This window comes from Oncorhynchus kisutch, linkage group LG1 (assembly GCF_002021735.2).
Source record: "Oncorhynchus kisutch isolate 150728-3 linkage group LG1, Okis_V2, whole genome shotgun sequence".
Taxonomy (NCBI): domain Eukaryota; kingdom Metazoa; phylum Chordata; class Actinopteri; order Salmoniformes; family Salmonidae; genus Oncorhynchus; species Oncorhynchus kisutch.
Genome location: NC_034174.2, coordinates 12,912,398 through 12,984,486, shown reverse-complemented (window position 1 = coordinate 12,984,486; position 72,089 = coordinate 12,912,398). Strand labels below are relative to the sequence as shown.

Here is a 72,089-nt window from a genome sequence, read left to right as displayed (position 1 = left end):
TCTCATTTGCAACTGCGACCTGGCCTGCGCCACTAGGGGTGATACAACTCTAACCACAGAAACTTATATAAGCTCTCCCTCATCCTTCCTTCGGCAAATCTGACCATGACTCTATTGTTCTGCTTCCTGTTTACAAACAAAAGCTGAAGCAGGAAGTACCAGTGATGCGCTCAATACGGAAGTGGTCGGACGAAGCAGACGCAAGGTTACAAACCTGTTTTGCAAGTACAGACTGTGATATATTCTGGGATTCATCCGATAACATTAAGGCGTTTAACACAACAGTCCCCACAGTGACTATAAGAACATACCCCGATCAAAAACCACAGATTACAGGTAACAATCCATGCTGGGCTAAAGGCTAGACCTACCGCTTACAATGAACGGGACAAGGACTAATACAAGAAATCCCTCTACGACCTCCGATGAGACATCAAACATGCAAAAGGACAATATAGGAGTAAGGTGGAATCCTATTACACCGGCTACAATGCTTGGCGTATGTGGCAGGGCTTGCAGACGATAACGGATTACAAAGGGAAACCCAGCGAGCTGCCCAGCGATGCAGAACAAATGAGCTAAATAACTTTCATGCTCGCTTCGAGGAATAGAACATTGTGCCTTGTGGGAAAGCCCTTTCCGAATAACTGTGTGATCTCGCTCTCCGTGGTTGATGTGAGCAAAACGTTTTTAAGGTTAACAATCACAAGGCCGCCAGACGGAATACCAGGGCGCGTTCTCAAAGCATGCGCAGACCAGTTGGCAGGTGTCTTCACAGACATTTTCAATCTCTCCTTGTCCACAATCTGTAATCCCAAAATATTTCAAGATAACCACCATTGTCCCTGTTCCCAAGAGCTCCAAGGTAACATGTCTAAATGACTATCGCCCTGTAGCACTCACAACTGTAAATATGAAATGCTTTGAAGGGCTGGTCATGACACACATCACCACCATCATCCCAGACACCCTAGACCCACTCCAATCCGCATACCGCTCCGACAGATCCACAGATGATGCAATCTCAAATGCACTTCACACTGCCCTCTTTCACCTGGAGAAGACGGGAAATAACTATGTGAAAATGCTCTTCATTGACTACAGCACTCAACACCATTGTCCCCTCCAAGCTCATCACCAAGCTAGGGACCCTGGGACTGAACCCCTCCCTCTACAACTGGATCATAGACTTCCTGACGGATCGGCCCCAGGTAGTGAGGGTAGGCAACATCACCTCCGCCATGCTGATCCTCAACATGGAAGCCCCTCAGGGGTGTGTGCTTAGTCCTGTACTCCCAGTTCACCCACGATTGCAAGGCCGCGTACGACTCTAACACCATCATCAAGTTTGCTGACGACACAACAGTGGTAGGCCTGATCACCGACAGCGATGAGTCAGCCTACAGGGAGGAGGTCAGAGATGTAGCAGTGTGGTGCCAGGACAACAACCTCTCCCTCGCCATCAGTAAGACCAAGGAGCTAATCATGGACTACAGGAGAAAGAGGGTAAAGCACCCCCCCATCTACATCAACGGGGCTGTTGTGGAGCGGGTCGAGAGCTTTAAGTACCTTGGTGTCCACATCACTAAGGACTTAACATGGTCCACACACAGCTGGATGCCTAGTCACTTTACCCTTCCTTCATGTACATATCTACCTCAAGTAACTCGTACCTCTGCACATCGATATGGTACTGGTACTCCCTGTATATAGCTTAATTTTAATGTATTTAGTTTTATTCCTCACGTTAATTACTACTTTGTATTATTATTTTTTAAACTCTGCGTCATTGGGAAAGGTTCATAGGCAAATATTCCACTAAAGTCTACACCAGTTGTGTTCGGCACATGTGATAAATACAATTTACATTTATTTGGTAGTAGGTGCCAGGCGCACCGATTAGAGTGTGTTAAGAACTGCACGACTGCTGTTTTTTTCATGCTCAACAGTTTCCCGTGTGTAACCAAATCTGTAACTAGATAGTTCAGTCCTCCAAATAGTTATTGAGGGTGAATATGAGCCTTTCCAATCTATACATGTTTTGCAACAATTAGACCTTGATTGCACAACTTTCTCTAATATTGATCACCTATATTTACATTTCCCAACAGACATAACGCGGATGGATTGATATAAATTCCTAGACAAAATTAAATGATAGCACATGCAGTATACCAAAAGGGTGTTAGTTATCACAGGCCCACAGCATATGTAATAGGGTTCCTTTGTGCTTTTTGCATCTCCAACAGAGATATGACATTTCTGGGAGCAATACATGCATTCTGGCAGGAGTGTAGTAAGTCCTATGATTATCTTAAATTGCGGTAGTTCATGTCTTAGGTTGTAGGAGCAGGTATGAGCATTTTCACATATCTGTGACCAATGGTTCTCCTCATTTTCTTCCTAAAGATCTGTTTCACATTTTTTCCTTTTAGGTTCAGAACCATTAGGTAGATTTTCAATCAACCCTTGATATAAGTTGGCAATCAACTTCTCTGGCTAAGCAGATTCTTTCAGTATTTTTTTCTATGCTAGATTCCTTAGGTTCATCCAGATTCTGTTGAAGAGATTCAATATAATTTTGGATTGTCTGTTTCTTCTTCAACGCCTTGGAACCGAAGTAGTGAATATATTGTAAATCATAAGGTATTATATTTATGGCTTTGATACTCCTTCCTGCACAAGTATAGCCATCTGTCCATTGTTTAAGGGAAGGCAGTTGTGCAGTCCAGTAATACATATTCATATGAGGTAGTCCAAGACCGCCAGCTTTATAGGGTAATTGTAAAACAGTCAATTTGACTCTTGAGATCTTTCCATTCCAAATAAAGTTGGAGAGCCGGCAGTTTATTTTATTTAAAAAGTTGGTTGGAATTGAAATGTGCAGGGTCTGGAATAAATACATCAACCTTGGTAATATATTCATTTAGATTATGTTGACCCTACTTAACATAAACATAGGGACATATCTCAATCTCTGAACATTAATAGATAGGTTTGAATTCAAAGGAGAGTAATTGATTTCATAGGCTTCCTCCAGATTGCATGGAATCAGTACACCAAGGTATTTCATGTATCTTTGTCCATTTCCACTTAAATTTACTTTCTAAGCTTGAGAAATTATGATTCATAATTCACTTTGAATCCTGATACAGCATTATGTATCCATCAATAGAATGTTCTGGTTCAGTTAAATAAAGTAAAATGTAATCTGCATACAATGAGATCGCATGTTGATCTCCACCAATCTCTATGCCCCGGATTGAGCCATGAGTTGTAATTATGATTCTAGGGTTTATGTGGCTAAAGAAAATAGACACCAGGCATCCCTGTCTTGTCCCTCTTGATAACTGAATGATTGAGAGATCTGTTCTAAACTATATGGATTTTTAACAATACTTACACAATATGCCAGCCTGGATGTCCTCTGTCTCCAACGCATTACTGACTCCCTCCTCATTCTTCGCTCTGATGTGGTAGCAGTATCTTTTCCCAGGCTTTACGTTAGTATCCCTGTATTTAAGGGGGTCATTTGGGAGCTCCCCTACATTTGTCCATGTCTTGCTTCCCCCCACCTGCTGGCGCTCCAAAATGTAGTGTTTGACTGGACAGCCACCGTCATCCTTTGGGGGTTTCCATTTGAATTCAATGGCGGTTAGAGAAGTTTCCACAATTTCCACAGGTCTTTGTGGCGGTGTGGGTTTGTCTGTTGGGAGAAAACTATGAAAATGAAAATGTAGCCTAACAACAGAATGAGATGTTAGTGATATTCCACAAAAGTCTTCAAGCGAAAAGTATGTGATCATTGAGGCATTTTGTTAAATTTTTCTGCATCGGATTTGCCAGGAATCTAATTTCATATCCTGCTTCCTAACTCACCAAGAACAATCAGTCTGGATGTGGCTTCCAATGTACCATAGTCATTTTTTATATTGATTTTGATCTCTCCACAGTTCCTCCTTTGACAATCGGTAATACACAAGCCGGCTTTTATGTCCGTCTGTTCTATCTTGACATTGAGGCCTTCCAGGAGTTCCTCATCCTCCTTGATCCACTTGATCTTCATTGGGTCACCACCCGAAAAGGCCAATTTCCACTCAGCCGTTTCACATGCTCTCACAATGACCGGCTTAGAGAATTCTCTCAGAGAATCCATGTTGAATGTTGGCGGGTCTTAAATATGAAAGAAAAGAAAGTTCTCTAATCAAGGGAACAACAGCCTTACTGAAGCTTTTCATAACCCTGGATGTAACCCACATACTGTAACTGTCCATTCTTACTCTGCACAGTGAGTGATCCCTCAGATATACGACCATCCACCTCAAAGCGATAGACTCCTGAATCGTCGTTTTTACAGTTATCAATGACCAACTTGTGACAGGCTCCTTCTTTGATGATTTTCACCCTGTCATCAGGAGGTACCTGATTACAGAAAGATAATTTATTTAAACATAATAGGTGAAAACAGACTCTTGTTTCTCAATCAGCTATAACAGAATCTTTGCTAATGGGTACTTTTTCACTTTGATGAGGGTTTTGTCAGGGTGAATAAAGGTTTTATATATACCATTATGAGGTGGAGGATTTCCTAGTCCAACATCAATACACCTGATCCAATTAATTAACTAATCATCCAGCTATTGTTCTGAATCAAATATTATCGGGCTGGAGCAAAAGGTTGCTGAATACTTTATTTGTGTTATTGAAGAATTCTGCACTCACCTGAAATCCGTCTTTATACCAGATCCCCTTACAGTTTGGACTGCTCAGTTTGCAGGACAGCTCTGCTGGTGTGCAGATTTTAACTTGGACATCAGCCACTCCCAAAATGAATTGAACAGCTGGTTCTATAAATAAGTAAAGAGAAACAAAATGGTCATGCACAAAGACTGTGTGTATATAAAGTCACTATTGTCATTGTACAACATTATCATAATGACTATGGATGAACAAGTTATAGAATATATATTTACTGTGTCTTATGAATGACAGAACAACAACATTTTACTTAAAATGTTACATACCAAGTTAGGTGATGAATTGTTATCCATGTCCATAACAGCAATCGTCACAGGGTTGGTGTGTGTGTGGTGGGTGGGTGGGTGGGTGGGGGGGGGGGGGGGGGGGGGGGGGGTGTAAAGTAGAATGAACACAGATGTATAACAGGTGAATAAACATTTGTCTATGATAGTTTTACAATTTTATCAGACAAAAACATAACACCGTCATAAAACAGACATAACATCAGAGGTCATGACATCTTGTGTCACTGAATGTCAGATGACAAGGCAGTGTCATTTCCCACCTAATGGAAACAGTTTGGTGTAATGACATGTTGATATACTGTAACAGTCTGTCACTTACGCTGAACAGTGAGTGTGGCCTCTGATATACGACCATCGACCTCAAAGCGATAGACTGCTCCATCATCTTTTCGACAGCAATCAATGACAAGCTTGTGACAGGCTCCATCTGTGATGATTTTCACCCTGTCATCAGGAGTTACCTGGTCACAGAAGTAGGGATTGAAATAGCAGACTGAAAGAGATTCTTGTTTGTCGTTCATCTGTCATACAATCTTTCCTAATGGTTACTTTCATTTCCATGACTGAAATACACTGAACAACAATAAACGCTTTTCAGCTTCCAGGAATTGTGTACAGATCCTTGCGACATGGGTTTGTGCATTATCATGCTGAAACACGAGATGATGGTGGCAGATGAATGGCACGACAATGGGTCTCAAGATCTTGTCACGGTATATCTGTGCATTTAAATTGCCACTGATAAAATGCAATTGTATTCGTTTTCCGTAGCTTATGCCTGCCGATACAATAACCCCACTGACACTATGGGGCACTCTGTTCACAATGTTGACATCAGCAAAGCGCTACCCACACAACGCCATACACGCTGTCTGCCATCTGCCCGGTACAGTTGAACCGGGATTCATCCTTGAAGAGCACACTTCTCCAGCATGACAGTTGCCATCGAAGGTAAGCATTTGCGCACTGAAGTCAGGTACGACGCCGAACTGCAGTCAAGACCCTGCTTAGGATGACAAGCATGCAGATGAGCTTCCCTGAAACATTTTCTGACAGTTCTTCAATCGTGCAAACCTGCTGTCCGGGTGACTGGTTTCAGATGATCCCGCAGGTGAAGAAGCCGGAGGTGGAGGTCCTGGGCTGGCGTGGTTACACGTGGTCTGCGATTGTGAGGCCGGTTGGACGTACTGCCAGATTATCTAAAATGACCTTGGAGGCGGCTTATGATAGAGAAATTAACATTCAATTCTCTGGCAACGGTTCTGGTGGACATTCCTGCAGTCAGGATGCCAATTGCACGCTCCATCAAAACTTGAGACATCTGTGGCATTGTGTTGTGTGACAAAACAACACATTTTAGAGTGGACTTGTATTGTCCCCAGCACAAGGTGCATAATGATCATGATGTTTAATCAGCTTCTTGATATTTTAGACCTGTCAGGTGTATTGATTATCTTGGCAAAAGAGAAATGACATGATGACTCCTTGCTGTCCCCAGTCCACCTGGCCATGCTGCTGCTCCAGTTTCAACTTCCACCTGACTGTGCTGCTGCTCCAGTTTCAACTGTTCTGCCTTATTATTATTCGACCATGCTGGTCATTTATGAACATTTGAACATCTTGGCCATGTTCTGTTATAATCTCCACCCGGCACAGCCAGAAGAGGACTGGCCACCCCACATAGCCTGGTTCCTCTCTAGGTTTCTTCCTAGGTTTTGGCCTTTCTAGAGAGTTTTTCCTAGCCACCGTGCTTCTACACCTGCATTGCTTGCTGTTTGGGGTTTTAGGCTGGGTTTCTGTACAGCACTTTGAGATATCAGCTGATGTACGAAGGGTTAAATAAATTTGATTTGATTTGATTTGAAATGCTCACTAACAGGGGTGTAAACCAATTTGTACACAACATTTGAGAGGAATACGTTTTTGTGTGTATGGAACATTTCTGGGATCTTTTATTTTAGCTCATGAAACATGGGACCAACACTTTACAGCTTGCGTTTTATATTCTTGTTCTGTGTAGTTGTGTTGATCCTGTCATGATTTCACTTAAACTCATTGAATGTTGATCGCCCCACCATCTGACAATAACTATTGTCTATATACAGTACGCTTAAAGAGGACGTATAAAGAGGATGTCACGGAAAAAAAGAAATCCCAGTTGAAAACGGCCTATCGCCTATGTGGCATCGGTATTAGTCAAATACGTAAAATATAGTCCCGAAATTCACTAATAGCTTTAAAAATGATAATTTAAAAAGAAAAGTCAGTATTTTCAAAATGATAAAGTCTGAGAATAGGAGTACCTGTGAAGTCTCTGCTTTCCTTGTTATGTTTGAAGGTTGGGTGTTGATTTCATGTAATGCCCACTAAAATGGTGTTTGTTCACAAATTCTCTCTCGGAGCGCACACAAGTCGCTCCAGCTGAAGGGTAGCGATAGATCTCAAAATATCAGTCAAGCATCAAAGCTAATTGGCTAAAGTTAGCTAGCTTGCTAGCTACTTCCACACACAACTGAGAGAACATTTTTTTTGCCAATGTTTACTGAAACCTGTCATAACAACCGGGTGTAGGCTGGTTTTAAAATCATCAATTATTCTTCTCTCTTGGACTCTCAAACCAGAGTGTTAATATTGGAGTAGATTGTCAGAGACAATTTAAAAACTTGGGTGGCAGCATAGCTTAGTGGTTAGAGCGTTGGACTAGTAACCAAAAAGGTTGCAAGATCGGATCCCTGAGCTGACAAGATACAAATCTGTCATTCTGCCTCTGAACAAGGCCGTTAACCCACTGTTCCTAGGCTGTCATTGAAAATAAGAATTTGTTCTTAACTGACTTGCCTAGTAAAAGAAAGATATAAACATGCAAGAAACACCAATATCAAACTATGTCTCCAAGACACAAATCTAGACTTAGAAGCATTTGTTAATGAGGAGGAGGAAAACTGAGGCAAAATCAGCCACCTACAGTCCCTCTTTTGTGAGTTCTTCAATCCTGGTGTGGAGCAAACGCCTGCACACCTTGTGGTTCTCCTGGACCAAGGATGAGTGGCACAGTGGTCTAAGGTAATGCATCTCAATGCTAGAGGCCTCACTACAGACCCTGGTGATTGGGCAGTGTACAATTGGCCCAGCGTTGGCTGGGGTAGGCCATCATTATAAATAAGAATTTGTTCTTAACTGACTTGCCTTAACTGACTTGCCTAAAAAGTTAAATAAAACAATTATGAAGAAATCTATTTGTTTGATTGAAGATTCATGTACTGACCTGTTTTCCATGTTTATACCAGACCCCCTCAATGTTTAGACTGCTCACTTCACAGAGTAGCTCTGCTGTTGCGTCAAGCTTAACGTCGACATCAGACAGTCCAATGCTGAATTGGGCACCTAGATCTAAAAATAAGTAAAGACAACAGAAACCATCATAGTTTAGTATAATCTCAAAGTGGGTAATGCGTCACCACTTTCCTTATAATCTTAGCCGTAAATTGTCATACAGATGTAGGATCTTAATTTGAACCATCTTGCTATGGCAGAAAAATATTCCTGCAGCAAGATTCTTGTTAAAAGACTATAGTTTTGGCAAGCCGGTTAGGACATGACACAAGTAATATTTCCAACGATTGTTTACAGACAGATAATTTTACATATTTGCCAGCAGCATACCACCCTGCATATCACTGCTGGCTTGCTTCTGAAGCTAAGCAGGATTGGTCCTGGTCTCTTCCTGGATGGGAGACCAGATGCAGCTGGAAGTGTTGTTGGAGGGCCAGTAAGAGGCACTCTTTCCTCTGGTCTAAAAAAAAACATATCCCAGGGCAGTGATTGGAGACACTGCCCTGTGTAGGATGTTAAACAGGTGTCCTGACCTCTCTGAGGTCATTAAAGATCCCATGACACTTATCATAGGGGTGTTAACCCTGGTGTCCTGGCTAAATTCCCAATCTGGCCCTCAAACCATCATGGTCACCTAATAATCCCCAGTTTACAATTGGCTCATTCACCCCCCTCCTCTCCCCTGAAACTATTCCCCAGGTTGTTGCTGCAAATGAGAACGTGTTCTCAGTCAACTTCTTTGGTAAAATAACGGATACAAAATAAAAAACATATAATTCACTGTATCACAAATTTCAGTGGGTCAGAGGTTTACATACACTAAGTTGACTGTGCCTTTAAACAGCTTGGAAAATTCCAGAAAGTTATATCATGGCTTTAGAAGCTTCTGATAGGCTAATTGACACCATTTGAGTCAATTGGAGGTGTACCTGTGGATGTATTTCAAGGCCTACCTCCAAACTCAGTGCCTATTTTTTTGACATCATGGGAAAATCAAAAGATATCAGCCAAGACCTCAGATAAAAATTGGAGACCTCCACAAGTCTGGTTCATCCTTGGGAGCAATTTCCAAATGCCTAAAGGTACCAAGTTCATCTGTACAAACGCCATGGGACCACGCAGCCGTCATACCGCTCTGGAAGGAGACACGTTCTGTCTCCTAGAGATGAAAGTACTTTGGTGCGAAAAGTGCAAATAAATCCAAGAACAACAGCAAAGGACCTTGTGAAGAAGCTGGAGGAAACAGGTACAAAAGTACATCTATATCCACAGTAAAAACGAGTCCTATATCGACATAAGCTGAAAGGCCTCTCAGTAAGGAAGTATCCACTGCCCCAAAACCGCCATAAAAAGTAAGATTACGGTTTTGCAACCGCACTTGGGCACAAAGATTGTACTTTTTGGAGAAATGTCCTCTGGTCTGAAAAAATATATATAACTGTTTTGTCATAATGACCATCGTTAAGTTTGGAGGAAAAAAGGGGAGGCTTGCAAGCCAAAGTACACCATCCCAACAGGGAAGCACGGGGGTGGCAGCTTCATATTTTGGGGGTGCTTTGCTGAAGGAGGGAATGGTGCACTTCACAAAATAGATAGCATCATGAAGAGGGGAAATTATGTGGATATATTGAAGCAACATCTCAAGACATGAGTCAGGAAGTTAAAGCTGGGTCAAAAATCGGACTTCCAAATGGACAATGACCCTAAGTATACTTCCAAAGTTGTGGCAAAATGGCTTAAACCTCTTAGCGCACGGCAAATGACATAATTGTAATGTTAAACATTCATGAACATACAAGTGTCTTACATCATTTAAAAGCTTAACTTCTTGTTAATCCAACCTCGTTGTCAGCTTTCAAAAAGGCTTTACGGCAAAAGCATACCATGCGATTAACTGAGGACAGCGCCCCGTGTAAACCAGCATTAAAAACATTTTCCAAACCAGCAGAGAAATAGCGATAAAATAAATCACTTACATTTGAAGATCTTCCTCTGTTTCCAATTCCAAGGGTCCCAGCTACACAACAAATGGGCATTTTGTTCGATAAAGTCCTTCTTTATATCCCAAAAAGGCAGTTTAGTTGGTGCGTTTGATTCAGTAATCCACCCGTTCCACTCGTTCAACATGCAGACAAAGGAATCCCAAATTCACGAGCGCCACAAGAATAGAGTACTAATGAGGGACACCTTAAAAGACTACAAATACTTGCTAATACAAAAACAAGCCTGAAACCCTTTATAAAGACTGTTGACATCTAGTGGAAGCCATAGGAACTGCAATCTGGGAGCTATTTAGTTGTGTATTCCATGGACTAATATTGAAATGGCCTGTGACCAAAAAAAAAAAGATTTCCAGATGGATTTTCCTCAGGTTTTGCCTGCCATATCAGTTCTGTTATACTCACAGACATTATTTATATCCAATGCTTCCAATTATATGCATATCCTAGCTTCTGGGCCAGAGTAACAGGCCGTTTACTTTGTACACGTAATTTATCCAAACTTCCGAATACTGCCCCCCTAGCCCTAAGAGGGGACAACAAAGTCAAGGTATTGGAGTGGCCATCACAAAGCCCTGACCTCAATCCTATAGAAAATGTTTGGGCAGAACTGAAAAAGCATGTGCGAACAAGGAGTCCTACAAACCTAACTCAGTTACAACAGCTCTGTCAGGAGGAATGGGCCAAAATTCACACAATTTATTGTAGGAAGCTTGTGGAAGGCTACCCGAAGTTCTTAACCCAAGTTAACCAATTTAAAGACAATACTAACAAATACTAATTGGGAGTATGTAAACTTCTGACCCACTGGGAATGTGATGAAAGAAATAAAAGCTGAAATAAATCATTCTCTCTACTATTATTCTGACATTTCACATTCTTAAAATAAAGTTGTTTTCCTAATGACCTAAGACAGGGATTTTTTACTAGGATTGAATGTCAGGAATTGTTAAAAATGAGTTTAAATGTATTTGGCGAATGTGCATGTAAACTTCCGGCTTCAACTGTATGTGGATTATAATTAATGGACATTTTGTGTTCGAAACATTTTTCGCTTGGGCAAATCAAGTCTGACATTTTTAAGTGGAAATTACAAACTTCATAAGCCTTTTTTAAACCTCAGAATACAACTATTAGCAAACAAATTAAGATCCTACAACTGTATGCTCAAGACATATGCAATAGCAATGAACCGAAAATGAACAAGGTTACATATGACTATTGACAAGATAATGATGGGGACTATAGATTGTTTAGGAAGTTCACAAAATGGTGGTTTAAAATGTTATACCACATTGTCATTTGTCATAATGAATATAGACCAGCAAGTTATATAATTACTGTGTCTTAGAAATGACAGAGAACAGCAGCAATGTAATGTTACATACCAAGTGAGGTGATGAATTGTTATCCATGTTCATAACAGCAATTGTCAGAGTTGGCAGGGGAGAAAGTATATTGGAATGAACGGAGATGTACAGTATATCAGGTTAATCAACATACTTCAACAATGATGTATCATTCAATTTCATCTACAGTATCTTAAAGTGCTCTAATCAAGGGAACATCAGCCTTAGAGATGCATTTCCGGATCCTGGATGTAACCCGTATGCTGTAACTGTCCATTCTTACCCTGCACAGTGAGCGTTGCCTTGGATTTACGACCATCCACCTCAAAGTGGTAGATTCCTGCATCGTCTTTTTTACAGTTATCAATGACCAGCTTGTGACTAGCTCCTTCTTTGATGATTTTCACCCTGTCACCACGAGGTACCTGATTACAGAAATAGAGAACACATGAAATCCAACAGGAGAAAATATCATCTAGTTTGTCATGTAGCTGTCATATAATCTTTCCAAATAGTTACTTTTCACTTGAATTACTTCAATAGTTGCGTTTTTCCCATCATGATTTATCTTCATCAAGCTATTGTTTAGTTGAATCACATATGTTAGTATTGGGCTGCAGCAAAAGCCTGCACACCTTGTGGGCTCCTGGACCAAGGTTGAAATAAACACTGACTGTATTTTGGGGATTGAAGAACACTGCACTCACCTCTTTCCCGTCTTTAAACCAGAACCCCTCAACATTCGGACTGCTTAGTGTCAAGGACAGCTCTGCTGTTTCATCAAATTTAACTTCGATATCAGAGAGTCCGCATCCAACAAATTGAGCACCTGGATCTATTAATAAATAAAGACAGCAGAAATCGTAATAATATAGTCTCTAAGTGTGTAATGCACCAGAACCTTCCTTATCTTAGCCGTAAATTGTCATACAGATGTAGGATCTTATATGAACCATTTTGATTTACAGCAGGAAAATATTCCTGCAGCAGCAGGATAGTTTAGTATAATGTCAAAGTTTGTAATGCACCACAAATCTCTGCTGTAAATCGCAAACATTTTGTATATGCTCTTACTCAATGGAACTAGATACACAAAGTAAAAGGGATAGTTCACTCAAATTAAAAATTACATATTGGTTGACTTACTCTGTAAGCAGTCTATGGACAAGGTAAGACAGCAACCATGCTTTGGTTTTGTTTACATGGCCACTGTCTCCAAACTTTAAAACAATTTTGTCCAAAATCCAATGCAAGTCAATACAGTATATCCAATGTTTTGTATTCCATTTCCAGATCATCTCAAAGTAACTTTATTGAGCTAGACAATCCATTTTAAGGTGATTTGGAAATGACATGCAAAACATTCTAACATCCGAGATATTGACATGCTTTTGTTTTGGGATATGCAGTTCCTTCGGAAAGTATTCAGACCCATTGACCTTTTCCTCATTCTGTTTTACGTTACGACCTTATTCTAAAATGGATGAAATATATACAAAAATCCTCAGCAATCTACACACAATACCTGACAATGATCAAGCAAAAACAGGTTTTTAGAATTGTTTTCAAATTTATAAAATTAAAACAGAAATACCTCATTTACATAAGTATTTAGATCCTTTGCTATGAGACTCCAAATTGAGCTCAGTTGCATCCTATTTCCATTGATCATCCTTGAGATGTCTCTACAACTTGATTGGAGTCCATCTGTGGTAAATTAAATTGACTGGACGTGATTTATAAAAGGCACACACCTGTCTATATAAGGTCCCATTGTTGACAGTGCATGTCAGAGCAAAAACCAAGCCTTGAGGTCGAAGGAATTGTCCTTAGAGCTCAGAGACAGGATTGTGTCGAGGCACAGATCAAGGAACGGGTACCAAAAAAGTATGCAGCATTGAAGGTCTCCAAGAATACAGTGGCCTCCATCATTCTTAAATGGAAGAAGTTTGGAACCAACAAGACTCTTCCCAGAGCTGGCCGCCCGGCCAAACTGAGCAATTGGGGGAGAAGGGCCTCGGCAATGGAGGTGACCAAGAACCCGATGGTCACTTTGACAGACCTCCAGAGTTCCTCTGTGGAGATGGGAGAACTTTCCAGAACGACATTCATCTCTGCAGCACTCCACCAATGCCTTTATGGTAGAGCGGCAAGACAGAAGCCACTCCTCAGTAAAATGTACATTACAGCCCACTTGGAGTTTGCCAAAAGGCACCTTAATTAAGGACTCGCACCATTAGAAACTTGATTCTCTGGTCTGATGGCCTGAATGCCAAGCGTCAAGTCTGGAGGTAACCTGGCATCCCTGCGGTGAAGCATGGTGGTCGCAGCACCATGTGGTGGGGATTTTTTTCAGGGACTGGGAGACTTTTCAGGATTGTGGGAAAGATGAACAGAGCAACGAACAGAGAGATTCTTGATGAAAACCTGCTCCAGAGCGCTTAGGACATCAGACTGGGGGAAGGTTCACCTTAAAACAGGACAACACCCCTAAGCACACAGTCAAGACAATGCAAGGACAAGTCTCTGAATGTCCTTGAGAAACCCAGCCAGAGCCCAGATTGAACGTGATAGAACATCTCTGGAGAGACCTGAAAGTAGCTGTGCAACAACGGTCCCCATCCAACCTGACACAGCTTGAGAGAATGTGTAGAGAAGAATGGGTGAATCTCCCCAAATATAGGTGTGCCAAGCTCAGAGCCAAGAAGACTCGAGGCTGTAATCGCTGCCAAAGGTGTTTCAACAAAGTACTGAGTAATGGGTCTGAATAGTTAAGTAAACGTGATACTTCAGTGTTTTATTTTTTATAAATTTGCTAAAAAATTATTAAAACCTGATTTTACTTTTTCATTGTGGGGTATTGTGTGTGTATATTGATGAGGAGAAGAAAACAACATTTTAATCAATTTATAATAAGACTGTAATGTAGCAAAATGTGAGGTCTGAATACTTTCCAAACATGCACTGTATTTACTGTGATTTATAAATTACCTTACATAGGCCTACCGTTAGATTACATTTTTATGTTACATAGGCCTACCGTTAGAATACATTTTTATGTTACATAGGCCTACCGTTAGATTACATTTTTATGTTACATAGGCATACCGTTAGATTACATTTTTATGTTACATAGGCCTACCGTTAGAATACATTTTTATTGGTTGCTAAAAAAAGTATTAACACATGTATAACAGGTGAATAAATACATGTATATAATGATGTATCATTGTTTTATGTGGGACACATTCCATCTATCTTAAAGTGCTCTAATCAAGGGAACAATAGCCTTACAGAAGCATTTCCTGATCTTGGATGCAATCCACAGTAACCGTCCATCCTTACCTGAAACAGTGAACTTTGCCTCAGATTTATGACCATCCACCTCAAATGAATAGACTCCTGCATCGTCTTTTTTACAGTTTTCAATTACCAGCTTGTGACTGGCTCCATCTTGGATGATTTTCAGCCCATCCTCATTGGTTAGCTGATGACAGAAATAGAGAATGGATTCAATCCAGGAGGGGACTGAAAATAGCTTCTTGTTGTTCATTCAACTGTCATAGCTTATTTGCAAATGGGTATTATTTAACTTTGACAATAAATACACATCTTCAAGCTGTTTAGTTTAATCAAATGTGTTAGTATTGGTCTGGAGCAAAAGCCTGCACAACATGTGTGTCTCCTGAAACAGGGTCGAAGAACATTCTATTTGTGTGATTTAAGAATACTGCACTCACTAGTTGCCCGTCTTTAAGCCAGACTCCCTCACAGTTCTCATGGCTCAGTTTGCAGGACAGTTCTGCTGTTTCCCCGAGGCTGCCAGTAATATCAGCCAGTCCATTAAGGAATTGAACACCTGGATAAAATCAAATCAATGTCACATGCGCCAAATACAACAGGTAGACCTTCCAGGGAAATACTTACTTATGAGCCCCTAACCGACAGTGCAGTTTAAAAAAATACAGATAAGAGTAAGAGATCATTGAAGAGCAGCAGTGAAATAACAATATATACAGGGGGGGTGCCGGTACAGAGTCAATGTGCGGGGGCACCAGTTAGTTGAAGTAGTATGTACATGTAGGTAGAGTTAATTAATGTGACCATGCATAGATGACAACAGAGAGGAACAGTGATCTGTAAACTTCTCTGACAGCTGGTGTTTAAAGCTAGTGAGGGAGACGTGATTCTCCAGCTTCAGAGATTTTTGCAATTCATTCCAGTCATGGGCAGCAGAGAACTGGAAGGAAAGATGACCAAAGTAGGAATTGGCTTTGGGGGTGACCAGTGAGATATACCTGCTGGAGCGCGTGCTACGAGTGGGTGCTGCTATGGTGACCAGTGAGCTGAGATAAGGCGGGGCTTTACCTAGCAGAGATACCACTGGTGCAATGCGAGTAGTCTGGGTAGCCATTTGATTACATGTTCAGCAGTCTTATGGCTTGGGGGTAGAAGCTGTTTAGAAGCCTCCTGGACCTAGACTTGGCACTCTGGTACCGCTTGCCGTGTGGGAGCAGAGAGAACAGTCTATGACTAGGGTGGCTGGAGTCTTTGACAACTTTGGGCCTTCCTCTGAAACCGCCTGGTGTAGAGGTCCTGGATGGCAGGAAACTTGGCCCCAGTGATGTACTGGGCCGTTCGAGGTACCCTCTGTAGTGCTTGCGGTCGGAGGCCGAGCACTTGCCATACCAGGCAGTGATGAAACCAGTCAGGATGCTCTCAATAGTGCAGCTGTGGAACCTTTTGAAGATCTGAGGACCCATGTCTAATTTTTTCCTCCTGATGGGGAATAGGTTTTGTCGTGCCCGCTTCACGACTGTCATGGTGTGCTTGGACAATGTTAGTTTGTTGGTGATGTGGATACCAAGAAACTTGAAGCTCTCAACCTACTCCACTGCAGCCCCGTCGATGAGAATAGGGGCGTGCTCGGTCCTCTTTTTCTTGTTGTCCACAATCATCTCCATTGTCTTGATCACGTTGAGGGAGAGGTTGTTGTCCTGGCACCACACGACCAGGTCTCTGACCTCCTCCCTTTAGGCTGTCTCGTTGTTGTCGGTGATCAGGCCTACCACTGTTGCGTCATCGGCAAATGTAATGATGCTGTTGGAGTCGTACCTGGCCATGCAATCATGAGCGAACAGGGAGTAGAGGAGGGGGCTGAGCACCCACCCCTGAGTAGCCCCTGTGTTTTTTTATTTAATTTTTTTATTTCACCTTTATTTAACCAGGTAGGCTAGTTGAGAACAAGTTCTCTTTTGCAACTGGCACCTGGCCAAGATAAAGCATAGCAATTCGACACATACAACAACACAGAGTTACACATGGAATAAACAAAACATACAGTCAATAATGCAGTAGAACAAAAGTGTCATGTTCTGACCTTTATTTCCTTTGTTTTGTATTTATTTAGTATGGTCAGGGCGTGAGTTGGGGTGGGCAGTCTATGTTTGTTTTTCTATGATTTGGGGATTTGTATGTTTCGGCCTAGTATGGTTCTCAATCAGAGGCAGGTGTCATTAGTTGTCTCTGATTGAGAATCATACTTACGTAGCCTGGGATTCACTGTTTGTTTGTGGGTGATTGTCTATGTTGATTGCTTGTGTCAGCACAGTTCTCTTTAGCTTCACGGTCGTTATTTCGTTTTATTGTTTTTGTATAGTGTGTTTCAGTGTTCAGTTGTTTCTTTATTAAAATTAATGATGAACACATATCACACCGCATTTTGGTCCTCCGATCCTTCTCGCCTCTCCTCTTCAGATGAAGAGGAGGAAGACCGTGACAAAAAGAAAACATAAAGTCTATATACAGTGAGTGCAAATGAGGTAAGTTAAGGAAATAAATAGGCCATGGTGGCGAAGTAATTACAATATAGCAATTAAACACTGGAATGGTAGATTGGCAGAAGATGAATGTGCAGGTAGAGATACTGGGGTGCAAAGGAGCGAAATAAATAAATAAAATAAATACCAGTATGGGGATAAGGTAGGTAGATAGATTGGCTGTTTATAGATAGGCTATGTACAGGTGCAGTGATCTGTAAACTTCTCTGACAGCTGGTGTTTAAAGCTAGTGAGGGAGACGTGATTCTCCAGCTTCAGAGATTTTTGCAAAGAGGCGGTTTACTTTGGGAAAGTCAGTCAGTCATTTACACATGTTAAGTTTGCTGAAAATAAACGCAGTTGACAGTGAGTGTACGATTCTTTTTTTTGCTGAGTTTACATCCTACCGTAGTCAGGATAATCTAGACAGGTAATGCATCACATATTTCCTCATGATCTCATCTGTATATTGGCATTTTTATAAATACACTATAAATACACACAAAATGATGTGGACACCCGTTCAAATGAGTGGATTCGGCTATTTCAGCCACACCTTTGCTGACAGGTGTATAAAATAGAGCACACAGCCATGCAATCTCTGTAGACAAACTTTGGCAGTAGAATGGCCTTACTGAAGAGCTCAGTGACTTTCACCATGGCACCGTCATAGGATGCCACATTTCCAACAAGTCAGTTCATCAAATTTCTGCCCTGCTAGAGCAGCCCTGGTCAACTGTAAGTGCTATTATTGTGAAGTGGAAACGTCTAGGAGCAACAACAGCTCAGCCACGAAGTGGCAAGCCACACAAGCTCACAGAGCGGGACCGCTGACTGCTGAAGTGCGTACTGCATAAAAATCGTCTGTCATTGGTTGCAACACTTACTCCCGAGTTCCAAACTGCCTCTGGAAGCAACATCAGCACAATAACTGTTTGTCAGGAGCTTCATGAAATGGGTTTCTATGGCCGAGCAGCCACACACAAGCCTACAATCACCATGTGCTATTTCAAGTGTCAGCTGGAAAGGTGACTCTTTGGAGTGATGAATCACGTGTCACCATCTGGGTGAATCTGGGTTTGACAGATGTCAGGAGAATGCTACCTGCCCCAATGCATAGTGCCAACTGTAATGTTTGGTAGACAATTTTGTGCTTCCAACTTGGGGAAGGCCCTTTCCTGTTTCAGCATTACAATGCCCGCGTGCCTAAAGCGAGGTCCATACATAAATGGTTTGTTGAGATCTGTGTGAAAGAACTTGACTGGCCTGCAAAGAACCCTGCAATAAAATGCAAATTCATTACTTAAAAATCATACAAATGTGATTTTCTGGATTTTTGTTTTAGATTCCGTCTCTCACAGTTGAAGTGTACCTATGATAAAAAATTACAGACCTCTACATGCTTTGTAAGTAGGAAAACCTGCAAAATCGGCAGTGTATCAAATACTTGTTCTCCCCACTGTAAATGATTATAAACTAGGTGGTTCAAGCCCGGAATGCTGATTGGCTAAAAGCCATGTTATCAGACGGTATACCATCGGTATAACAAAACATTTATTTTTACTGCTCTAATTAGGTTGGTAACCAGTTTATAGTAGCAATAAGGCACCTCAGGATTTTCTGATATTTGGCCAATATACCACAGCTAAGAGCTGTATCCAGGCACTTCGCGTTGCGTCATGCATAAGAACAGCCCTTAGCCGTGGTATACTGTATTAGCCATATACCACACCTCCTCGGGCCTTATTGCTTAAATATACTATTTGAAGTGAAACAAACATAAGTACATTTTTTGCTTTTAGTAAAAAAAAAAAGGTTATTGACAATATACATTTATGGACTTAGTAGTCAATGCACCTCTGGGGCACATTCAGCAGGATGCAACGTATTGGAACGTTCAGATAGTCTATTTCTATGTAGAACATACATGCCTCTCCGACATGTATAAATATGGAATCACATAGAAAATCCATGAATAGAGCCTATCTGTGTCACGATCGTCGTACGATTGTCGTACGATCGTCGTTGTGAGGAGACCAAAGCACAGCGTGATGTGAATACATGTTCTATATTTAAAGAAGAAAGAACACTAAAACAAACATACAAAACAACAAACGAACGTGACGCTATATATAAACAGTGCAGACGCAGGCAACTAGACAGACAATAACCCACGAAATACCCAAAGAAGAAGGCTGCCTAAAAATGGTTCCCAATCAGAGACAACGATGAACAGCTGTCTCTAATTGAGAACCAATCTAGGCAACCACAGCCATACATAAACACCTAGATGGTAAACAACCCCATAAACCTACAAAATCCATAGACAGTACAAAAACACATACATCACCCATGTCACACCCTGACCTAACCAAAATATATAAAGAAAACAAAGAATATTTAGGTCAGGGCGTGACAGTACCCCCCCACAAACGTGCGGACTCCGGCCGCAAAACCTAATCAGAAGGGGAGGGTCCGAGAGGGCCTTTTTCATGGCGGCGGTTCGGGTGCGGGACGTGGACCCCACGCTACCTCAGTCTTGGCCCACTTAGGTGACGCTTCTGGAGCGGGGACCCTCGCAGCGGGCCCCGGACTGAAGATCATCATAGAGAGCGCCACTGGATGGAAAGGCGCCTCTGGACTGAGGAGCGGCTCTGGCAGCACCGAACAGGAGGGAGATTCTAGTATCGCCGGCATGACAGGCGGCTCTGGCGGCTCCTGGCTGGCTGATGGCTCTGGCGGCTCCTGGCTGGCTAGCGGGAGACTCTGGCGGCTCCGGATCCGGAGTGGAGGGAGACTCTGGCGGATCCGGACTGGAGGGGGACTCGGACTGGAGGGAGACTATGGTGGATCCGGAGTGGAGGGAGACTCTGGCGGATCCGGACTGGAGGGAGACTCTGGCGGATCCGGACTGGAGGGAGACTCTGGCGGATCCGGACTGGGTACTGTTGCCGGACACTCTGGACCGGGTACTGTAGCCAGACACTCTGGACTGGGTACTGTAGCCAGACACTCGGGACTGGCAAGGCGCACTGGAGGCCTGGTGCGTGGTACCGGTACTGGTGGTGCCGGGGTGAGAACACGCACCTCAGGATTAGTGCGAGAAGCAGGAACAGGACACACCGGGTTGTGAAGGTGTACTGGAGACCTGGTGTGTATAGCTTACGGAACTTTAACACAAGTTTCAGGCTGAGTACGAGGAACTGACACAGGTGGCATCGGACAGCTAACATGCTCCTCAGGGCGAATGCCATGCATCCTACGCCAAATCAACAGGTCTCTCTCTTCTTGCTCTGCCTTGGGGTGGCGATATTCCCCTGGTTATGCCCAGGGTCCTCCGCCGTCCAGAATTTCCTCCAAAGTCCATGAGTCCTGCGATCGCTGCTGCTGCCTTTAATCACGCTGCTTGGTTCTTTTATGGTGGGTTATTCTGTTACGATCGTTGCAGTGAGGAGACCAAAGCGCAGCGTGATGTGAATACATGTTCTATATTTAATGAATAAAGAACACTAAAACAATCTTACAAAACAACAAACGAGACTCTATATATAAACAGTGCAGACATAGAAAATAACCCACAAAATACCCAAAGAGGATGGCTGCCTAAATATGGTTCCCAATCAGAGACAATGATGAACAGCTGCCTCTAATTGAGAACCAATCTAGGCAACCACAGACATACATACACACCTAGATGGTAAACAACCCCATAAACCTACAAAAAACCCTAGACAGTACAAAAACACATACATCACCCATGTCACACCCTGACCTAACCAAAATATATAAAGAAAACAAAGAATATTTAGGTCAGGGCAATCTGCAAGGTTTAACAAAGTTTGGCAACTGAACGTGGCCCTTGATATGATGAGTGTGACAACCCACCAGTACTTATCAGCTAACTGGTATATGTCACTCTGTAGTGCTATCTAGGAAGTACTGGAAGTCCTGGTCTGTTGCTGACAAAGCCTACTATTGAAGTTTACACAGCAAAAAAAAGGCTTTGCTTATAAATCAAAGGCTGAAGTCAATCTTCAATAAACAGTCCCACAACAAAGCTTTGATAAAAATAATGAATCTAAGGTCAGCTGATTTTTCAAGTACAAATTAAGCTACCATATAGAAATGACAATACATTAAAGTCAGAGTTTAACATACAACAAGCTCCCTACTTTTTTGCTGAGATTCCCTCAGGCAGTATTGTGTCAGCTTATCATTTAAACCACAGCTGCCATCAGACTGAAATGAAGGAAACCAGCACCTTTTAGGGTTAAACTTGATCAAAAGTTTCTGGAAACAGTTTAGTCTTCTACATTCGGATGTAGTTACATACATTTGTATGTACAAGTGTAAAAAGGTTAGCAAATTATCAAAAAAGCAACGGAAAGTTGCTGATGATAAACCCAGCAAAGACCATTGGACATCAATTTTCCCACTAATAATTTGAGATAAAAATTAAAGTTTTTAATTTAATGTTACATATTCATACCAAATGTACATCAAATTTAGCTCTAGTTTGTAGTCAGTGGTTAATATTTTTTTCTTGATGATTCATCTACAATCTGTGATTATATATCATACATAATATCACAGCCATTTTATTCTAAATGACTTTGATTACTGGCCTTATCTAACATGCAATAGTCAACCTCTGTCTTCTCTTATCACGTCACGTCCAGAGAATCGGTCAGTCTGGTATTTCACCCCACTCCAGGCCTTGACTCTTTCTCCAAGTTGATTATCATAACCAATGCACATATCATTCATCTAATCTCCTTATTTATCTTTGGCAGCAACTACAAAGTTTTACAAGTGTCATCAAGACAGTCAGCTTACAACATTTACATTAGCAGCAACACAACAAGAGCAACAAAACACTGCTGCCTACACAATGTCCTTAAATGTAGGCAACATTGAGTTTCCTAATGTACTGGGATAGAAAAAGTTGTTGAACCATTTACCTTTACCTCCATGTCCTTCTCCATCCCCCTCTCCGGCACCTGCTCCGGCTCCTGCTGCATTCGCAGCATCCTTCTCTGCTTGGGCCCGTCTGGCTGCATCCGCAGCATCCTTCTCTGCTTGGGCCCGTCTGGCTGCATCCGCAGCATCCATCTCTGCTTGGGCCCGTCTGGCTGCATCCGCAGCATCCTTCTCTGATTGGGCCCGTCTGGCTGCATCCTCAGCATCCTTCTCTGCTTGGGCCCGTCTGGCTGCATCCGCAGCATCCTTCTCTGATTGGGCCCGTCTGGCTGCATCCTCAGGGTCCATCTCTGCTTGGGCCCGTCTGGCTGCATCCGCAGCATCCTTCTCTGCTTGGGCCCGTCTGGCTGCATCCGCAGCATCCTTCTCTGATTGGGCCCGTCTGGCTGCATCCAGGTCATCCTTTTCCTTCTGCAGCTTAGCTGACTGCTCTGCGGCTATCTTAGCCAGGTTCTCTCCTCCACCACCAGCCGTGGTGGTTTTACGGGACGCTTTTCCCCCACGCATGTTTGGGTCATTATCGGCTGAGTGAACAGGGACATGGAAAGAGGGGTTTAAGTTCAAGTATAAGGCTTCATGTTTATGTTAGTTTTTGCTTATAAAATATTGTATCACAGTTGTCCCACCTTCCACAATAAGCCAAGCGTTGCAGGAGGTAATGCCAGCCATGGCAGTGTAGACTCCTTTGTCGAGTTGGGCACAATCTTTCACTTTTAAGCTGTGAATGAGGTGGTCTTCTGACACAGTGATGTCAAACTTGTCCCCTTGTTCGAGAGGGATCTTCTTTCCAGTCCACACAATCTTTTGGAAGGGGTGGGACAAGACACACTCAAACATGGCATCCTCTCTCTCCTTAGCCTTCACCTCCTGAATCTTGACCACAAACTCCACTGGTATAACTGTAGAGGGAAAGACAGTACGATATTGGTGGGAAACATTTCTCTCAAACATTCCTAAAGAATAATCAAATGATATACTGTGTTACAGTTGCTAAGTTGGTCATACAGAAAGGTAAGAGAAGACACTCTTACTCTTAAAGTCAGTTGAGAAACAATTGGCATCCTCAACGTCCACCTGGTACAACCCAGCGTCGTCTGGCATCAGGTCATTGATGCTAAAGATATACTTTTTGCCAATTTTGTTTAGGTTGTGCTTCCCGCTGCCGTCGTCAGAATAGGGAACCATTACCCCATCCTTTTGGGCAGAAAAGTCAAAACACATTATGCACTTCATAACATATTTTGTGAATCATTTAGCTTATCACTGGCTTCCATGGTGGAAGGGAGGACGTACCTTGAATAGGAATACCTGACTGTTGGGATTCTTCAGTTCCATGTCCAGTTCAAACTCTGCTGAGCCATCTCTTTTCACCTCAATATGTTTAAGATTTTCAAGTTTTTCAACAACCTATGAAATTGAAAGAGAGGATCAGGATAGTCTAAAGCAGGAGGGTAAATTATTACCCACAAGGTATAGTAATCTGTAAATTGATTGCCTTGTTGCATCATCGCTGATACCTTTGCCTGTTCCTCCTCTCTCTCTTTCTTCTTTAAGTTCAGCTGCTTCAGCATCCAGCGGAAGTCACTGACTCCATACTCCATACAGACCTTCTCGTAGTCCTTCTTAGGTGAGCTCAGCAACACCTCCCAGAACTTTGGATCAATCTCTCCCTCCTTCTTCTTTAGTTGTGGTTTAGTTCGTACAACCCTTAAATGGGAATAGGAAGAGTTAAAACTCTGGAGAAACTAGTGGTTGGCCATCCTTATCTATTTGTCACAACACTATCCTTGATATGTCTGTCTGAAGTATAGTCCAAAAAATGTTCTGGAAATGAATTAATGGTTTCCAAAAATGTACATGTATACTCCCAAAACGGGACATGAAGTAATTGTTTTGGATATGTGTACTTGGAACAGTAATTTACTTCCTCTTAAGCATTTTTCTGAAATCCTCTGGTGCCGCTCTTTTTGGACCTAGAAAGATTAAGAGTTAAAATAACTAGCCGGATAAATAGGTGATCTCGAATCTTCATACGCTAAGGAATTGTGTAATATTAGGATATACAATCATTTTCACACCTGTTGTCGCTTTCTTCTTGAATCCAACTGAAAATAGAAAACAATATATTTTTGTATTGCGAATAGAGAATGTGTTTTAGCAAGTGAACACAGTGCCATTTCAATTAATCATTCTAATGACATAAATCAATTCATTTCTCACCCTCAATAACATTCAAGGTGGCAGTGCAAACTGCTCTTCCATATTCATTGGCGGCAAAACATTTGTAGGTGTCAGCTTGTTCTGCTCTTACATTGGGTATCTGATGAAATGACAACATTGTAGTGAGATTTAACCCTACACTCGGTCGATACCACACCAGACATACTGTAGGTCTAGTGCTTTTAGAGAGAAATTGAATAGCAAGGCTTTCTAATGCATTGGCATCCTTGTACAATCACTTATAATAATTATTAGATAATGACAATTTAAAGGGTTGAAATTGTTGTGCGTGCCTTTAGCTTGCTGCTCCTACTTACCTCAAGAAAATATTCTTCCATAGTCTCATCATATCTACTGATATACTTCACTGGATCCTCCAGCGGGCCTTTGTTCCTGGCCCAGGTGATGTTTGGTTTAGGCACTCCGCTTACCATACTTTTGAAAAAAGCTAATTTACCTGAAAGCATAGATATGTGTATTGCACTATGAACATTAATGCTCTACTTAATTCTATACCTGAAAGTCACCAAATGTTAATGTACTCTGCTAGAAACAAAGTCTTCTTACAGCCCAGAAATCAAGTTTGTGCACATCAGTTTATACAGTAACAAGAGACCCTACCCTCTTGGATCGTCAAAGCGATGGGCTTGCGGGTGAAGTCGGGGGTGGACATGCCCTCTGGTACTTCCTCCACAAACTGTGTTATCATAACTCCAGGGACTCTGGATCTTCTTTTAATAGCCACTGTTGAAGTCCGAAAACAAATACTCTCAGCTCGAAGTTGTTGTGAAGAAACCAGACAAAACAGCAACCAACATATAAGAAACATTTCCTGAATTAGAGAAATATTACAAAACATCATGAATGTTTTGTGTAGGTCAGTATTTTTTCACACCAGTTTTAAATAAAGTACACTCTTACACATCAATATTATACATGGGGCTGTATTACTTTGGTTGGCTGCGTTTGAAGGTGCATTTTAGTCATTCCTCCACAAGTGGTCAATATTTGATTTCCGAAGCAAAAATAAACGTGAAATGGAAAGATTGAAGTTATTCTAAATAAATGTATTGCTTTACATGGAAACAAATATAATACATAACCCCAGTGAATAATATTGGAAAAATATTTTGTTTAAAAAAACGTCAGTAAATCTTTAGATCATTAGTAGCTCATTCAAATAATATCCTTTATTTTAAATATTTTACTTGAAACTTGGTCCTGGAAACGAACATTGTATCGTCACTTACTAATTAACATTCGGATGTCTTTAACGTTAATTTGTTTAATCGTTTGAAAAACCACAACAAAGTTCAGCCCTCCAGGACAGGGTTTTCAGTAACAATCAGGATAATCTTCAAATAACATAAGTCTTTGGCGGATTGGGGGATCGTGTATGGAGCATTAATTATGTGTGCACCAGTTTTGTTCTCCACCATCTTGAAGTGATTTTTTAACCAGAGTGATTCTTTTGAAATATGATCACTGTAAACATGGCATGCATTGAGTTGAAGTGCATTTCAGCAGTTTCCCAACGTCAACCTTCCTACCTTGACCCTGGGGCGCCCAGTCATCTTCTGCTAGTAAAAGCATATGCCGCACATGAATGGAGGCAGACAACAGAACAAAATGCTGACAAACTGGCACTGCTTAGTCTTCTCACTGGGCACAGATGTCTATTCCACGTCTATTCCATTCTATTGAAATAACGTGGAAACAACGTTGGTTCGACCAGTGTGTGCCCAGTTTGTTAACACTGACAGAAAAGGCAGACATATGCTAAAATATGTCTCAGTGGGCTACACAGTGCATACAAAATACAAGAAGAGCTACAAATTATGACAAACAAGGTAAAAATAGGGACATTGTAGAAGCAGGCATTTCTAAAAGACATTTGCTAAAAGACAGACACAGGACATGTGGTAGAGGGTGCTCGTTGGGTAAAAAGTCTTCAATACACCCGTTTTATAGTACTAAAATCTGCAAAACAATTTCCCAGTTCAAGCCTCTAAAAATATGTTATTTTACAGCAATACAAATGACTCTGCCTGCCCAGCACATTGCTACCATATGTTTTATTTCGAGTCAATGTTGGTCCCAATAGATAAAATATGGATTTGCCAGAGAGGAAAGATGGTTGAAATCAAATTTCATAATACTTGATTCATTTCTTTAAGATTATTTTTAGTGTCCATTTATAATTTATCATCTGTTCCATCAATGAATGCTTCTAGATGACATTGCAATTATCATTTTTGGTGTCGTCAGTATACTTTCACACCAGTTTTAAGTCTACACTCTTACACTTCAATTGTATACATGGCGCTGTATTACATTGGTTGGCTGCTTTTCAAGGTGCATTTTAGTCAACCGTCCACAAGAGGTCAACATTTCATTTCCACAGCAAAAAGAAAATAGAAACATTTATGTAATTCGAATGAAATGTATTGCTTATTTGCTTCACATGGGAACAAATTGAATACTTAACCCCAGTGAATAATATTGGAAGAATATTTTGTTCAAACGAGTGGAGTAAATATTTGTATCATTAGTAATTCAAATCATATACTTTTTTTCAAATCTTTCAAATTAACCTTGGCCCTGGAAATGAATATTTTCTTGTCACTTAGTCTTAGGCCATACAAATTCAATTATCAGTTTAATGGCTGTCCCGTTTCACATTTCTTAAAAATAAAATATAAAGTTGAGATGTTGTACTGAAAAATTGCAAGATTATAGCAAAAATTACATTCTCAAGCTTCTAGTAAAGAGATACACAACTTCCTATCAGATTATGAAAAGCTACGTTTGCCTCAGACCCGGCCGGCACAGGCTTTCAATGATGTTATCCCACTTTGACACCAATGTTGACTGGGGGTATCCCATACTAGGACTCACACCCGAATCACTGTGACTGCCATTAAAAACCTTAGCCGTGACAACAAGAAGCTAGAATCTTTGACAAAGTTGCCTGATGTTGAATTTTACAAGGTGGTGCACTTTTTATTTTTTATTTTATTTGCTCCCACACAACTTAATATGAACATGAAATCAGCTAAACCGGTAATCAAGTTTGAATGGCCTTACTGATTAGTGTCATCATCAATTGAAAAACAGCAACATCAGAAAGTTCAGCCCACCCAGGACAGGGTTTACGGTAACAATCAGGATTATCAATTACATTATCAATTACATTGATAATCATAAAATCACATTCATCTTTACAGGAGGATGGGGTATCATCAATAATGGGAGCACCGACTTCCTTCAGCACACTTGATTTTTTTCTGCCCCATCCTGAAGTGATTTTTTTTTATCAAAGTGATTCTTTAAAATATGATCACTGTAAACATGGCATGGATCTTTAGGTTGCAGTGCGTTTCCAAAAGTGAATCTTCCTACCTTGACCCTGGGGCGCCCAGTCATCTTCTGCTAGTTAAAGCACATGACGCACATGAATGGAGACATACAATAGAACTAAGATACTGACAAACTGGCACAAGCTTTGGCTTAACAATGACAGAGAAGGCCACCTGACAGACATATGCTAAAATAAATCACAGTGGGATACGCAATGTGTATAACATACAAGAAGAGCTACAACATATAACAAACAATGTAAAAATAGGGATAGGTAGCACTACTTGAATTAATTCTAATTGTAATTTAATTGTAGCATTAATTGAAGCAGGCATTTTTTTTAAATGCTAAGAGACAGATACAGGACATGTGTTAGAGGGTGCTGGTTGGGTAAAAGTTATTAATTACTGAAAATCTCCTAAACAATTTCCCAGTTCAAGCCTAGAAAAATGTTTTATTTTACAGCACAATACTAATGACTGTTCCTGCAAACCACGTTGCATCTTGAGGTAACTTTCAGTGCTACCATATAAAATGTTTCTGCCTGGAGTCAGTGGTCCCAATAGATAAAAAATGGATTGCCAGAGGGGAGAGACGGAGATGATTGATTTAATTTAGATTTCATTCGATCTCTTGTGTCATCCTAATCAGGGTTGCATTGTTAGGAGATAGTCTTACCATCTTTACCTTCAAGTACTTTGTCCTGTGTGGCTCAGTTGGTAGAGCATGGCAATATTGTTGTGGGATCAATTCCCACGGTGGCCAGCACAAAAATGTATGCACTTACTAAGTTGCTCTGGATGAGAGCATCTACTAAAATGAAATGTAATGAAGTAAGGATGACAGTGCTTCTCCAAATTATAATGTTTTTTCCTGCACCTTTATATTGCTTGTTTGAAGCGAAGTTCTTGGGACCATTGGACAAGATGAAAAAGTGCTCGGTTTGATGTCTTCCAACATGTCCACAAGTTTTGTTTGCAAGGAACCAGATGGTTCAGAAATATATAAGGATGTGTTTTGTTCTTCAAATAATGTCCAACAGATTTGAGATTGACAGATGCAGAGATGGATGTGACCAAGATGCTTCAGAGGAACGAGCGGTTTCATATACTTGGCCAGAGTGTACAATATATTTATTTATAATTTTATTCTCATTAAATTCCTTTCCCAGTGGTTGTGGCACTTTCATTAACCAATCATATAAAGCGCTTAGCCTGCAATAACCCACTCATATTAGCTTGAAAGATTGAACAAAGTCCGGGGGAACTTGAAGATGGATAGAGGATGGTCTTATGTAGAAATGTGTTTCTAGTTATTTCTATCTGCAGTAGGACCTTCATTTCCATGTTGCTGTACTCCTTTAAACTAAAAGTCATATTTGATATTGGGTGATTTGGATCAACCAAATGTAACCAATGTTTTGGCCGAAAGGTTAGAGAAGGTCAAGTGTTATGTATGATACTTACCCTGCCCTGGTGGGGGCGCAGTTGCCCCTGGTATCTTCATACTGATATCTGGACTTGTTGAAGGCCAATTCAGAGAGTTAGAAAGCTGCTTATGTCTGAAAGAACATTGTATAAAGATATACTTTTGTAATTCAGAAAATGATTCATACATTTTTCATAACACCTTACTACTGTGGTATGTTTTGTAAACTGATTTATAAATTAATTAGAGACTTGATTAGTGCAGGAACATACTCAGGATATTAGGAAGACATTAGACAGTCCCTCAATGCTATTTGCTCCGAGGTCATTGAGTTTCACATATACATTCAGACCTGAATCCCTCTTATCGTGTCATGTCCTGGTTGTCATGAGGTATCACCATGCCTCGAGACAGCCTTGACAGTCATCCAAGAGATGCTGGCACTATAAATGGGGAATATGAAACTTCACATGACGACGGACGACTGAATGACTCAGTGTAACTACCGCGAGAGACTAATGGCTGTGCCAATAGTTTAATCACCCTAATACCAAATTTGGTAATGAGGCAATATTTGGGGCTCAAATATTTTGGGAATTGATAAAATAAAGTCTATTACTACGTCTTTCATTTTAAGGTTGCGAAGTCCTTGTCCAGCAGTCTTACAAAATAGGATACACATTATCTGAAGAATGGACTGAAGGCCTAGGGAAATGTGTGGTTTTGCTCTCCCAGTTCCCCATTATATTTGACCTTCAAAAATGATCACTATGACCAATAAAGTTATATTAAGATTGATTTGATATGTTGATATGTATTGCGTCAGGAGTAATGCTAAACCAATGGTAAACACATTTATGGGATTCTCTATTTCAAGGGATCCTACTCAATCCATTTGTGTCCCTTGGGTAGCAAGCTCATAGGTCACATACCACATTAAACGATAGGCACACTGTCTATCAGAATGTAATAATGTCAATCATAGCAATAGAATCTTGAATAATGAAGAAATAATGTTTCATTGAAGACAATAAAAACATTTGGTAATGCTTTCCATTATACACTCTCAGAAAAAAGGGTTCCAAAAGGGTTCTTCGGCTATCCCCATAGGAGCACCATTTTTGATTCCAGGTAGAACCTTCTGTGGAAAGAGTTCTACATGGCACTCAAAAGGGTTCAACCAGCAACCAGAAAGGGTTATTCAAAGAGTTCTCCTATGGGGACACCCAAATAACCTTTTTTGGTTCTAGATAGCACCTTTATTTCTAAGAGTGTAGTGCTCTTCATTGACTTATTTCCATGTATTGTATTCCCATTGTTGTTCCGTAGAACTGGATTTTTTCAAAATGATGAGTACTAACAGCACCTAGCAACTCCAAATCATCCTAAGACATAATAAAAAATAAAAATAAATTAAGGGGTGGATCAGCTTAATATTGAGGAAAGAATGTTGCTTTCAATATAATTGTCTGCATAATTTCCAATCCCCCATATTTTTGGGGTAAATATATATATATATCCATACACACATGCATACATATACACATATATACATACACATACCTATATAGACATACATACTGCTAGGACATAATTTTTAAATCTCCAAGGATATAAAAATCCACAGATTCTCTAGTTGCGGTATTATTGGTACATCCTATCCATGCAATATACAATCATGTCAACTGTGGTTACAATTTTTTCCAATGTTATTATATTAGACCTGTTAGAAATCTTTTCAGCCCAGGGAATGATTTAATCTTAAAGTTAAACAAAAAAGTCATCTAAAATCAGAAATACTGATATTCCCGAAAAAAAGTCATTGTTTTCTATTGGTTGTAAAATTGTTTGGGGCTCCCGATTGGCGCAGCGGTCTAAGGCACTGCATCTCAGTGCTAGAGACGTCACTACAGACCCTGGTTTATTTCCAGGCTGTATCACAACCGGCCCTGATTGGGAGTCCCATAGGGTGGCGCACAATTTGCACAGCGTCGTCTGGGTTAGGGTTTGCCCTGTGTAGGCCATCATTATAAATAATAATTTGTTCTTAACTGACTTGCCTAGTAAAATAAAGCTAAAATAAAACATTCTTCACACTTTCAGAGATTTACAAACCAATCTTAATAAACATTCGTCTTGAAAGTTTAAAAGTTTTGTCTAGCAAGATAGTCTTCACTCACACCCAATTATTCAATTATTAAATTCTACATTTTAAATGAATTGATATTCAAATGGTGCAGACCATGCCAGAACAGTATTGCTGAAACCTGAGGCTACACCAGTTAGCTAAGATTCTCATTCAATCATATCTGTCAACAACACCCGTAGAACATCTAGAGCTGGGCTCTCCAACACTGTTCCTGGAGAGGTTTTTCCTCCAGCCTCAGTAGTATCTAACCTGATTCCGTTTGTCAACCAGTTATTATTAGAATCAGGTGTGCTAGATTAGGAATAGGGATGGTAGCCCTTTAGGAACAGGTTTGGAGAGCTGTGATCTAGAGGGTGGCACAATATGAGACCATACACACTGGGTACGTTGTCACTTCAACGTCTAGTTTTGATTTACATTTGGTTGAGTCAACAAAGAATGTTGTTGGATTTAAGTTCAAAGTTGGGTGAAAAAAATATGAAATTCCCTGATGTTGATGACTTTTTTTCAAATCCAATCAGTTTTCCACGTTGGTTCAACGTCATCACATATACTTAATTTGGTTGAAATTACATGGAAACAACGTTGATTCAACTAGTTTGTGCCCAGTGGGTATTTACATTTATTCCATTTCAAATGCACCAGATCTAAGTTTAGTATTTCATGTAAAACTCTCAGTTGAACTCTAGTGTTAAGAGTTAAGCCACTGAATAAATATCAAGCCACGGGATTAAGTGAATGGCACAAACTCTTCCCTGGTGAGTGTGTGGGAAGCCCTCCCAGGTTCATCCCTGATCAAATAGTCCGAGCGGCAGTCTAGAAATTACTTACCTCCCAGTGGTAAGTCCTCTAAGCACTGCTCCTCTCCTTTAGCTCTGTCTTGGCTGTCTCCGATATTTCGGCACAGCCTCCCCCCTTTTGTTAGGTGATAAAATGGAACCCTTAGATACGCTCCATGTACTTACAGTAGACCCATCTGGAGTCACATGGCTAGTCATTTAGTAAATATAATTATATTGACGAGATGGGATCGGGTGGGGGGTTGTAACCCCTGCAGTTGTAACCACTACTGCTCCTTGAATTTGATCATGGATCAAATTGGCAATGTGAGAAGAACTTGGAGAATGCTGCAAGTGGGTGAACATCTTCAAATATCCCCCAATCACTGTGGGATCAAGTTGAAAGCTGTACAATGGTACTCGACATATACCAGGTATACAGGATGTGGACATCATTGTAATAGCTTAGACATTCCAACAGAGCAATAACAGCATGCCAAATTCCATCTGGACATTCCATGTCAGTTCATGACAGGTAATACACATCGCCTCACTGCTAAGTCTGTAAAGTACTTAACTAAAAATACTTTAAAGTACTGTTTTGTAATAGCAGCAGGTAGCCTAGTGGTTAGAGTGTTGGACTAGCAACCGAAAGGTTGCTAGATTGAATCCCTGAGCTGACCAGGTAAAAATATGTTGTTCTGCCCCTGAACAAGGCAGTCAACCCACTCTTCCAAGGCTGTCATTGAACATTTGTTCTTAACTGACTTGCCTAGTTAAATAAAGGCAAAAACTTAGGTAGTTTTTGGGGGTATCTGTTCTTCACTTATTATATTTTTTAAAACATTTACTTCACTACATTCCTAAAGAAAATAATGCACTTTTTACTCCATATAGTTTCCCTGACACCCAAAAGCACTTGTTACATTTTGAATGCTTCACTCACTTATCAAGATAACATCCATGCTCATCCCTACTGTCTCTGATCTGGCAGACTCACTAAACATATTAGTTTGTAAATGATGTCTGAATGTTGGAGTCTGCCACTGGCTATCCATAATTAAATAATAACAAGAAAGCGGTGCCGTCTGGTTTGCTCTAAATAAGGAATTTGAAATAATGTGTACTTTTACTTTTGGTATTTAAGTATATTTTAGCAATTACATTTACTTTTGATACTTAAGTATATTTAAAAGCAAATACTTTTAGACTCTTACTCAAGTAGTATTTTATTGTGACTTTCACCTCTACTTCAGTCATTTTCTATTAAGTTATCTTTACTATTAGTCAAGTATGAAAATGTTGTACTTTTTCCACCACTGAGGATTTATGGCTCCACAATGGCTATGTAATGATCTGCTATAGGTGACGGGCTAATAATTTACCTAAAGGCTTTGGACTTTCTGTTTCACAAGGTCTCAAGAAACACGATCGCTCAACTATGTAGTTTATTGGCTTGTAAATGTGAATGTGAGACTTTTTATTTGAAAGGGAAAAAGCATGTGATTCTAGTTAGTCTAAATATGAAGTAGCATATGGTTATCCCACTTAGCAACAACAAAAATACCAATGTCAATATCCAGTGAGTGGGTTTAGATCAAGTTCAATGTCTCATACTGATCCTGATCTTGACCTAATAAAAAGACAACCGTGTCTTGGCAAGGTGGCATGTGTTCGTGGCTCTGAGGGGATTGGTTTCAAATTGACAGGTTTCACCAGGCTTGACATGCTCAGACAGCTTGAATAGCGTCAATGGCCAGACTGGCCTCATGAAAGGACATGCTGTGACCTAACAGCAGAGAAAAGAGGCATGACAGGAGACTGTCAACCAGTGATAGTCAACAGGGCGACAGTCAACCACCACACACCCATAGACAATATAAAACACCTGTGACGTGGCAGTTGTCGTGTCTTTAGCTATGCCGGATTAAGTGATATGACATGCTATTCTATAAAATAAAATTACTATTACCTGACTGAGCTAATCATGTACATGTAATTAGCTAGAGAGTCGGGCACCACAAAATAATATTTATAAAGCTGTTATCTACCGAATAAACTCTTAAAGACCTAGTAATATTTTACATCAATAGCAGTCAATATCAATCGTCACCTCAATTCAGTCTCATCTGAAAGTTGTAAATTCTTTAATCTGCACGAACCCTGGCTAACAAATTGAATCAGCAATACAAAATTGGGTTTAATTATTTATTTACTAAATACCTAACTAATCACACAGAATTACACATACACACAATTAATCATACCTTGATTACAAATTGCGTCATAAAGGAAAACGTCCCTAGCGGGCGGAGCAGATATGATAGCTTGTTACACAAAGGAAAAGGGCTGGGTTTGTGTGTGGGAAGACTGAGGGACACAGGGAGAAGCTGTGCTATCGTAAATACAGTATCTTATGCATTCTAAATTACCGCCCATTTGGAAAAGGAAAATGCAATAAATATTTACTCTGAGCTGCGCTTCAGTAGGTTGGTGGTAGATGGAAGACCGTGTTGCCAAACCGAGTCATCTGTCCTTTGAAGAATGTCTCTGGTGGTCAATTGGAAAAGTTGTAGTAACGTTGTTGTGTGATAGACGGGATACTCTGTCTGTTCCTTCCTAACCTACGTTTGCAGCTGCGGTTGCTAACTCAACGGCAAGGAAATATCACTTCTGTAGTGAATAAGAGTTCAAAGTTCATACCATTCGCAACCAAAACTCACGCTGATGTTGGCTTCGTTCTGTAGTTATTATCTGAACCATTTTGACATCTTATGAAAACCCACATCTCACATTTTAGAAGCTAAAATCACATTTCATCCCATCACAAATAATTTCATATTCAAACATTTAAATTGAACAAGAATTCCATGTGAATCCGATAACTCTGATGTGTAGACTTTCCACTGTAGAGTTTATGTCATCTTATCATTGATGAGAATGTCTCGGATGACAACCGAACTGACATCATATTCATTAAGTATATGTTCAATTGTTCGGATTACCAGAATATAGTTCATTCCTTTTGCAAATGTAATCTCAGTAGGGTAGAGAGAGGAAAAGGGGGGGAAGAGGTATTTATGACTGTCGTAAACCTACCCCCCAGGCCAACGTCATGACACAGTGAACACAGCAACGGTCTACCACCATAGCACCTTGCCTAGGGACGAAACAAAAACAGCTGTTTGATCATACATCATTATACAAATAGTATCACCCTTCCTACTCAATCCCTCATTAAACCATAGTAGAAAATGAATATGTTATTACTGTAGGATGTATTGAGTTGATCTTATGAGGTGGAGAACTAGTTGCAGGTGGATCCGGGAAGTCAAGGTCACCAGATGTGATTCATATACTGTAGCTACATCATTAAATATAATTTGAAAAACGAGGTTGAACTTCAGGGGGTTGTCTATACAAATAGAATATATTGGGAGAGGGAAATGGGGTGGAATACATTTTTTTATTGTTCTTGACAACACTGCCAACTTGACAACATTTTCAATAATGCCATTGGACATTAGACCCTACTGATTATATGGAAGGTACACATACCTGGTGAGGTGGATTCATCAAAGTGCATAGCATCAAAGCACAATTTGTGATTGCAAACACAACTCTTGCATTGAACGTAAACACAGATTAAATTGAAGTCTCAAAAACATAGTGGGCAAGTCCTGAAGTTGATGGAATCTGATCATATAACTTTAGTGCGAAACAATGGCCAATTTGTTATGACAAATATGTTGTGACCTGTAACTGTAGCCATGTGTGATTCATGATATGGGTTATGAGTGAGTCATGATATGACAAACTCAATGGCTTCCCAGCAAACATTTCATTGTCATTACAACTAATTCTATATCTGCACAATTATGGTCCTTTCAGAGACGATTTATTGAGGGGCTTAAGTGGATATTTTTGGAAATGCAATGAAAATGTATACTTGACACGTAACGGTTGAATGTTGAGCTGCTGGGTCGTTCCTAGATGACGAGGTCTAGGATGCTTGATGTTATTGGAATCCTGGGATGACTGGAACCATGCTGAGTCAAGCGCTATTCATAATGCAATATGAAAACAATGCTGTGCTGCTGGTCACAGTTAATGACATCAATATCTCAAATGTCGGGATCTGGCGCCTCTGTGCTGGTAATTAGGTTTATTGAGTCAGGAATAACATACTGTACAGGCCTATCAATTAAATAACTACAGATGTAGGATCCTAATTTGAGCCAGTTTTCTACAACAGGAAATGTGAATTATTATGTGGATTATAATGAATATACGTTTTTGTAGGGGTTGATACATTTAAGGGAAAGTCAAGTCTGAAATTTCAAAGTGGAATTTACCAACTTCAGAAGCCTTTCTAAACCAATACAATACACGTTTTACATTTCCTGCAACAGGGTGATCAAATTAAGATCCTACGTCCATTAGACCAAAGAGATGTTACTTATGAAGGAAAAGTAATCAGACAAGAATGTCAATTGCTGTATTTATTGTAGTTTTCCAAAGTACATTTCTGATTTTCTCAAAGAAATAAAAACATTGTGCTATTTTTGATAATGACTTAATACTTCAATTGAGTTTCCTTATCATTTGAGAACTAATTCAGTCAATATAGCAAATGGAACAAAAAACGAAATGTTAGATAAGTCTGTCTCACAACTGAAGATAAGATGGCTAGTAACATAACTAATGAGTAATACACAACACCTAATCATGTATGCAGCATACATGTACCAAAACTCTAACATATTCAAATAAAAATATGTTTCTACATAGAATCAAGGAGAGCAGAAAACCTCCAAGATAATTCCTCAATGTGATTTAGTCTGTGAAGAAAAAAAACAAAGAGAAAATTAAGAAAATGATTCAGGAAATAATCACAAAAAAGGATCCAAATCAACACAGACATCACTTCTATAATGGAAATAAGTATTTTCAGAGGCTTACCTTTAACAACAAGTTTAGTGGAGCATTCTGCCTTGCCGAAGGAGTTAACTGCCACAACTTTGTATTCTCCAGAGTCCTTGGGCCTGACCCTAAGGATGTACATGGAGCACACGCCGTACGAGTTGGTGATGTAGTAGTTGCTGTCACCATTGATGCAGACGTTGTTCAGGTGCCACGTGACGCTGGGTGTGGGGCATCCCCTGATGGCGCATGTCATGTACATCTGGAATCCTTTTGGTGGCGAGTGCAACTTCAGAGGGACCAGGACAGATGGTGGTTTCTCAAAGCTGACTTCCACTGGCGTGTTTATGTTTATAGGAACTAGATAGAAAGAAATAACAAAGGAAATTTAAAGAGCGAAGCATAATTGTGGATTTGGAAAACATTATATTGGAGCTTAAGTGACCTGATGCAGTTCCATTTCACCTCAGTCATGTCAAGAGATGAATGTCAAATTATGTTTATGGATTCCAGTAATGGCCACTTGTTTCCAACAATGCTAATCCATTCTCTGATTAAACTTGGTTAAAAGAGACTTTAATAACCGAAACCTAAACTGACTGCTGAACTCACTTCTGTTGCTGTTGATGCCCCAGGTGGGTGACATGGAGGGGTCTGACATGCCCATGTCGTTCTTGGCATAGATTTTGAAGTGGTACTCCCTTCCAGGCATAATGTTATTGGCTGTGTATGAATTGTCAAAGATGCGGTCTGCCACAGTGTGCCACATGCGTGTGCTGGAGTCGTGCTCGGCCACCATGTAATACAGCCTGTTGTCCAGCTCCTGGTCTGGAGAGGCCTCCCAAGACACAATAACTTTGCCATGGACAATCTGCTCCAGCTCCACTGCACCGGGAGGCTTTGGCTCATCTAGCACCACAAAAGAGAAGAAAATATCAGTTACATAGGCTAACAGAGGATTTGCCATATATGACTCTCTAGACTGAATCATATCTGAAAATGTGCTCTTGTAATTCATTTTTCAATCTCAGATTGATATAATAAATGCAACATTACTTAGAATTTGTCCCTGTGAGAAGACCACAAGAGTATAAGACCACAACAATAGAAGACCACAACAGTGGAAGACCACAACAGTGGAAGACCACAACAGTGGAAGACCACAAGAGCATAAGACCACAAGAGCATAAGACCACAACAGTAGAAGACTTCAACGGTAGAAGACCTCAACAGTTCAAGACTTCAACAGTATACGACCACAACAGTAGAAGACCACAACAGTAGAAGATTTCAGAGTTCATATAAAGTTTTGCAGGAAAATCTAAACAGGTCACACAAGGATATCTTATTCTGCCTGTAAAAAATAATAACAAAAGAGAATTTGGAATTACCTGTGACTAGGACCTCAATGTCAAAGCTGGCCTCTCCAACTTTATTCTTAGCCACAATGGTGTAGTTTCCTGAATCCAAGCGTTTTGTTGAGGGGATCACAAGCTGGGAACAGCCCTCTGTGTTGATGATCTGTATAAAACTGGATACAGGCTCATTGTCCTTCATCCAAGTGATCTCTGGTGGAGGCTCAGCCTAAAGACAATTTAAAAAGCATTAGATTAGCGAAAACAACTGTTGGTTGGATTTGCTATATCTTTTGCTGTTGTACAGTCGTGGCCAAAAGTTTTGAGAATGACACAAATATTAATTTTCACAGTCTGTTGCCTCACTGTTTTTAGATATTTGTGTCAGATGTTACTATGGAATACTGAAGTATAATTACAAGCATTTCATAAGTGTCAAAGGCTTTTATTGACAATTACATGAAGTTGATGCAAATATTCAATATTTGCAGTGTTGGCCCTTCAAGACCTCTGCAATCCGCCCTGGCATGTTGCCAATTAACTTCTGGGCCACATGATGGCAGCCCATTCTTGCATAATCAATGCTTGAAGTTTGTCAGAATTTGTGGGTTTTTGTTTGTCCACCCACCCCTTGAGGATTGGCCACAAGTTCTCAATGGGATTAAGGTCTGGAGACGGTCGTGGCGCTTGCTGGACTTCCGTGGGCGCCCTGAAGCCTTCTTCACAACAATTGAACCGCTCTCATTGAAGTTCTTGACGATCCAATAAATGGTTCATTTAGGTGCAATCTTACTGGCAGCAATATCCTTGCCTGTGAAGCCCTTTTTGTGCAAAGCAATGATGACGGCACGTGTTTTCTTGCAGGTAACCATGGATGACAGAGAAAGAACTATGATTCCAAGCACCACCCTCCTTTTGAAGCTTCTAGTCTGTTATTCAATCAGCATGACAGAGTGATCTCCAGCCTTGTCCTTGTCAACACTCACACCTGTGTTAACGAGAGAATCACTGACATGATGTCAGCTGGTCCTTTTGTGGAGTATATGCAAATTGCAAATTGCCATCATACAAACTGAGGCAGCAGACTTTGTGAAAATTAATATTTATGTAATTCTCAAAACTTTTGGCCACGACGGTACACACCTTTTATTTGTATTTGTATTTTTTTGGTTTATTTTATCCCACTTTTTCTCCCCAATTTTCGATCTTGTCTCATCACTGCAATTCCCCAACGGGCTCGGGAGAGGCGAAGGTGGAGTCATGCGTCCTCTGAAACATGACCCGCTTAACCACGCTCCTTAACACATGCCAGCTTAGCCCGGAGGCCAGCCGCACCATTGTGTCGGAGGAAACACCGTTCAACTGACGACCATCGTCAGCCTGCAGCATCTAGTACCAGGTCGGACCCCACTATATTGCTAGAACGCTTAATTGGTATCAAGGAACCTAACGTGTGCCAGGAAAACATTCTCCACACCATTACACCACCGCCACAGGATGTGGCCATGGACTCATGCTGCTTACTCCAAATGCTGAATCTGCCAGCAGCAGACCATTATAAGGCAATGTTTTTCCACTCCTCCTTATACCTACTTCTAGGTATTACTGCACTGTTGGAGCTAGAAACACAATCGATAACATCTGCAAATCTGTGTACACGACCAATAAACTTAGATTTGATTTTGTTGATTACCTCATAGAGAACTTTGATTCTCACAGAGTTTCCCGCCCTGATCACCATGAAGTCCTCTGGATCTTTGAATGTAGGCCTCACTGAAAAACAAACAAACACAATCCTTTGAGACAAGCAACGTCTTAGGAAGTGTTCCACACTGGCCATACATTGGTTCTGACAGTGGATTTTCTTCCTCCAGACTGAGGCTAACAACATGTTAAGTTCAGTGCTGGTTGACATCTCTTACTTCTACAGACTGCATACAGATGGATCATTGAGGAGACTTACTGTTGGGATTCTTTGCAGTCACCATCACAGAGGGGAGACTGAACTCTCCCGCCCCAGAAACGTTGATGGCCGATACCCTGAACTCATACTCCGCCCCCTCAACAACATCCTTCACTGCATACTCCAGCACTATGGTTGTAGACAAGAAAACATATTTAAAAGGTAACATCTGTGTCCTTATTTCATCCAGCTTCCAGAACAAAGTATTCTGAATGACATCAATTTAATTTACATTCTTAATTTAAGGTTAGGGTTAAGTGTGGTTAAGATTAGGGTTAGGTTTACATTTAAATTTTATGACTTTGTGACTGTGCCAGCTAGTGATTACCTTACAGACCATTCCAACCTGATGGGCATGATGTGTTACATTTTCACCATCAAAAAAATACCAACAATTTAGAATCTGTAATCCAGACCTTCAATAGGCTCAGTTACTGGGTTCAAAGCAATCCACTGAGCTGTATCCTTTTTGCGTTTTTCCAGTTGATAGCCATCAATCTTAATTCCTCCGTCATCTTCCGGGGGCTCCCATTTCAGGTTGATGCAGGTCTTTGACGCGCTGACCACTTTTGGTGCTCCAGGTCGGCCAGCAAATACTAATAAATGGAGGTGAGATAACAATGAAAACAATGAACAAGTACGGTAGAGATGGAGTCCAATTGAGGAATGAGGCTCACCATTGGCTCACCCAAGTAACACACTTTTTTACACTCTCAGGTACTCAGAGTGAATGGACCAATGTTTCGGCATGTGGACCAATGTTTTGGCATGAGGGTGTTTCTCTTCAGATTCTACTCACTCAATACGCCAGCCATTGTTTCCTCAGTCTGCAGTGCATCACTGGTCCCCTCTGGGTTCACTGCGTAGATCTTGTAGATGTACAGTTTCCCATGAACCACATTCCTGTCCCTGTAGGTGGTTTTGTCAGCTGCGACATCCCCCATCTTCTTCCACACGGTCTGTCCCAGCTGCTGGCGCTCAATGATGTAGTTAGTCACCGGGGAGCCACCGTCGTCCTTAGGAGCGCCCCATTGCAGCTCAATCACAGTGGAGGTGGTCTCCAAGATTTCCACCGGGCCTTCTGGTGGGCCGGGCTTGTCTGTCGGGGACACATTGTGGTACAGTATGACCTTAACCGTGTTGCAGAAGTATTTCTAGATGCAAAATTTTCACCACACACATAGCCTCGAGAAAAATCAACAACAATTTGTTTTTTTCACCAAGGACAATCAGTCGAGATGTGCCCTCTATTGTGCCAAATGGGTTTTTGAGTTGAATCTTGATCGCCCCAGCGTCGGAACGCAGACACTCCCGGAACAGCAGCCGGCTGTGGTTGACCTCCTTCACCAACTTCACCCCACCACCATCCTTCAACTCTTTGTCATCCTTAAACCATTTCACCTCCAAGTTGTCCTGTGGTGTATAAGGCATCTTCCAGGATGCATTCTGGCCCACTTTTACTGTCACAGGCTTAGAAAACCTATGGAGGTCATCAGCATCAACGCTAGGTAATTCTAGGATGTAAAAGAAAGAAACACACGACTGCTTAATGCTAATGCTCCATAGTTCACCAAACTAAAATGTGCGGTAGAAGTCAAGTGTAGCCGACATACCTCCCACAGTGACTTTTGCCTCTGATTTAAATCCTCCCGCTTCAAAGTGATAGACTCCAGTGTCGTCTTCACTACTTTTATGAATGGTCAGCGTGTGTCTCGTTCCGTTTTTCACTATGGCTATTCCACCTGTGGTGGATAACTGAAAAAGCAAAGACAAAGTAAGGTAAAATTCTTTGTGATAAAAAAAGAGCTCAATTTAAATGTTTTGTCTACTTATGGATTTTTTTCCTGGTCAGGTCAGTGTCAGGACCAACTTGGCGACCTATTCAAAGGAAATGAATTGCGTGAACACTGTGGTAGTTATTTCTGCTATAAAGCCATTACCTTCTCTCCATCCTTGAACCAGGCCCCATCAACTTCATGGCTCATCTCACAAACCAGTTCACCTTTCTTGCCACGGAGAGCAAAGAGATCCGAGAGTCCACTCTTAATGCTGTATCCTACACAGCACAATATACAAAACAATTAGCATTGATGCATTGGTTTGAATTCACAGCTATTACTAGTGGAGTAATGGAGTAATCTACTGAGAAGAAAATACTTAAGCAAAGATACCATTCTGTTGTTAGCTGTTTTCTATTGAAGCAATGGGGTCAGAGGCGGTGTGGAATATGGCCATGTACCACGGCTAAGGGCTGTTCTTATGCACGATGCAACGCGTAGTGCCCCGACACAGCTCTTAGCCGTGGTATATTGGCCATATATCACAATCCCCCGAGGTGCCTTATTGCTATTATAAACTGGTTACCAACGTAATTAGAGCAGTAAAAATGTATGTTTTGTCATACCCATGGTATATGCTCTAATATACCATTCCTGTCAGCCAATTAGCATTCAGGGCTCAAACCACCCAGTTTCTAATGTTCTTTTACTCATGTGAATGCTTTTACTCATCCAGTCTATGTGTGTTAAGAACACAATGAGCAGCATATTAATGCATGTACAGTATATAGACTTACCTTACAAAAATAAGAAAATATCCTTTGAAATTGATGATTGAATCACAATTTCTACAGACTACTAGTCTGGACTACAGTCATATTTTAAGGCTCTGGACAAACATTTCCCAATTACCTGTTTCCACTTGCTTAATGGATACATAGTTAAATATCATTATCATGGTTAAGTATCATTATCATAGACATAGTTAAATATCATTATCATGGTTAAATATCATTATCATGGTTGAATATCATTATCATGGTTAAATATCATTATCATGGTTAAATATCATTATCATAGACATAGTTAAATATCATTATCATGGTTAAATATCATTATCATAGACATAGTTAAATATCATTATCATGGTTAAATATCATTATCATGGTTAAATATCATTATCATTATCATGGTTAAATATCATTATCATGGTTAAATATCATTATCATGGTTAAATATCATTATCATAGACATGGTTAAATATCATTATCATGGGTAAATATCATTATCATGGTTAAATATCATTATCATGGTTAAATATCATTATCATAGACATAGTTAAATATCATTGTCATGGTTAAATATCATTATCATGGGTAAATATCATGCTACTGTGATCTGGATTAGGATGGGCTTAGTAATCAACAATTTATCATTAGGGCCACATAGGGTTTTTAGTAACAATCCGTAAACGGACAAAATGCACACACTGTGGGGTCCGAGAAACGTCTAAGTCACAATGTCATTGCACATCCCACCACACATCTAAGTAGGGCACACCTAGCCTATCAACTAGTCATCAATGACCTGTTTATGCTGGGATGGGACTAAAGTCTACACACACTGCACCAGGACAGGGAGGGGTGAACAGTAGAAAAGGTGACTGCAATTCAAAGTCAAAGTTGTTTGAGGATTAAAGTATGCTTTCGCATACAGGTTATTGTGGTATACTCTTCTTTGTTGTATATAAAAACACCACTGCAAGAATTTCAGTTCATATATTCACATCCAAAAGAGAATGAGATCATATGCAAAAAAAGTTCAATGCAATAATTTTGACGAGACAGTAATATATTAATTGAATGTAGATATGCTTTTAGAAACACTAAAATGCCTCAGTAATTCAGATTCAAATGATTTCATATGAATAACTTAATGTTATTCATATATGTTATTGCAACCATTCAATTCTCCATATCTCACTTACCACTTATTAGAAACACTCTAAAATTCCTGAATAATCAGATTCAGCGGATTTAACATGAATAGCATAATGTTATTCATATATGTTATTGCATCCATTCAATATTCAATTGAATCTCGCAAAATCTTACCAGTACGGTCTCTGACCGGCTGGCCAGGCACAGTGGGCGCCGTTGGGCCTTCATTATTTGACTGTCCTATTGATGATTACAACCAGACAACTCTCATTTTCTAATATTTCATTTCAGTCTCTACTTTAACATGCAGTTATACTAAGAGTGCATTTGTAATGTATTCAGACAAGGACCCTTTCTCCACATTATGTTATGTTACAGAAATATTCTGAAATGGATTTTAAAAATCCTCATCAATCGACACACCATACCCCATAACGACAAAGTGAAAACAGTTTTTCAGAAATGCTTTTAAATGTATTAAAAAGAAAAAACTGAAATACCCTATTTACCTAACTACTCAGACCTTTTGCTATGAGACACAAAATTGAGCTCAGGTCCACCCTGTTTCCATTGATCATCCTTGAGATGTTTCTACAACTTGATTGGAGTCCACCCGTGGTAAATTCAATTGATTGGACATGATTTGGAAAGGCACACATCTGTCTATATAAGGTCCCACTGTTGACAGTGCATGTCAGAGCAAAAACCAAGCCATGAGGTCGAAGGAATAGTCCTTAGAGCTCCGAGACAGGATTGTGTCTAGACACAGATCTGAGGAAGGGTACCAACACATTTCTGCAGCATTGAAGGTCCCCAAGAACACATTGGCCTCCATCATTCTTAAATGGAAGAAGTTTGAAACCACCAAGACTGGAGCTGGCCACCATGCCAAACTGAGCAATCGGGGGAGAAGGTCCTTGGTCTGGGAGGTGACCAAGAATCCGATGGTCACTCTGACAGCACTCCAGAGTTCCTCTGTGGAGATGGGAGAACCTTCCAGAAGGACAACTGCATTCCACCTTTATGGTAGAGTGGGCAGATTGAAGCCAATCCTCAGTAAAAGGCACATGAATGTCCTTGAGTGTTCCAGCCAAAGCCCGGACTTTAACCCAATGGAAAATCTCTGCAGAGGCCTGAAAATAGCTGTGCAGTGATGCTCCACATCCAACCTGACAGAGCTTGAGAGGATCTGCAGTGAAGATTGGGAGAAACTTCCCAAATACAGTTGTGCCAAGCTTGTAGAGTCATACCCAAGAAGACTCAAGGCTGTAATAACTGCCAAAGGTGCTTCAACAGTACTGAGTATAAGGTTTGAATACTTATGTAAATGTGATATTTCAGTTTTTTTTATATATATTTGCCAAAATGTAAAAAAAAACGTTTTTTGCTTCGTCATTATGGGTTATTGTGTGTAGATTGATGAGGGGGGGGGGGGGGGGGGACGATTTAATCCACTTTAGAATTACGCTGTAAGGTAACATGTGGATAAAGTCAAGGGGTCGAAGTACTTTCCAAATGCACTGTATGTAGACACTCAGGTTGAGCTATCAGATAAAATGGGGTTAAAACAACTCAAATGTAGGATTATGTTATTTTACATTTTGACCAACTGGTGGAGTTAATGCTAAAAATGGAGTTAATGCTATTCATTTCTAGATTTTGGTAAAATTACATTGTTAAGTAATGAAGCAGTACATCACAAAAATTGATAGGTGAATTGAGCACTAATACAACTCTTAAGGTTATTGGGTCAATGCAATTCTCAGTATCTCTTACCACTGTTACCACTACCTCCATCACCTTCTCCAGATCCATCGAAATCCCCTACCGGTGGTTATAACTAGTTAATAGGCATTCCTTTTATAACTGATATGTTTAAATCCTTTCATTTACTCAGCAAAACATTTGTGTCTAAAACTTAGCTAACATGAAAACAATACAGCATTCTTCCCCATATGCAAATAGGATTACAATTGTTTCGTATATATTATTGTTGCATACTTACCTTCATCAGGAGTTCAGTAAATTCAGTAATATTAACTAAGTACGATTAACTAAGAATACCCACTAGAATACCACTTAGATTTTACAAACTGTTATACCGTAGATGAGTGTATTACAATTGACCAATGATGTGTCAATTGCACTTAGGATGAATAAAGTGTCAGAAAATACAGTATTTTGTGTTTACAACTTTAAATGTTTTCACGAGGGCGACAGCAGGGCCTACTGTCAAAAGCATGACACTAAAAGTAGAAGTGTAAAATACACATAGATTAGGGATGGGCAACTGTCAGCCTGGGGGGCGCATAGCGCTCCTTTTTGAAGGCCCACGGACCAACAAGAATAAATACCCCCAAAAATATACATTTTTTTAGAGGGGGGGTGTAACTCAGTCAAGGCCTCAATCTACTGTTGAGTTAGAATAATAGAATACTCAAGTTGCATTTTTGAAATGTGGATGTGTGTCAGTAGCCACTCAATTAGCCCATGTCAGCTAAATTAGTTTTGACTGGTAAATAGAAAGCACATTTTAGAAAGCAGTGTCTGTGTTCATTCTGCAATGTACTGTGAGTGTTACACATTGCATTACAATCCCTGGATATGCTTGTGATAATTAGTAGTCACAATAACGGCATAAAGGATGAGAACTAAGCAGCAGAAACAGACTAGTAAACACATAGAACAAAACTATAAAGTCAAGCAACCACACTGAATGAATTACACTATGAATCAAGGTGTAATACAACAAACCAAATACATTGACGTGACCTCAACAATGAGACATTGTTGGCTGTTCATGAAGGTAAACCCAAAATCAAGTGCAGTGTTTCTCAACCTCTCAACCCAGTAAGCTGTGGTCCTTCCTCCTTAAAATACCACTTTTTTTCTAACTAGCACTTTAGAGCTGATGGAATCATTCACAGTGAAACATCCTAGGAACCGGTCAGCAACATGCCAGTCCATGGACCGGAGGTTGGAGGTTGAGAGCCACTGGTCTAGTCTACAAACTGCTATAAGGTATCAATTGTTTTGAAGTGCTGTGAATTTAGAGACCATGTATCTTTAGAGTGGACAAACAAGATCCTCAATCATGAATAAAACACACAGACTGTCAAAGCCATTATGTCTCAAATGGCTTCCATATTTAACATGGTATCCATGCGGAGGTAAACACATCCCTCATAATATCTTACCCTCATTATCCACAGATTTATGGTCAGACCCTTTTACTGCTGGTCCCTGTTTTGTAGCTCCTACAGTTTTAACCACCATCACAACTAGTCAATGACTGTCAGAAATGCATTTTAAATTATATATTCCATGCCAAATATGCTATATGATACTTCAGGGTAAATATCAATGAACTACAACATGACCTTGGATAATAACAAATACTGAAAAGACAATTAAAGATTGCGTTGTAGAGACAAGTTACCTATTGCACATTTAAAGCATCAACCTATGAGCCAAGTATCACAATAATATTCATAATAATAATAATATCTATGACAGTTATGCTTCAGTCATGGTGAGCAAACGTTTATGTTGAAATTCACTTTGAAAAAAAATCTGATATGCTCAACTATGGGTGCTGTCGCCCATCAGTAATCCAACTTTAACAAATCAAGATGGCCAACACTCAAAAAAACAGATTACTATTGATTTAGATCTTATCATAACAGTCGTCTGAAGGACGTCAAAAAGCCTTCTCCAGCTGACTTTATTCAGTCAGCTGGAATGGTTATTCTTGTCATCTGTTATACTAGCGATCAGTGTCCTTAGCTGTTTGGGAAGCCTCTTACACCTTAGCTTCAGCTTTTGCTCCAGTGCATTGATTCTAATTGTTTCATTTATAGTATTGTTGCACATACTTACCTTCAACAGGAAAAAATAATAACATTAACTAACTAGAATCTGCAAAGATAACCAAGTAGAATAACATTTAAATTTGACAAACTGTTATAGATGAGAACATTCAAATTTACCAATGATGTGTCATCCATTGCACTTAAGATGTTGTGAATAAAGTGTCAGAAAAACAGTATTTTGTGTAAACAACATTAAATGTTTTCATGAGGGCGACAGCAGAGCCTACTGACAAAAGCATGACACTAAAAGTAGAAGCGTAAAATACACAGATCAGGGATGGGCAACTGTCGGCCCGCGGGGGCGCATGGCCCCCTTTTTGTATTTCCACAGACCAATAATAATAAATACAAAAATATATATTTTTAATGGAACTCAGTCGTGGTCTCAACTTACTGTTGAGAGTCAGAATAATAGAATACACAAGTTGAATTTCGAAAATTTGGTTGTGCATCAGCAGTCACTCAATTTGCCCATGTCAGCATTTTTTTTTTAGATTGGTAAATGAGTTTAGCGGCCACCTATCTAACATTGTAGCAAGCACGGTCAAATTACCAAACAGGGTGGGGCCCATTGATAATCAGTTATCATATAAATAAATGCAAACATTTGATTCCTCCTTATGACAACATGTTCAGAATTGCAGAACATTTACTTCAAAACAGTTTTTTTTCTCTTCGCTGTCACGAGGGGCAGCTAAAACGTTTTGCTCTCAACCTGTGTGGGGGAAGAGAGGTGGGTAGGGGGTGGTACGCAGACCCACGAGCCACTGCGGCCCTTAATGATGAGTTCCATTTTTTGTAGCCCCCACACACAACAAAGTTGCCCTTCCCTGACATAGATGATGCAATATGATACAAAACACGTAATAAAAAGCACATTTTAGAAAGCACAGTGTCTGTGTTCATTCTGCAATGTAATGTGAGTGTTTCACATTGCATTACAATCCCTGGATATGCTTGTGATGATTAGGAGTCACAATAACGGCATGAAGGATGAGAACTAAGCAGCAGAAACAGACTAGTAAACACATAGAACAAAACTATAAAGTCAAGCAACCACACTGAATGAATTACACTATGAATCAAGGTGTAATACAACAAACCAAATACATTGACGTGACCTCAACAATGAGACATTGTTGGCTGATCATGAAGGTAAACCCAAAATCAAGTGCAGTGTTTCTCAACCTCTCAACCCAGTAAGCTGTGGTCCTTCCTCCTTAAAATACCACTTTTTTTCAAACTAGCACTTTAGAGCTGATGGAATCATTCACAGTGAAACATCCTAGGAACCGGTCAGCAACATGCCAGTCCATGGACCGGAGGTTGGAGGTTGAGAGACACTGGTCTAGTCTACAAACCGCTATAAGGTATCAGTTGTTTTGATGTGCTGTGAAGTTTAGAGACTATGTATCTATGGAGTCGACAAACAAGATCCTCAATCATGAATAAAACACACAGACTGTCAAAGCCATTATGTCTCAAATGGCTTCCATATTTAACATGGTATCCATGCGGAGGTAAACACATCCCTCATAATATCTTACCCTCATTATCCACAGATTTATGGTCAGACCCTTTTACTGCCGGTCCCTGTTTTGTAGCTCCTACAGTTTTAACCAACATCACAACAAGTCAATGACTGTCAGAAACACATTTTAAATTATATATTCCAATCCATTTATGCTGTAGATACTTCAGGTTAAATAGCAATGAACTACAACATGACCTGGAAGGAGAAAATAGTAATGATCAGGATAGAGTTCAGACAGAATCGACTACTCTAGCGTGCATGTCCATGTATTGTACATGGATAATAGCAAATCCTGAAAAGATCATTTAAGATTTTGTTGTAGAGACAACTTACCTATTGCACATTTAAAGCATCAACCTATGAGCCAAGTATCACAATAATATTAATAATAATAATAATCTCTAAGACAGTTATGCTTCAGTCATGGTGAGAACTTTTACATTGAAATTCACTTTGAATAAAAAATCTGATATGCTCAACTTTGGGTGCTGTGGCCCAGCAATAATCCAACTTTAACAAATCAAGATGGCCAACACAAAAAAAAAAAACTATTGCTATTGATTTAGATCTTATCATAACAGTCGTCTGAAGGACGTCAAAAAGCCTTCTCCAGCTGACTTTATTCAGTCAGCTGGAATGGTTATTCTTGTCATCTGTTATACTAGCGATCAGTGTCCTTAGCTGTTTGGAAAGCCTCTTACACCTTAGCTTCAGCTTTTGCTCCAATGCATGGATTCTAATTGTTTCATTTATAGTATTGTTGCACATACTTACCTTCAACAGGAAAAATGTATAATATTAACTAACTAAAATCAACAATGATTACCCACTAGAATAACATTTAGATTCGACAAAATGTTATTGATGTGTGCATTAAAATTGACCAATGACGTGTCGTCAATTGCACTTAAGATGATGTGAATAAAGTGTCAGAAAAACAGTATTTTGTGTAAACAACATTAAATGTTTTCATGAGGGCGACAGCAGAGCCTACTGACAAAAGCATGACACTAAAAGTAGAAGCGTAAAATACACAGATCAGGGATGGGCAACTGTCGGCCCGCGGGGGCGCATGGCCCCCTTTTTGTATTTCCACAGACCAATAATAATAAATACAAAAATATATATTTTTAGGGGAACTCAGTCGTGGTCTCAACTTACTGTTGAGAGTCAGAATAATATAATTACACAAGTTGAATTTCGAAAATTTGGTTGTGCATCAGCAGTCACTCAATTTGCCCATCTCAGCGAAACAATTTTAGATTGGTCAATTAGTTTAGGGGCCAACTATCTGAACTTGCAGCATGCACGGTCGAATTACCGAACAGGGTGGGGCCCATTGATCGTCAGTTGTCATATGCTGTCTGGTCCTCTGGGAGTCTCTATGGGGGTGCCACAGGGTTCAATTCTCGGGCCGACTCTTTTCTCTGTGTATATCAATGATGTTGCTCTTGCTGCGGGCGATTCCCTGATCCACCTCTACGCAGACGACACCATTCTATATACCTTCGGCCCGTCTTTGGACACTGTGCTATCTAACCTCCAAACAAGCTTCAATGCCATACAACACTCCTTCCGTGGCCTCCAACTGCTCTTAAACGCTAGTAAAACCAAATGCATGCTTTTCAACCGGTCGCTGCCTGCACCCGCATGCCCGACTAGCATCACCACCCTGGATGGTTCCGACCTAGAATATGTGGACGTCTATAAGTACCTAGGTGTCTGGCTAGACTGCAAACTCTCCTTCCAGACTCATATCAAACATCTCCAATCGAAAATCAAATCAAGAGTCGGCTTTCTATTCCGCAACAAAGCCTCCTTCACTCACGCCGCCAAGCTTACCCTAGTAAAACTGACTATCCTACCGATCCTCGACTTCGGCGATGTCATCTACAAAATGGCTTCCAACACTCTACTCAGCAAACTGGATGCAGTCTATCACAGTGCCATCCGTTTCGTCACTAAAGCACCTTATACCACCCACCACTGCGACTTGTATGCTCTAGTCGGCTGGCCCTCGCTACATATTCGTCGCCAGACCCACTGGCTCCAGGTCATCTACAAGTCCATGCTAGGTAAAGCTCCGCCTTATCTCAGCTCACTGGTCACGATGGCAACACCCATCCGTAGCACGCGCTCCAGCAGGTGTATCTCACTGATCATCCCTAAAGCCAACACCTCATTTGGCCACCTTTTGTTCCAGTACTCTGCTGCCTGTGACTGGAACGAATTGCAAAAATCGCTGAAGTTGGAGACTTTTATCTCCCTCACCAACTTCAAACATCAGCTACCTGAGCAGCTAACCGAGCGCTGCAGCTGTACATAGTCTATTGGTAAATAGCCCACCCTTTTTCACCTACCTCATCCCCATACTGTTTTTATTTATTTACTTTTCTGGTCTTTTGCACACCAATATCTCTACCTGTACATGACCATCTGATCATTCATCACTCCAGTGTTAATCTGCAAAATTGTAATTATTTGCCTACCTCCTCATGCCTTTTGCACACATTGTATATAGACTCCCCCTTTGGTTTCTACTGTGTTATTGACTTGTTAATTGTTTACTCCATGTGTAACTCTTTGTTGTCTGCTCACACTGCTATGCTTTATCTTGGCCAGGTCGCAGTTGCAAATGAGAACTTGTTCTCAACTAGTCTACCTGGTTAAATAAAGGTGTTCTCAACTAGTCTACCTGGTTAAATAAAGGTGTTCTCAACTAGCCTACCTGGTTAAATAAAGGTGTTCTCAACTAGTCTACCTGGTTAAATAAAGGTGTTCTCAACTAGTCTACCTGGTTAAATAAAGGTGTTCTCAACTAGTCTACCTGGTTAAATAAAGGTGTTCTCAACTAGTCTACCTGGTTAAATAAAGGTGTTCTCAACTAGTCTACCTGGTTAAATAAAGGTGTTCTCAACTAGCCTACCTGGTTAAATAAAGGTGTTCTCAACTAGTCTACCTGGTTAAAGAAAGGTGTTCTCAACTAGTCTACCTGGTTAAATAAAGGTGTTCTCAACTAGTCTACCTGGTTAAATAAAGGTGTTCTCAACTAGTCTACCTGGTTAAATAAAGGTGTTCTCAACTAGTCTACCTGGTTAAATAAAGGTGTTCTCAACTAGTCTACATGGTTAAATAAAGGTGTTCTCAACTAGTCTACCTGGTTAAATAAAGGTGTTCTCAACTAGCCTACCTGGTTAAATAAAGGTGTTCTCAACTAGCCTACCTGGTTAAATAAAGGTGTTCTCAACTAGCCTACCTGGTTAAATAAAGGTGTTCTCAACTAGCCTACCTGGTTAAATAAAGGTGTTCTCAACTAGCCTACCTGGTTAAATAAAGGTGTTCTCAACTAGTCTACCTGGTTAAATAAAGGTGTTCTCAACTAGCCTACCTGGTTAAATAAAGGTGTTCTCAACTAGCCTACCTGGTTAAATAAAGGTGTTCTCAACTAGCCTACCTGGTTAAATAAAGGTGTTCTCAACTAGCCTACCTGGTTAAATAAAGGTGTTCTCAACTAGTCTACCTGGTTAAATAAAGGTGTTCTCAACTAGCCTACCTGGTTAAATAAAGGTGTTCTCAACTAGCCTACCTGGTTAAATAAAGGTGTTCTCAACTAGTCTACCTGGTTAAATAAAGGTGTTCTCAACTAGTCTACCTGGTTAAATAAAGGTGTTCTCAACTAGTCTACCTGGTTAAATAAAGGTGTTCTCAACTAGCCTACCTGGTTAAATAAAGGTGTTCTCAACTAGTCTACCTGGTTAAATAAAGGTGTTCTCAACTAGTCTACCTGGTTAAATAAAGGTGTTCTCAACTAGCCTACCTGGTTAAATAAAGGTGTTCTCAACTAGTCTACCTGGTTAAATAAAGGTGTTCTCAACTAGTCTACCTGGTTAAATAAAGGTGTTCTCAACTAGTCTACCTGGTTAAATAAAGGTGTTCTCAACTAGCCTACCTGGTTAAATAAAGGTGTTCTCAACTAGCCTACCTGGTTAAATAAAGGTGTTCTCAACTAGTCTACCTGGTTAAATAAAGGTGTTCTCAACTAGCCTACCTGGTTAAATAAAGGTGTTCTCAACTAGCCTACCTGGTTAAATAAAGGTGTTCTCAACTAGTCTACCTGGTTAAATAAAGGTGTTCTCAACTAGTCTACCTGGTTAAATAAAGGTGTTCTCAACTAGTCTACCTGGTTAAATAAAGGTGTTCTCAACTAGCCTACCTGGTTAAATAAAGGTGTTCTCAACTAGTCTACCTGGTTAAATAAAGGTGTTCTCAACTAGTCTACCTGGTTAAATAAAGGTGTTCTCAACTAGCCTACCTGGTTAAATAAAGGTGTTCTCAACTAGTCTACCTGGTTAAATAAAGGTGTTCTCAACTAGTCTACCTGGTTAAATAAAGGTGTTCTCAACTAGTCTACCTGGTTAAATAAAGGTGTTCTCAACTAGCCTACCTGGTTAAATAAAGGTGTTCTCAACTAGCCTACCTGGTTAAATAAAGGTGTTCTCAACTAGTCTACCTGGTTAAATAAAGGTGTTCTCAACTAGCCTACCTGGTTAAATAAAGGTGTTCTCAACTAGCCTACCTGGTTAAATAAAGGTGTTCTCAACTAGTCTACCTGGTTAAATAAAGGTGTTCTCAACTAGTCTACCTGGTTAAATAAAGGTGAAATAAAAAATAAAATAAATATAAAAAAATAAACATTTGACTTCTCTCTATATGGCAACATGTTCAGAATTGCAGGAAATTAACTTTAGAACTGATTTCTTTCTCTTCGCTGTCACGAGGGGCCGCTAAAACATTTAGCTCACAAGGTGTGTGGGTGGGTATGCAGACCCACGAGCCACAGCGGCCCCTCGTGATGAGTTCCGCTTTTTGTAGCCCCCACACACATCAAAGTTGCCCTTCCCTGACATAGATGATTCAATATGATACAAAACACATAGTAAAAATCACATTTTAGAAAGCACAATGTCTGTGTTCATTCTGCAATCTAATGTGAGTGTTACACATTGCATTACAATCCCTGGATATGCTTGTGATGATTAGGAGTCACAATAACGGCATAAAGGATGAGAACTAAGCAGCAGAAACAGACTAGTAAACAAATAGAACAAAACTATAAAGTCAAGCAACCACACTGAATGAATTACACTATGAATCAAGGTGTAATACAACAAACCAAATACATTGACGTGACCTCAACAATGGGACATTGTTGGCTGATCATGAAGGTAAACCCAAAATCAAGTGCAGTGTTTCTCAACCTCTCAACCCAGTAAGCTGTGGTCCTTCCTCCTTAAAATACCACTTTTTTTCTAACTAGCACTTTAGAGCTGATGGAATCATTCACAGTGAAACATCATAGGAACCGGTCAGCAACATGCCAGTCCATGGACCGGAGGTTGGAGGTTGAGAGACACTGGTCTAGTCTACAAACCGCTATAAGGTGTCAATTGTTTTGAAGTGCTGTGAAGTTAGAGACCATGTATCTTTAGAGTGGACAAACAAGATCCTCAATCATGAATAAAACACACAGACTGTCAAAGCCATTATGTCTCAAATGGCTTCCATATTTAACATGGTATCCATGCGGAGGTAAACACATCCCTCATAATATCTTACCCTCATTATCCACGGATTTATGGTCAGACCCTTTTACTGCCGGTCCCTGTTTTGTAGCTCCTACAGTTTTAACCAACATCACAACAAGTCAATGACTGTCAGAAACACATTTTAAATGATATATTCCAATCCATTTATGCTGTAGATACTTCAGGTTAAATAGCAATGAACTACAACATGACCTGGAATGAGATAATAGTAATGATCAGGATAGAGTTCAGACAACACCAAGTACTCTAGCGTGCATGTCCATGTATTATACATGGATAATAGCAAATACTGAAAAGAACATTTTAAGATTTTGTTCTACAATATGACCTGGAATAAGATTCAGATGGATCTCTGTCATACTTGCAATCAGTGTCCTTACCTGTTTGGGAAGCCTCTACCCCCTTAACTTTAGCTTTAGCTTCAGCTGAAGTATCAGGTGCTGTAGTGGCATTAGCCGCTCTCTCGTTCTTGATTGCTTTCACCTTCTCCATCAGCACCTCTCTGTCTGCTGTGTTTTTAACTGCCTGCTCTTGGGCAATTGCCGTCAGGTCAACTCCAGCTCCTCCTGCCCTTGTCGTTTTACGTTGTTTCTTTTTGCCGAGTTCACCCTTGTCGGCTGGACCAAAGACATGACCGGAGAGATTGAGTGGGTCAAACATGGAGGCAACATGAAGTGGAATGTCAGTGAAATGGTACTGGTGCAGTACATCATCTTACCTTCAACAACAAGAAAGGCATTGCAAGATTTGATTCCTGCCACAGCGGCATAGATGCCTTTATCCACCATAGCAACATCTTTAATGATTAGTCTGTGGATGAGCTTGTCTTCTGAAACTTCAATATCATATTTATCCCCTGCCTCCAATGGTAAGTTCTTGCCAACCCACATGATCTTGCCGAAGGGCTGTGACAGGACACACTCAAACACAGCATCCTCTCTCTCCATGGCCTTACACTCCTGAATCTTGACCAGGAAGTCCACCATGGGAACTGAAAAAGACACGTCATTGATAAGCGAGCAATCTGGTACCCAGTTTATTAATAACTAAACATGCAGACATTCTTCCTTCCTGTGTATTTGTATAGATTTCAATAATATTTTAGATACACTTAAACCCATTCTCATTTAGACAATGTCTGTATACAATTATTAAATTATTGAACATATGATGCTTGCAAAATAATCATCCATTGTTATTGCTCTACACAATTCTCGGAACATTGACGTAAGGTGTGTGGATGGATACACTCTTAGAAAAAAAGGTGCTATCTAGACAGTAGCAACCCGTCATTCAGGGCACCTGTTTTGAGCTACACGTTTTTCGCTATTGTGCTTTTTTGGGGGGAGGAGGGACCGTTATAGTCACCGTTATAGTGCAATTATAGTATTGTTTAGTGTTGCGTTGTGTAGTGTATTTGCTGGCATGTATCCCAAATTTAGTTTTTTGGTTTGCCCCAAGCTTTACACGCTAAAATCGCCACTGTATCTAGAAACGTATAGGGTCATTCGGCTGTCGTAATAGGACAACCCGTTGAAGAACCCTTTTTGGTTCCAGGTAGAACCCTTTTGGGTTTGATATAGAACCCTTTCTACAGAGGTTTCTACAAAAAAAAGAGTTCTCCTATGGGGACAGCCAAATAACCCTTTTATCTAAGAGTGTATTGCTGAACTTACTCTTAAAATCGGTGGAGAATACATTTACGTCCTCAACATCCACCTGGTAGAGCCCAGCGTCATCAGGAAACAGATCCCTTATGCTGAACTGATACTTCCGGCCCACTATCTTTAGGCTGTGTTTGATTGTATCTCCCAACTCCTTGCTGTATGGAATCATCACCCCATCCTGTGGGGAGAATTGGGAAAACACAGTGGAATGAACAACTGTCATCAGCAACAGAACTGTGCTGTCTTTGCCAAGTCTTTTACTGTGGATTTTACTGCAACTTTAAGTCAGTTCACATGAACGACAGAACGTCAAGTTGCATACTAAGTCATTGGTAGCTTTCATTCACCAACAGAAAATGAACTATGGTAGCAACTTACATTGTGATAGATTCACACAAGTTATGTAGATAGATTGACTAAAAATGAAATTAAGATCCTACATCTGTATGTACAACCTTCTTCCACTGTCGATGAGTCTAACCTTGTAGAGGAATATCCTGCTGCTTTGTTCAATGAGATCCATGTCTAGTGTAAAGGTTGCACAGCCATCGGGTCCAACTTCAATAGGTTTCAGGTTAGCTAGGTTTTCAATAAACTGAATAAAAGTAAACATGAAAAAAAGAATGAATTATACTGAGAAACGACATTGTATGGATGAAATGTGTATACAAATGAAAAAATGACCACTACTTTAGTATCGAGATTTACTCAGCCCCCTGAACTCTATGATCTCAGGAATATAAGCTTGTGATATTGATAGGTTTACTGTGAATAACAATGGCATTATAACAGGCAAACCTGTGCTTGCTCTTCCTCTCTTTCCTTCTTCATCTCATTCAGTGTCTTCAGCATAAAGCGGAAGTCAGTGACTCCAAACTCCAACATGAGGCTCTCATAGTCTTTCTTGTCAGCACTTATCAAGAGTTCCCAAAACTTCGGATCTATTTCTCCATCTTCTTTCTTTTCCATTTTGGGACGGATTTTACTATTATGATAACAACAAAAAATATTGTCAATGCTTATGTTTACAGTTAATAAAAGTTTAAATAAAGCATACACAGTTGTTACTGTTAAACCATGGCAATACCTTTTTCTCTTCAGTACAGATTTAAAATCTGCAACAGCCGCCTCTGGTTGCACCTGTGAGTCGGCTTGTGCTTTCTTGAACCCAACTAAAAAATAGAAAGATTATATTTTGAGCTAGTCTATTGTAAAGACTTGAACAAGTACATACATTGGCATAATTATGTCCGGACTTTGTTTAATCAATACATTTATTCTTATTTGAATTTTGGTTAGAAATAATGTGAAAAAAGTGCTAACCTCAAATTAACACTACCCCTCTTTCCACAGAAAACATTTTCATCTGGCCTCTTACCTTCAATAACATTGAGGACCACTGTGACCACTGCTCTTCCAAACTCATTAGCTGCAAAGCATTTGTAGGTGTCTGCTTGTTCTGGTTTTACATTGGCCATCTGTTCAAAAAACAAACACAGTTCTTGGTAAGTCCATTAAAGAGCTCCAGCCTGCATCCAATCATTATTTGAACAAAATGAGTGATTGATTTCATATTTCATAAATGTTTTTACAATGTATTTTCACATTATTGTGCATCCATATAATGTGGTTATTGTTCTTACTTGCCTCAAATAAGTGCTCACGTGTAGCAGTGTCATATTTTGTCACATATTTTGATGTATCTGACACATCTCCATTATTTCTGCCCCATGTCACGGTTGGTTCTGGATCTCCAATAACCAGGGCTTTGAAGAAGGCGAATTTACCTGATGAACAAGAAAGTTAAGTGCAAATAGGAAGCAATTTAGTACAGAGGCAACGTAGTTTATTCAAGTTCATTCATTTGAATTATTCAATTATTATTCAAAAATTATTCAATTTTTAAACAGGTCAACATTCACAAAGCCACAGGGAAAGACGGATTACCAGGACGTATCTTCTTTTCAACCTCTCCATGACTGAGTCTGTAATACCTACATGTTTCAAGCAGACCACCATAGTACCTATGCCCAAGAAAGTGAAGGTAACCTGACGAAATTATTACCGCCCCGTGGCACTCACATTGTTAGCCATGAAGTGCTTTGAAATGCTGGTCATGGCTCACCAATACCATCATCCCGGAAAACCTAGACCCACTCCAATTCGCATACCGCCCAAACAGATCCACAGATGACGCAATCTCATTTGCACTCCACACTGCCCTTTCCCACCTGGACAAAAGGAACACCTCTGTGAGAATACCACTCATTGACTACAGCTCAGCGTTCAACACATTAGTGCCCACAAAGCTCATCACTAACTTGATCCTGGACTTCCTGACGGTCCGCCTCCAGGTGGTAAGGGTAGGCAACAACACATCTGAAAGGCTGATTGTCAACACTGGGGCCCCTCATAGGTGCGTGCTTAGTCATCTCCTGTACTCCCTGTTCACCAATGACTGCACAGCCAAACACGACTCCAACACCATCATTAAGATTACTGACGACACAACAGTGGTAAGCCTGATCACCGACAATGACGAGACTGTCTTTAAGGAGGAGGTCAGAGCCCATTAACATCAACGGGGCTGTAGTGGAGCGGTTCGAGAGTTTCAAGTTCCTTAGTGTCGACATCACCAACAGACTATTAAGGGCCAAACACAGCAAGACAGTTGTGAAGAGGGCACGACAACACCTTTTCCCCCTCAGGAGCCTGAAAATATTTGGCATGGATCAAAAAGTTCTACAGCTGCACCTTCGAGAGCATCACCACCTTGTATGGCACTGCTCGTCATCCTGTCAAAATCGTCATAATGAGTGGAGCAAGATGCAGCATGGTATGGTTCCATCCTCTTTATTATGAAGCGAAACTCAAAGAAAACAATAAATGCAAAATTAAACATGAGTTGCTATAGTTCTCACAGGCAACTATACAAAGTCAAGATCCCACAAAACACAAAGGGGGAATGGCTGCCTAAATATGCCTCGCAGGAGGCTCTGGACTGAGAACCCCCACCGGAGGCTCTGGACTGCAGACCGTCGCCGGAGGCTCTGGACCTCTCTGGACCGGAGACCGTTACCAGAGGCTCTGGACCGGGAACCATCGTTGGAGGCTCTGGACCGGGAACTGTCGCCGGAAGCCGGCACTGGTGGTACCTCAGGACGAGCACGAGGAGCAGGCACAGGATGTACTGGACTGAGGAGGCGCACTGGAGGCCTGATGCGTGGGGCCGGTACAGGTGGCACCGGGCTGGTGACATGCACCTCAGGGCGAGTGCGGGGAGGCACAGGACGTACAGGACTGTGGAGGCGCACTGGAGGTCTGGAGTGTAGAGCTGTTACAACGCGTCCTGGACAAATGACCACTTTCGCACGGCAAGTTTGGGAAGCTGGCACAGAACGCACTAGGCTGTGAAGGCGCACTGGGGATACAGCGCGTAGAGCCGGCGCAGGATATCCTGGACCGAGGAGGCGCACTGGAGACCAGCCGCACTGAGCCGGCACAATCCGTCCTGGACAGATACACACTTTAGCACGACAAGTGCAAGGAGCTGGCATGGAACGCACCGGGCTGTGAATGCGCACTGGAGACACAGTGCGTATCACCGCAAAACATGATGCCTGACCGGTCACACGCGTCTGGTTCACTCCCCTCAACTTTCGCCGCCCACTCCTCGCGCAATCTGTCACAATATTCCTACTCGGTCTCTGACTCACCCCTCAGTGTCGCCGACCACTCCGTGTGCCGCCCCCCCCAGAAAAAATGTTTTGGGTTTGCATCGTGGCCGCGAACCTTGGCTTCGTCGTCGTCCTTCCCTCGCTGCCTCCGCTTGCTTCCATGGCAGGCTTCTGTCTCCAGCCATAATCTCATCCCACGTCCAGGATGTCCTCCACTCCTTGCTTTCCTCCTGGGCACGCTGCTTGGTCCGTTTTTGGTGGGATCTTCTGTCACGATCGTCATAATGAGTGGACCAAGATGCAGCGTGGTATGGTTCCATCCTCTTTATTATGAAGTGAAACTTAAAGAAAACAATAAATGTACAAAATGAAACGTGAAGCCGCTATAGTTCTCACAGGCAACTATACAAAGTCAAGATCTCACAAAACACAAAGGGGAAATGGCTGCCTAAATATGATCCCCAATCAGAGACAACGATAAACAGCTGCCTCTGATTGGGAATCATACCAGGCCAACATAGAAATATAATTACCTAGATGACCCACACTAGTCACACCCCGCCCTAACCAACATAGAAAATCAAAAGCTCTCTAAGGTCAGGGCATGACACATCCGACCGTAAGGCTCTACAGAGGGTAGTGCGTATGGCCCTGTACATCATAGACAGCATGGCAAGTGATACTAGGACCAAAAGGCTCTTTAACAGCTTCTACCCCCAAACCATAAGACTGCTGAACAATTAATCAAATGGCCACGCAGACTATTTACACTGCTGCTACTCCCTGTTTATTATTTATGCATAGTCACATTACCCTTACCTACATGTAAAAATTCCCTCGACTAACCTGTTCCCCCACACATTGACTCGATACTGGTACCCTCTGTATATAACCTCATTATTGTTATTTTATTGTGTACATTTTTAAATGTTTTATTTGGAAATATTTTCTTAACCTCATTTATTGAACTGTATTGTTGGTTAATAAGGGCTTGTAGCTAAGCATTTCACTATAAGGTCTACCTGTTGTATTAGGCGCATGTGACAAATACAATTTTACAATTTGAACACAACGGCCCATAATTCCGTCATTACACATTATAATTTGAATCTACATTAATGTTAACAAAAAAAATGAGAAACTAAAATAACGATTGGTGCCAACCTTTGCCTAAAAAGCTACGAACTTCACGGGCACACCCTCTACCATTTATCGTCGTGGGGTTAGAGTAGGGATTGATTCAATATTATTCCTGCACTGCAGGTGGTGATAGAGAAAGATGGCTGATGTGGTGTTTGAACCACATGGTGGTGGAAATAAGGATGAACGGACTTTCATGCTTACCCTCCTGAATGGTCAACGCGATGGGCTTGCGTGTGAAGTCAGGGTGGCTTTTCCCATCTGGTATTTCCTCCACATACTGCGTGATCATAACTCCAGGGACTTTTGATCTCTTCTTGATCCCAACTGGTAACAGGAAATTATTGATTTATTAGCAACTTAACAGTAATCAACATTTATATTGATTAGTTTATTTATGCAATCTCTATTTAACCAGGTGAGTTAATTGAGAAGTAATTCTCCTTTGACAAGACCATTATCATCATTACAATCATATGCTCATTTCACATGATCGATCATTAATCCCACTGCCTTTACATCCTTTGTGTGGTTTTATGAATGTATAGCCAAATAATATTCAACCGAACAACCATGCTTTATAAAACAATATGAACATTCTAACATACAGTACCAGTCAAAAGTTTGGACAAACCTACTCAGTCAAGGGTTTTCTTCATGTTTACTACTTTATACATTGTAGAATAACAGTGAAGACATCAAAACTATGAAATAACACATGGAATCATGTAGTAAACACTTAAAAAAAAAAAAAACATCTAAATATATTTTATATTTGAGATTCTTCAAAGTAGCCATCCTTTGCCTTGATGACAGTTTTGCACACTCTTGGCATTCTCTCAACCAGCTTCATGAGGTAGTCACCTGGAATGCATTTCAATTAACAGGTGTGCCTTGTTAAAAGGTAATTTGGGGAATTTCTTTCCTTCTTAATGTGTTTCAGCCAATACCTTTTGTTGTGACATGGTAGGGGTGGTATACAGAAGATAGCCCTATTTGTAAAAAGACCAAGTCCATATTATGGCAGAACAGCTCAAATAAGCAAAGACAAACATTAGCATTAACTGCAACTCAGAGTGCAGCCCATATAACTGCTTCACAGACTTCAAGTAACAGACACATCTCATCATCAGCTGTTCAGAGGAGACTATGTGAATCAGGCCTTCATGGTTGAATTGCTGCAAATAAACCACCACTAAAGGACACCAATAATAAGAAGATAAATGAGCAATGGACATTAGACCGGTGGAAATCTGTCCAACCCAACACACCTACAGGCTGTGTAAGGGCTATTTGAACAATAAGGAGAGTGATTGAGTGCTGCATCAGATGACTTGGCCTCCACAATTACCTAACCTCAATGCTATTGAGATGGTTTGGAAAGAGTGAAGGGAAAGCAGACAACAAGTGCTCAGCATATGTGGGAACTCCTTCAAGACTGCTGGTTGAGAGAATGCAAAGCTGTCATCAAGGCAAAGGGTGGCTACTTTGAAGAATCTCAAATATATTTTGATTTGTATAACACTTTTTTGCCTACTACATGATTCCATTTGTGTTATTTCAAAGTTTTGATGTCCTCAATATTATTTTACAAAGTAGAAAATAGTACAAATAAAGAAAAACCCTTGAATGAGTAGGTGAGTCCAAACTTTTGACTGGTACTGTACATATTAAAATATTCCACATTATCAGTAATTGAATCATGTTTTGATGATCTTAGAACACATCCACGTACGTAAAACCATACGTCATCAAACCGCACATATATTAGATACCTATTAGAATGTTTAATGTTATAGTGTATTGAATCATTTTTGGATCATTTCTTCTCCTCGAGCATCCATGCTTGTACATACATTTGTGACAACAGATATGCGATAAAGCATATCCACGTACGTAAAACCGTACGCCATCGAACAGAACAAACCCGTTGCACATTAGGTGAATTCTTCATGCCTCAGAAGTAACAGTGAGGGGAACAAGCCTTTAGAGTTCCCCTTGCCTACCTCCTTCTTTTTCGAAAACGTCTGAGACAGGACCTGCTCATGTAAAGTTGGGAAAGCACATACAGGACACATGTGAGCAGGGTACTGTTAAAAATGCCAAATGGACTGGACTGAGGCTTAAGACTTGAGTATTAGAAAAGACATAGATATTGTGACACACTTTACAATATACACACACAAAAAAAGGAAATGCAAAACAAACGTCCGAAGACCGCAATCAACTGCATTACATGTTTCAGTCATCCGTTTGATGTTGAACACAGATGACTTCCCAACATACATATGTTGATCATCATGGGCATCTTGTGATGTTTGTTGTGTTGATGTTGGTGATGTCTTTTACCCATAACTGTAACTGATTTGAAGATGTATCTCCCATGTATTGGACCATGTTCCATACATGTTTTCTACTACTGAGAATGTATCATAGACCAGGCGGTGTTATATCCTCTATGTGAGAATGTATCATAGCCCAGGCGGTGTTATGTCCTCTATGTGAGAATGTATCATAGACCAGGCGGTGTTATGTCCTCTATGTGAGAATGTATCATAGACCAGGCGGTGTTATGTCCTCTACATTATCTCCCTTCACTGAAGGGTTTCATAGTCTTTCTCCATAATGTCTGTTATACTGTGTCAGGTAATTGTTGCTTTTTGTTCTTGCATTGATGCATTCTGCAATGCAACTGTCATATCTGCAATCTTTCATTTCATTCTCTTTAAAACTGGCTTGTGCTTTTATTGATCTCGGTCCAAATAACCACGACCATGCTTAACACAGTATGTATATTCTAACATATTAGATGTTAGAATATACCTTGTTAAATTTTTTTTAATCATATTTAACTGTTCATTTCTTCTCCTCGAGGATCCATGCTTACACATTGTGTAAGTGACAGCTTAGATCAGATCAGATATGCAGTAGAACATATCCCCGTACGTAAAACTGTACATTGTCGTACATAACAAACCCATTGCATTTTCGTCCTCCATGCCTCGACAGTGAGGGGGAACAGAAGCGCTATTTCCCCCTGCCTACCTTCGTCAAACTCGTCTGAGACTGGACATGCGAATGTGAAGCACATAGATACATAGAGCACATAGATCCAGATATCAGTAGGGTGTTGTTAAAATAGAAAATGGACTGAACTGACACTCAGTATTAGGAAATTAAGACATTCGAACTGCATTGTATCTTTGCAATACACATAACAACGAAAGAGGGAAAAAAGGAAATACAACACTAAAAAGACTGCGTCCAAATGGAATACAGTTAATGACAATGAACAATAGAGGAATGAAGGTCCGTTAAAGAGCACATTAACATGGGCTACATTATAAATGCACGTTCTAGGTATTGGATGCCATCTCTCTTGCTTGATGTTGATATTGATTTGTGCCCGTCAATGTAATTCATTTGGAGATTCCTCTCTACAGTTCAGGCCCCATTCTATACATTCAGGACATTGTTATGTCTTCTCTGATGTCAGATTTGTGTGAAGGGTTTCTAGTTTTCCCGAAAGGGCTTCTGCTCTATATTTCCGTTTTTAGGGTGTCAGATAATCGTGTTGTTCCCTTGCATTGATGTGTTCCCCTGATTATGTCGTCCCACAGTTGACAACCAATTGTAGTCTTGTACTATAATATAATTCACTGTTGTCGCTCAGAGGCTTAATGGCCAACAGGAGCTATGTGATGTGATTTAGGCTTTTCGGGCTGATGTTTTTCTTCAATGGATGAAAGTTACTGCGCTGCATGGTGCATTGAGCTGTGTTCAGTAGTCTTGTTGTCATTTCGTTGTCTTCAAAATTCCTTTGACGCTGTCATTCTGTTGTGGGTAGTCTACTTCATCCCCTTTGGAATCAGATTAACTTTCTACTGCAGACAGGGAACTGAAAGAATGTACTGGTAGTAGTACACAAATGTAGTAAGATGAGGAGGATGATGGTGGTTATATGATGATGTTATTATTAAGCTAATGTCTACAAGTAAAGCAACAGAGACTATATACTCTTGATTGAAGATGTTGTTGACAGTGTTTTCTGGCATCCATTAATCTGGTATTCTTGACCTTCACCTGCAGAGAATGTGGGAGGATAACATTATCTACATACCTTGGCCAGTGGCCGTCTGGTCCGCGACCTTTGCCTTCTTTTTCCACATCTTGGAAGTTTTGGTTGCTGGGTAGACTCAGCAGAATGTCTTCAGCTTTAATAGATAGAGAAACAGATTATTCTATTATTGGATTGAACATTTGGAAGCAATATGGTGTCACAAGACCTAAGAGAGTTAATGAGTACAGTACATATGATCCCTCTCTCTTGATTTCCATGTTATTTCTGTCCCATGATCCTGTGGGAGACCATTAAGAATGGTATTTTGTTTTATTCTCTCTACATTTCTCTTTTATTTTGCCTCCTCTGATTGAGCATTGGTTTACAGGTCGTGACTTGCCATTGACATTGATTTAACATCTAAGGTTTTTTTAAGTTGCACGTGGGGTGAGGACATGAAACATGACCATCTGGGATAGTTTGTCAGGCTGCCGTATATCTTTACTGCTTGCTAAAAGTCTTCCTTTTCTGCTGATCAACCAAGGCATTGCTTTCCAACCCTGGTCTTCCCAACCCTCAACAGTACACAGTTTCATTGTAGCCCTGGACCACCACACCTCATTCAACTCTTTGAGGGCTTGATGATTAGTTGACAAGTTGAATCAGGTGTGCTTGTCCAGGGTTACAATAGAAATGTATACTGTTGGGGGTACTGGAGGACCAGCATTGGGAAACACTGAAGCAAAGTATTAATTGAGTGCAGTGACTCAAAATTGATGGGTAATGTATAATGTGTGTGTACCCGGTGTTGGACTTTTAAAGACGTACTGCAGGAGAACCATAGAGAATTCATTGTGCGAATAGTTTTCCAAATGGACCATCTACAATGTGTAATGCTTGTGTACCCAGTCTAATACCTCTAAAGACAGACTGTACTGTTACTGTATAGGATTGTCCATTTTAGAAATGGTCTGATTTCCTCATATTGAGAGTTATTTTCCTACATTGAGTATATACAAAATGTCATTGGTTAAATGTGCAGTAGATGTCACTAAGAGCACCCTCCTGGACACTTTTATTACCCAGATGGTTTGCTACTCTAAGACAGCTGAATGTATTGCTATACCGAAATAGATAGACTGGAGGCTCTGATGGCTCTGATGTGTAATGGATATAAAGGGGTTCACATAAAGTGGTTTTACAGTAAAACTTCAATTAATAGCCCTGGCATTTATTTGCTTCAATCGGTAATCACAACCAGCGCTTATTAGAAACAGGCTTCTATTTGAGCCGTGCGTCTATTTCCTTAATGCACACAGCTTTTGCACAATACATTTTTGAAAAGACTACTACACTGTTTATTGTGACCAATATTAACAGTGTAAAATGAATAATAAAAGAAAGACTAAGCTGCCTATCATACACCCCGGGTTTCACACTTCAGCACCATGGAGAGTGTGTGCCGATAAACAATTCATTTAGACCCTGTGTTTATTTGAAACAAGCATTTACTTCCTGAAATGTGTATCGATCCCCGGCGATTAAACGGGACAGGCGGCTATTTGAGGCTGCGTTTAATTGAAGTTATACAGTATTTATGCAAAACAGAGCCCTCAAACCCTGCTCTAAGAAAGCTTCCCTCTTATAGGTTTCCACCCCCCCCCAAAAATAGAGCTGATGTTGCATTAATATAGTGTTGCATTAATATAGTGTTGTATTGCGTGACGTTTTTCAAATGAGAAAAAAGGGGTACTGGAGAGAAAAGGTTGGGATCGCCTGCTCCTGGTGGTACCAGACCAGGTGGCTTTCTGTAGGAAACTCTATCTAACAGTTTTTCCCTCACATCCTAAGTGTTCCCCGATGATAGAATCTTATTCCTCCTTTGGCTGGCAGCCTCTAGATTGAGGGGCAATATGTTTGCTCAAGGAATGTGATGTTGACATGGTTTGAGGTGTCCCTGCACTTGTTGAGGTCTCAACTAAATCTTGGGTTGGAAAAAAGGATGTGCACGGACCATGCTGGAACTGTCATAAATAGAAGGCTTTGAAATGTTTAAATGTAGCAAGTGTGTTAGTATGTAACCAGTAGGCTACTGTAGTTAGGATAGGTTATAACAACCATGGAAGAGGATACAAGTCAAAGTTGAATTGGTGGATAGATTGAAACAAGAAACAACATTTTCATCACGCAGGCCTAATTGTTAGTTTGTTGTCCAGTCAACTTGTGGTTTATTTTCATGTTTATTTGAATATTGAAAATGGTTTGGGATTTCAAACTATTAGTGCTACTTTTACTGCATAACAATGTAGGTAATGTGAAACTTGGCCGTATGGTGGGTCTGTCACATGGAGTCTATAAAGAAGATTTTGATTTAATATCTGAGGAAATTCAACACGGCTTGTTATACATATTGAAATGATGATAGTATGATATTCTAGGGTTTCCTAGTCGAGGCCTTTCAAAGAAGAGCATGTTACAGTACATTGACATATGATACATCACATGCCACGTAAAACTATGATCATCCTATCACAAAGGTGCCATAAATGCCATAAATCACATTTGACCTGTGTGATGAGTAAGTCCAACTAAAACCTGCTCAAAATAGAATATTCAGTCATTTCTCTCTGGAAATTCATAATTAAAATAAAAACAATTTTAGATGTTTAATTCAGTTAAATTCCAAGGCCATCATTAAAAGTAAAGCAATATCATGATTATGTCACAATACTGTCCATTATGTAGTTTTAGGATTTGGTTTACCCCATATTTCCCTCCCGTCATTCTGACTACTAAAATAACCACACATGGGTCCCAACACCACTTAACAGAGTTGACAAAAACAGTAATCCCATTACCAGTTGGTTGGTGTCTTCTAAATGAAGTGTTAATCTTGGGAACATTGATGGTGCATAGTGTGAATTAGCAGTTTTTCAAAGCTTCCCCTCTCTTGGCGCTCAGGCAGTTGAAAATGAGCCACTTGGCCTGTGACTGACAGGACACTTGTGCCAGCCTCCATGCCACAGCAAGGGTCGGTTTTTATGGGACCATGTGGCTCACAGTGCACCTTAATGTTAACGCAGCCACCTGCTTATGTGACCAGGGCTGGAATACTGTTCTTAATGCCCGGAGTGCAGTGTTTAATGACCTAGTCATTATTGAAATAACTTAAGGTGGGTCATGGTCAGGTTCAGAAAGCCTGGAAAGGGCAAAACTTCTGGGGTTCTGGATCAAAAAGGGGCTTAGGAGGTGGAGGTGGCAGGGAGACGTGACAATGGGCATGGTCGGGCCGTCAGCGCGGCTGAATTTTAGGGCATATTTCAGAGGGCCCCATCATGAGAGAAAATGTAGCATTTTTAAGCCAATTTACTGCAGATCTAAACATTTCTCTATGTAGTTGAGATACATTTGTTCAGGTTTTAAAGCTATTTTCCTCCAATTCTTCATATTTTGCCATGGAACTGAGAGAAAATGTTCCACTTTTAAAATGAATTTCCTGCAATTCTAAGTATTTTGCCATGGGTAATTATGTGTTATTTAGCTCAAACATAACAACAAAACCAATCGTGCTAAATTCATTGTTCATGGAATTTTTATTTCTCCCTGGCTGTATAGCTTTTATTTGACTTATTGCTAGTTCTCAAATGTTCCTCAAAACGATTTAGGTCCATGATCTTTTCTATATGCTTTATATCTGGATTTAAGTCATTTAAGTTTACACTGAAATCATTTTTCCACTTGAAAATGTATTTTTAAAATATAATTATAAAAATATAATAATAAAAAATAATAAAAAAATAATTATGCATACATACATATATATATATATATTGCACTGTTTGGATTAAAAGCTCCCACATACTAGATTCAGCTTGCTCCTAGCAGAACTCGGCTAGGAAAACCAAAAAAAGAAAGATAAATCAAGAAATCTGTAATAGTAAAATATTTGCTGAGGAGGTCTTAGTCGTGAAATTTTACATCTAACAAGCTGACCACACTGCACGCGTCGCATGTGCAAGTGTTGCAAAAATAAATGTATACATACTTTATTAAATTATTGCACCACACTGCTCATGAGCGTTTGCGTAGCCACGCGCTAAAATATAACTTTAGTTCTATCTGTAACGCTTGACGATCTGCAAATCCAATCTCTCCCATCTCTTCCCTATTTTTTAGGAGCAAATACCCACATGGGTGATTAACTGAGGTCCAGACTCCAGTCCAGTTGGTGGTGGTAATGCACCTTAAAGTTGGTTGCCAACAGCGATGTGAAGTCCAACATAGTAAAAGAAGCCTGAAGGAGGAGAGATTACTGGAAACAAACTTGTTTTACCCTTTTATCTGTGGATTCGTTGTCGGAGTAGAGGACCTTGTGCATTTCAAATAAAATAGCAACCCATTTTGTATATCCCAGGACAACAGCAAGCACCAATGTTGCATTTTTCCCAACACCAGTCTATGACGACATATGTTATAAAGGATGCATAAGCCTTGAGGGCAGACATTCAGCATGATTGGGTCAGGGGGTAGAGGGATGTAAAGTTAATCATGTTTTACCAAATGACAAACAAATGTTTGCCAATAGCAGCAAGAAATACTGCTCACTCAAATAGCTAAATGGATCAATTTATCCTGTTTTGGATGGTAATTACCTTGTATGCTCTCGTATTAGTATTCTTAAGCATTGGAATATCCACTAACTATATAACGCGGTCAACTATGTAAACTAGAGGTATGATCATACTCTTAAAATAAATTTAGTGTGACTCCTCTCCTTGTGACTGCAAAATCTCATGACATGACAATTTACGCTGCAGTGCAATTCATTACTATGAATTAATTATTAACTTTAATGTCATTTAAATTAACATTCATTAACATTTTTCTCTTCGTGAGCATTTATACAACTTAGGAAGCTATGAAATATATATTTTTTAAAAATCTTATACTGTCTGAGATTTTTATATTCAACAGCAATCACACAAAAAAATATATACATTAACGTAATACTTGCACGTTTTATTCTACAGGGCTCTTTAAGTAATATAAAATAGAATGCAATATGAATGAGCAGACTTTCAGAGTAGGACAACTTCTTTGAAATGCCATAATACATTACAGGTCCTATTGAAGTGCAGAAAATGACTTAAGTCCCTTTTCAGCCACAGCACAGGGAGCTGTTGTGATAAGGACTATGGCCAAAGTCGCCACAATTAACACCTCCGTTTAATCCTTGCTGCTAAGGATGAGATGGACGATGGACTTACCTCTCAGCACGCTTAGTTGTGATCCTCTCCAGCCGTGCTTCTTCCCAGTCTGATATTCGAGTGCAGCCTCACAGGTCTACAAGCTAATAAATCCTTTTAGGAATGCCAGTGATTCTGCAACAAGCCTCCTCGTTCTCAGAGTGCCTGCCAAGCAAGGGATTGCCTATTTGTTTTTGGCTGAAATGGCAACCACTGCGAGGGGAGGGGATATTCATCCCAGCTTAATTACTTTTGACGGCTAACTTGTGGTCCTCTGTAGCTCAGTTGTTAGAGCATGGCTCTTGCAACACCAGGATAGTGGGTTTGAATTCCGGGACCACCTGTATGTAAGATGTATGACTGGAAGTCGCTTTGAATAAAAGCATCTGCAAAATGGCATTTATTATTCTTATTATTATTATAATAAATGTACTGTTTGCAGATGCTTGTTGTGTAATGTTCCCGTAAAGTGTAGTTCCTTCAGGAAATGATGCATCAGACTGAAACTAGAGAGTGTATTTTCTCGTCTCTTAGCTGATCTGTCTTGGTTGACGTTATGGATGGTGCCAATGCAAACATGGGAGTATTGATAAAAAGGTTGGTAAGGAAACAGTTGGGGCTACTTTTGTCTGCAAAGAGATCATGCTTATGTTTCTTAAAATGAATAATTTTGTATCATGTCTTAGAGTGAAAGGAATGGTCTCTGTGACAGACCGAAACACAGCGTTTGACTTGATGATGTACTAATAAATCTGGTTTGGATAAAATGTTATACGCTATGCATGCTCCTCTTCTTTGATTTGGCAATGCAGTGCGAGAAGTGGATCTTAGCAATTGTGCCTTTAACAAGTTGTGAGTCAGCTCTT

General features: G+C 40.3%; 2 protein-coding genes across 19 annotated transcripts in view; both read right to left on the bottom strand.

The window, feature by feature from the left end:
• The window catches only part of LOC109899269 (immunoglobulin-like and fibronectin type III domain-containing protein 1), a 41,055-nt gene extending 8,432 nt beyond the window's left edge, over positions 1 to 32,623 (bottom strand). The window contains exons 1-25 of one of the 7 annotated variants that reach the window (XM_031831263.1): positions 32,515 to 32,623; positions 29,573 to 29,667; positions 28,149 to 28,178; positions 26,297 to 26,323; positions 25,368 to 25,490; positions 25,064 to 25,203; positions 24,747 to 24,846; positions 24,605 to 24,631; positions 24,451 to 24,499; positions 24,044 to 24,233; positions 23,820 to 23,933; positions 23,558 to 23,720; positions 23,153 to 23,425; positions 22,890 to 23,050; positions 22,508 to 22,850; positions 15,468 to 15,586; positions 15,073 to 15,214; positions 12,435 to 12,562; positions 12,011 to 12,152; positions 8,311 to 8,429; positions 5,365 to 5,506; positions 4,723 to 4,841; positions 4,281 to 4,422; positions 3,880 to 4,173; positions 3,404 to 3,706 (exon numbers count right to left, since the gene is read on the bottom strand). In XM_031831263.1, the coding sequence (XP_031687123.1) occupies positions 3,404 to 3,706; positions 3,880 to 4,173; positions 4,281 to 4,422; positions 4,723 to 4,841; positions 5,365 to 5,506; positions 8,311 to 8,429; positions 12,011 to 12,152; positions 12,435 to 12,562; positions 15,073 to 15,214; positions 15,468 to 15,586; positions 22,508 to 22,850; positions 22,890 to 23,050; positions 23,153 to 23,425; positions 23,558 to 23,720; positions 23,820 to 23,933; positions 24,044 to 24,233; positions 24,451 to 24,499; positions 24,605 to 24,631; positions 24,747 to 24,846; positions 25,064 to 25,203; positions 25,368 to 25,490; positions 26,297 to 26,323; positions 28,149 to 28,178; positions 29,573 to 29,612 (3,430 nt within the window). In that variant the 5' untranslated portion in view covers positions 29,613 to 29,667; positions 32,515 to 32,623. Of the gene's footprint in view, positions 1 to 3,403; positions 3,707 to 3,879; positions 4,174 to 4,280; positions 4,423 to 4,722; positions 4,842 to 5,364; positions 5,507 to 8,310; positions 8,430 to 12,010; positions 12,153 to 12,434; positions 12,563 to 15,072; positions 15,215 to 15,467; positions 15,587 to 22,507; positions 23,051 to 23,152; positions 23,426 to 23,557; positions 23,721 to 23,819; positions 23,934 to 24,043; positions 24,234 to 24,450; positions 24,500 to 24,604; positions 24,632 to 24,746; positions 24,847 to 25,063; positions 25,204 to 25,367; positions 25,491 to 26,296; positions 26,324 to 28,148; positions 28,179 to 29,572; positions 29,668 to 32,514 lie in introns of all 7 variants that reach the window. The other 6 variants (XM_020494342.1, XM_031831073.1, XM_020494360.1 and 3 more) reach the window with 6 other exon arrangements.
• Positions 32,624 to 36,949: 4,326 nt separating this feature from the next.
• Positions 36,950 to 71,373, bottom strand: igfn1.4 (immunoglobulin like and fibronectin type III domain containing 1, tandem duplicate 4). 12 transcript variants are annotated; one of them, XM_031830331.1, is made up of 28 exons: positions 71,245 to 71,373; positions 66,038 to 66,131; positions 63,924 to 63,956; positions 62,122 to 62,244; positions 58,748 to 58,887; positions 58,479 to 58,578; positions 58,188 to 58,272; positions 57,899 to 58,085; positions 57,582 to 57,695; positions 57,110 to 57,278; positions 56,152 to 56,424; positions 55,814 to 56,050; positions 55,444 to 55,503; positions 49,841 to 49,900; positions 47,619 to 47,678; positions 46,198 to 46,245; positions 44,596 to 44,661; positions 42,644 to 42,759; positions 42,317 to 42,458; positions 41,924 to 42,217; positions 41,503 to 41,802; positions 41,120 to 41,299; positions 40,704 to 40,832; positions 40,434 to 40,513; positions 38,777 to 38,969; positions 37,998 to 38,294; positions 37,425 to 37,745; positions 36,950 to 37,303 (listed from the first exon to the last, which is right to left on the bottom strand). In XM_031830331.1, exons 2-28 carry the CDS (start codon positions 66,084 to 66,086, stop codon positions 37,299 to 37,301), a joined length of 3,861 nt encoding a protein of 1,286 aa, XP_031686191.1. In that variant the 5' UTR covers positions 66,087 to 66,131; positions 71,245 to 71,373; the 3' UTR covers positions 36,950 to 37,298. The 12 variants fall into 12 exon arrangements, with proteins under 12 accessions (XP_031686191.1, XP_031686396.1, XP_031686281.1 ...); XM_031830536.1 differs by lacking the exon at positions 44,596 to 44,661; XM_031830421.1 differs by lacking the exon at positions 46,198 to 46,245.
• Positions 71,374 to 72,089: the final 716 nt, after the last annotated feature.

Coding starts and splice junctions, on each gene's coding strand:
- igfn1.4 (XM_031830331.1), bottom strand. CDS start 66,086: ATGTGGAAAAAGAAGGCAAAGGTCGCGGACCAGACGGCCACTGGCCAA. Junction 58,086..58,187: donor TCTGTACTGAAGAGAAAAAG/GTATTGCCATGG, acceptor TTATCATAATAG/TAAAATCCGTCCCAAAATGG. Junction 37,746..37,997: donor GGGCATCAACAGCAACAGAA/GTGAGTTCAGCA, acceptor CTTTCTATCTAG/TTCCTATAAACATAAACACG.